Source organism: Mesoplodon bidens (assembly GCF_964165515.1).
Source record: "Mesoplodon bidens genome assembly, chromosome: 18".
NCBI classification, from domain to species: Eukaryota; Metazoa; Chordata; class Mammalia; order Artiodactyla; family Ziphiidae; genus Mesoplodon; species Mesoplodon bidens.
The window spans coordinates 38,556,820-38,628,908 of NC_138175.1; positions in this window are offsets into that span (position 1 = coordinate 38,556,820).

Below are 72,089 nucleotides of genomic sequence, written 5' to 3' on the forward strand. Positions count from 1 at the left end.
ACTGTACTACCCAAAGCAATCTACAGATTCAATGCAACCCATACCTACTTACCAATGGCATTTTTCACAGAATTAGAACAAAAATGTTGTTATTTGTACAGAAACACAAAAACCCCAAATGGCCTAAGCAATCTTGAAAAAGAAAAAGGAGCTGGAGGAGTTATACTCCCTGATTTCAGACTATACTACAAAGCTACAATCATCAAAACAGTATGGTACTGGCACAAAAACAGAAATATAGATCAATGGAACAGGATAGAAAGTCCAGAGATAAGCCCATGCATCTATGGTCACATTATCTGTGACAAAGGAGCCAAGAATATGCAATGGAGAAGACAATATCTTCAATAAGTGGTGCTGGGAAAACTGGACAGCTACATGTAAAAGAATGAAATTAGAACATTCTCTAACACCATACAGAAAAATAAACTCAAAATGGATTAAAGACCTAAGTGTAAGGCTGGATACTATAAAGCCTCACAGGAAAACATAGGCAGAACACCCTTTGACATAAATTGCAGCAAGATCTTTTTGGATCCACCTCCTAGAGTAATGAAAATAAAAACAAAAACAAACAAATGGGACCTAATGAAACTTAAAAGCTTTTGCACAGCAAAGAAAACCATAAACAAAATGAAAAGACAACCCTCAGAATGGAAGAAAATATTTGGAAATGAAGCAACTGACAAGGGATTAATCTCCAAAATATACAAACAACTCATGCAGCTCAATATTAAAACAACAACAACAACAACAACCCAATCAAAAAAATGGGCCGAAGTTCTAAACAGACATTTCTCCAAGGAAGACAGGCAGATGGACAAAAAACACATGAAAACATGCTCAACATCACTAATTATTAGAGAAAAACAAATCAAAACTACAATGAGGTATCATGTCACACTGGGGTCAGAATGGCCATCATCAAAAAGTCTACAAACAATAAATGCTGGATAGGGTGTGGCAAAAAGGAAACCCTCCTACACTGCTGGTGGGTATGTAAATGGGTACGGCCGCTATGGAGAACAGTATGGAGATTCCTTTAAAAACTAAAGATAGAACTACCATATGATCCAGCAATTCCACTCCTGGGAATATCCACAGAGAATACTATAATTCAAAAAGACGCATGCACCCGGTTGTTCATTGCAGCACTATTTACAGTTGCCAGGACATGGAAGCAACCTAAATGCCCATCTACAGAGGAATGGATAAAGAAGTGGTACATGTATACCATTGAATATTACTCAGACATAAAAAGGAATGAAACTGGGTCATTTGTAGAGATGTGGATGGACCTAGAATCTGACATATATACATATATATAAGTCAGAAGGAGAAAGACAAATATTGTATTATATCACTTATATGTGGAATCTAGAAAAATGGTACAGATGAACTTATTTGCAAAGCAGAAATAGGATCACAGATGTAGAAAACAAACGTATGATTACCAAGGGGGGAGTGGGGGTGGGATGTAATGGGAGATTAGGATTAATATATATACACTACCTTATATGAAATGGAAAACTAATGAGAACCTACTGTATACCACAGGGAACTCTACTCAATTCTCTGTGGTGACCTAAATGGGAAGGGAATCTAAAAAAGAGTATATATGTATATGTATAACTGATTCACTTTGCTGTGCAGCAGAAACTAACACAACATTGTAAAGCAACTCTACTCCAATAAAAATTAATTTAAAAAAGAAATAAAAGGCATCCAAATTGGAAAGAAGTAAAACACTATTTTCAGATTAAATGGTATTATATATAGAAGACCCTAAAAACTCCACCAAAAAACTGTTAGACCTAATACATGAATTCAGTAAAGTTGCAGGATACAAAATCAATACACAGAAATCTGTTACATTTCTATATACTATTAACAAGCTATCAGAAAGAGCAATTAAGAAAACAATCTCATTTACAATTGCACCAAAAAGAATAAAATACCTAGAAATAAATTTAACCAAGGAGATGAAAAACCTGTACACTGAAAACTATAAGACACTGATGAAAGAAACTGAAGAAGATACAAATAAATGGGAAGATATTTTGTGCTAATAGATTTGAAGACTTAGTATTGTTAAAATGTCCACACTACCCAAAGTGATCTAAAGATTCAATGCAATCTCTATCAAAATTCAAATGGCATTTTTCACAGAAATAGTACAAACAATCCTAAAATTTGTACAGAACCACAAAAGACCCCAAATAGCCAAAGCAACCTTGAGAAACAAGAACAAAGTTGGAGATATCATGCTACCTGTTTCCACACTATATTACAAAGCTCTAGTAATCAAAATAGTGTGATACTGGCATAAAAACAGACACATAGATCAATGGAACAGAATAGAAAACCCAGAAATAAACTAATACATTAATTAATTAATTTTTGACAAAGGAGCCAAGAATATACAGCTGGGAAAGAACAGTCTCTTTAATAAATGGTGTTGGAAAAACTGGACAGCCACATGCAAAAGAATGAAATTGGACTACTATTTTACACCATACATAAAAATGAACTGAAAATCGATTAAAGACTTGGACGTAAGACCTGAAACCATAAAACTCCTAGAAGAAAACATAGACAGTAAGCTTCTTGACATTGGTCCTGGTGATGATTTTTTTTATATGACACCAAAAGCATAGGAAACAAAAGCAAAAATAAACAAACAAATGGGACTTCATCAAACTAAAAAACTTCTGCACAGCAAAGGAAACCATCAACAAAATGCAAAGGCAACCTACCAAATGGGAGAAGATATTTGCAAATCATGTATCTGTTAAGGAGTTAATATCCAAAAAATATAAAACACTCATACAACTCAATAGCAAAAAAATAAGCAATGGGCAGAGATGTGAATAGACATTTTTCCAAAGACCTACAGATGGCCAACAGATACATGAAAAGGTGCTCAACATCACTAATTATCAGGAAAATGCAAATCAAAACCACAATGAGATATCACTTCACACCTGCCAGAATGGCTATTATCAAAAAGACAATAAATTACAAGTATTGGTGAGGATGTGGAGAAAAGAAAACCTTGTCTATTGTGTGTGGGAATATAAATCTGTGCAACCACTATGGAAAACAGTATGGAGGCTTCTCAAAATATTAAAAATAGGGCTTCCCTGGTGGCGCAGTGGTTGAGAGTCCGCCTGCCGATGCAGGGGACGCAGGTTTGTGCCCCGGTCCGGGAGGATCCCACATGCCGCAGAGCGGCTGGGCCCATGAGCCATGGTCACTGGGCCTGCGCGTCTGGAGCCTGTGCTCTGCAATGGGAGAGGCCACAACAGTGAGAGGCCCGCATACTGCAAAAAAAAAAAAAATTAAAAATAGAATTACCATATGATCTAACAATTCAACTTTGGGGTATTTATCCTCCTCCAAAATTAAAACATTAATTTGAAAAGATATATACAGCTCATGTTCATTGCAACACTATTCACAATAGTCAAGACAGAAGAAACCTAAGTGTCTATTGAGGGATGAAGAATTAAAGAATGATTAAAGAATAATAGAATATTATTCACCCATAAAAAGAAGGAAATCTTGTCATTTGTGACAAGATGGATGAACCTGAAAGGCATTATGTTAAATGAAGTAAGTCAGACAGAGAAAGACAAATACTATATAATCTCACTTACATGTGGAATCTAAAAAAACAAACAAACCAAGTCATAGATACAGAGAACAGATTGGTGGTTGCCAGAGGCGGGGATGGGGGTGGGTGAGTGAAACAGATGAAGGGGGTCCAAAGGTACAAACTTCCAGGTATAAAATAAAAAAGTCCTGGGGATGTAATGTACAGCATGGTGATCATAGTTAACAATACTGTATTGTATACTTGAAGATTGCCAAGAGGGTAGATCTTAAAAATTCTCATCACAAGAAAAAAATTCTGTATGGTGACGGTTGTTAACTAGACTTACTGTGGTGATCATTTCGCAATATATACAAATATCGAATTATTATGTTGTACACCTGAAACAAACATTATGTTGTATGTCAATTATGCCTCAATTAAAAAAAAAGACTAAGGGTGGAGAGATGGAATTGGAGGGGTCTAAGCAATGAGCACTGAAGTAGGAGTCCAGAGGCTGGCTGTGGAGCTGCCCAGCACTGTCCTGGATAAAAGACGTGTGTCTGTGACATTAGGATGTTAATACATGATTCACTCCATCATGGCTCCATTTAAATCAGGAGCTACAAACTCAGAGCCTGCAGTGGCCAGATAAGAAGCATAAATACTCATAGAGGGACATGAGTAAGATGGAAGGTGCTGAACTGCTTGTTTTGTGAGCCACACAATCTCCACCTGGTAATTGTCTTGTAAGAACTGCAGAAGCCAAACAATGTGACCAAAGAAACATTCTCTTGGGCTGAATGAAGCCAGGGATCATAAGACTGTGACCCCTAGAAATAACCCTTTACTCCTATTTGGAATTGCTTTGTGTCCTCAGGGGGAACTGTCACAGCTGGAAGTAACTGACAGATAGTAAGAGGAGGACACCTTGGCTGGGAGAATAGAAAAAGTTACGAGCTGTGTGGGTGATCCTAGCACCCAACCTGGAGCACATTATTGAGGATGGAGATTGTCTAGGCAGACACATCTAACTGATGTTGATGGACAACAGGATCTCACCAGAAAGGCATCTGAGCCTCTAGTGAGGCTTCAGCCTGTGGCAGCTCTGCCTTGAGGGTAGCTTTCACTGATGAAGCTATTCATTAATATGGGTTCACTAGCCCCCAGCACACATTTGTTTGCTTGTCAAGCTGGGTGTTGTCTCTGCCAGGCAGCAGGGAGCTGACATTAATATTTTTACCAGCCTGACATTGGGAGGTCAGCTGGGATTACTACAGATGACATCTCCTTGATTTTAGCAAATAAAATTGATTAAAATGTGCTGAATCAGAAACTCTGGCTGAATAGTTAAAAGCTACAATGCATTACAGGCTGGGATCACACCTGATCGCCTCACTGAGGAGGACTGTTTCAGGTCAGAAGACTAGAGGACTGTGTGATTCTAGAGAATAGAGGCAAGGTCTCCAAAGAGTGATAGAAAGGCTGTAACAGCGCCTTTTCATGTTAAGGATTATCCTCTTGTCAAGTGCAGGCTCCATGGGTGTGACTAAGGGCATTTTCCTATTTTTTAATCTTCAGAAAGTTGTGCTTCTTATGAATCCATATGTACACAAAGTATGTGTGGTGGTTAATTTTATGTGTCACCTTGACTGGGCCATGGAGAGCCCAGACATTTGGTTAAACATTATTCTGGATGTGTCTGTGAGGGTGTTTCTGGATAAGATTAACATCTGAATAGGTAAACTGAGTAAAGCAGATTGCCCTCCCCAGTGTGGGTGGGACTCATCCAATCCACTGACAGCCTGAATAGAACAAAGGGCTGAGTAAGAAAGAATTCTTGCCCTCTGCCTGACTGTCTTCAAGCTGGAACATTGGTCTTGACTGTCTCCAAGCTGGAACATTGGTCTTGACTGTCTTCAAGATGGAACATTGTTCTTCTGTCTTCAGACTTGGGCAGGAACTAAATCACTGACTCTTCTGGGTCTGGACTTTTCAGTCTCTATAATTGTGAGCCAATTCCTTATTCTCTCTGTCTCTCTGTCTCTCTCTATATATATATACATGTTTAATATACACATCCTATTGGTTCAGTTACTCTGGAGAACCCTGACTAATACAGTATATATGTACAAAGTATGTGAACAAATGATCAAATCCAACAAGAGTCAAAGTTCTGGAAGCTCTCTACATGGGATGGGTAGCTTTAGAAATGCATCTGCTTTTAGAAACAATCTACATTTCACAGATGGAGGAACTGAGATCCAGAGAGTGGAAGGGCCTTGAACTTGCCAAGTACCCAGGTGCAAAGTACCCAGGTGTGTGTGTGTGAGTGTGTGTGTGTGTTTGTGTGTGTGTGTTGGGAGCACTTAAGATCTGCTGTGTTAGCAAATTTCAAGTATATAATACAGTATTGTTAACTATAGTCACATTGCTATACATTAGATCTCCGGTGCTTATTTTCTTGCATAACTGAAATTATGTACCCTTTGACCAATATCTCCCTGATTCCCCTTTTGGCAAATACTGCATGATCCCACTAATATGTGGGCTAAAATAGTCAAACTTACTGCAGCAGACAGTAGAATGGTGGTTGCCACATACCGAATGGGAGAAAAAATTTACCAGGCACTTTCTTGTTGAATGACCTGAGTCTGGGAACAAGCCTCCTTAGTCTGAGCCTTGTGTTCTTCCATCTACATGCACGCAAGCACACACACACACACACACACAAATTCTCTAGAAACTTGATGGATAACACCACCACATCACATGTATCAGTGGCTTGCTGTGTGTCAGGCATTGTACTAAGTGTTTGGAATGGATTAGCACAGCCAATCTTCAAAATGATTCTATGAAGTAAGGCCAATCTTGTCCCTATTTTATAATAAAAAAAACTTGGGCTCAGATAAACTAACAGTGTACCCAAGACTGCACAGCTGGTGGGTGCCCCAGCTGACTTTGGAACCTGTACTCTTACCCCAATGATGAAAAGGGCTCAGGGGCTCAGTGATCCTCATTGGGAGAACTTAGGTTTTCAGTTTCTTGAAGAAACGCCAGTTAATTCTACGGAAAATACTTTTTCTCCTGATTTCTGTCACTGCTGAGATGACCAGAGGAAAATTCTTCTAGCCCTGTGTCTCTGGGATCCTGTCAATGGCCGCCTTGCTGGTTTGAGGGTGCCAAGGAGCCTGATATATATCTTGTGACTGTGATCCTGAAGGCGGGGCTTGTGGTAGCAGAATTCCAGGATAGCCCCCAATATTTTTACCCCCGGTATACATGCCTTTTCTCCCCTTGAGTATGGCAGACCCTATGATATGGTGGGGTATCATTCCTGTGATTGTTATGTTGCATGACTAAAGGGGTTTTGCAGATGTGATTAAGGTTACTAATCAGTGCCTTGATTAACAAAAGGGAGATTATTCAAGTGGGCTTGACCTAATTACACGAATCTGGGTCCAGAGGTCAGAGACAGGGAATTCAGAGAGATCTGACGGATGAGACACATTCCTGCTGGGCTGGAAGAAGACAGACATCAAAACTGGGAACTATGGGGGTCCTGCAGCCAGGAATTGAGGGTGATCCTAGGAGCTAAGAGTGGTCCTGACTGACAACACGCAAGAAAATGGGGACCTCAGTCCTACAGAGATCACAACCTGACCAGAGCCTTGATTTTAGCCTGTGAGACCCTGAGCAGAGGACCGAGCCAAGCTGTGCCCTGATTCCTGACCCATCCTGTGAGATGATAAGTAGGTGTTGTTTTGAGCTGCTAAGTTCTTGATGATTTGTTGAAAAGCAATGGAAAACTAATAAAACATCCTTGAATAACACCCTTGGGATCTGGGGAAATTGTGTTTCCATTACCATCTTTTTGGCTCAGCAGCTGAGGTGTAGTCCTGGTTTGGTTTAATGCCTAGTATCTGCCCTGATCCTCAGTCAGGAGGAAAGCCCCTGTGGGTGAGTATAGGCCAGTGTCACAATCTGTCCATATGTAGATGTTGATGGGTCACCAGAGCCAGTGGATTCCTGACCAGGGTCCTGATGATGCACATGTGGCCAAGAAATTCTAATGCCTCTCATTCCTGGAGAGAGAGCTGCTGGTGCCTAGTGAGAGCAAGAGATTTCTGTTGACTCAAACCCAACCTATGTTTTAACATAGGGCATGGCCTGTGGCCTCCATTCCTGGGCACACTCATCACAAACATGATCTTGTAGGGAACGATTTGACTCCTGTCATTCCAAACATTTTCCATGTCAGCTGCTGATCTAACAGTTTTCCTCCTGACAAAATTGTTAAACTCCATCCATTCTCTGTCATTTTAGGGTATGTAAAAAGATTCTGCTTTGTGATAGTTGTTTGGGGCACTTTCTGCCAGTGTGCTTGCATGCAGGGTCTTCATGAAATACTGGAACAGTTTTTAGTCTTTCAACCTGAAAACTCTTCTCACATTACAAGTGTGAGGGAAACACAGTGGGGTCCCTATAGCAGGGGTGCTGAGGCTTCAGTGCCTTTGGGGAGGGCTCACCTTTTCTCTTTGGTGTCTATATTGAGAATTGTCACAGTATCTAAAATAAGAATCCAGCATAAGGGCAGTGTGAGAACTGGCAGTGACAGCAGAGAGGAGGTGAGGGACAAAGCCACCCTCCCATCAGGCAGACATGGAGATGCTGGGGCTACTGACTCACTGACAATGTAAGGCACCCCTGCATGCTCTGCTGGCCTCTTGGCTGTCAGCTGCTACAGCTTCACTCCCACACTCCCCACCCTCATGGACCTGACTGAGATCCCACCTGGAGAGGTTCCTTCCAGGCCACGGGCCCCCAGATGAGACCACAACTCCTCCTTTGGATTTAGAGAGGAAGGAGCTCACCCTCTCCCACAGGACAAGATGATGGGGTTAGACTTTCCTTGGCCTCCACAAGCATGGTCAGGACATTGCCCCAGCCACACTCCAGCTCTGGGAAATGAGCTCAGGAAGAGCTGACCAGCCCCTTCGCCCCAAACCCAACCTGCTGCTCCTGCTGCCCAGACGTCATCTCAGCATCATGTCCTCATTGACCGTGGGACTTTGGAAATCATGGCCAAATGTGCCATCTCAGGCCTTTACGGCAGCTGCTTTCACCAGGAGTGCGTTTGCTCCAGGCCTTCCCAGGGCTGCTCCTCTCCACCAGGGGGCCTCAGCTCCCGGCTATGGAATGCCCACGCCTCGCCCCACAGCCTTTCTCACAACACCCTCTATTGGTTCTTCAGGACACTTACCTTGTTGATTTAAATTTTTCTTGTTTGTGACCGCCTGGAGGGGTGGGATGGGGAGGGTGGGAGGGAGGGAGATGCATGAGGGAAGGGATGTGGGAACAGATGTATATGTATGACTGATTTACTTTGTTATAAAGCAGAAACTAATAAAAAAAAAGAAAAAAAATTTTCTTGTTTATTTTCTCTCTCTCCCATGATTGAGGGCAGAGACTCTTGTTACCCTGCATCCCCAGTTCTTAGCCCAGGCTGGCACAAGGGGATGCCTAATGAGTAGCTGTCCAAGGAAGGCAGCAACTCCAAGTGCACTGCATAAGCATCCCTGGAGCATCCAGCTTCCAGCGCAAGCAGCTCTTTCCTAATTCTCACATATGTTGAGTCCAGAGAGGCTGTGAATCTGCTCCCAGGATGGCTCAACTGCTCCCCAGAAGGTCAGGTTCTGGGGCTCCCTGGGGCCTTCAGTTTCCTCTCTCATGGTTTAGGAAAATGTCTTTGCAGTATCAGCATGGCACTGGAATGTCTTTCCTCCCCATTTCCCACAGAACACAAAATCCAACAGGCTCTTTGTACTGTGAGTCCTGCCCCAGCAGGCCCGGGGAGTATGGGCAGGGCCCGGCAGAGGGAGAGCTGTCTCCACCAGTCTCCAGGCCCTCGCATGTCCCACAGCTTGCTCAGAGCTGTCATGTCACCACTTGCTTTTTCCCCTAGAATGTAACAGTATATTCTGTAAATATTGTCGCTGCTGACAAGACCATCAATTCTGTTCATAAAAACTATTCAGCATTCCAGCAACGCATTGAGAGCTGGAGCACCTCATAACCCCATGCATTTGGGCCCGCACAAGGGTGCTTCCCTTCAGGCAAAAAAGGAAAGGAGAGAAGGCAATTCTATTTTCTAAAAGCAGAGAAAAGCTGGCTGCCGGAGACGTGGAGTGAGCACCATTTCTCCTCGCTGCTCGTCCCACCTGGGATGATCCACACTGGGGAGGCCTTTCCTCTAGGCTGCATCCAGAGGGGACTGGATGGCGTGACAGTGTGTGAGAGGAGCGGCCCTGCAGGTCGATCCCAGGTGAGAAAGGCTCCCTTGCTTGCCTATTCACTCACTCTGGACACCTCCAGGTCCCCTCGATTCCTCCTTGCCTCCCTCTCTCTGTCCCCCATCCCCCTCTCCCATAAGCCACGCTCTCTGGAGCGGTCCACCTCTCTCCACAGTCACCGCCTGCAATCCAAGCCTCCACTACTTTCTTGCAACCATTTCTTGAATGATCTCTCTGCTTCCACACCTGCCACCCTCAAGACCATCAATTATAATGGAGAGATCTTTGTACAAACTTCATCAGGTCCTATCTCTCACTTCTCACTGGATAGCTGAGAGATCTTTTACATCCTATATCAGACTGTATCCCTTTGCTATGTACACTCAGCCTAAAGCTGAAATTCCTTCCATGGTTTATAGGCCCTATATGTTCTGGCTTCTTCCACCCTCTTCCCCATTGTCCATGGGGCTTTGGCCCTCAGCTCTGTCTCCAGACTGTGCTGAGCTCATTCCTGCCTCAGGGCCTTTGCACTTGCTGTTCCTTCTGCTTGGAAAACAATAGTTCAAACTTTCCCTTGGCTGACTTGTTCTCATTGTTTTGGTGAAGCTTGGATGCATGCTTCCTCTTCAGGATGGCTACCCTGAGCACCCCTGCCACTCTAGATGTCCTTCATAGCCCTTATCACCATCCAAATGTTCTGGTTTATTATTTGGCTGCCAGTGTTTTGGTGCCTTAGTGTCTGTCTGCTGGCTCCTGCATGCCCTAACAAAGAAAAGTGTTTGACATGAACCCACAGCCCATGTGACCTCCCAATAACTCTGAGGAATGAAACACAGCTCCAAGGATCAGAGAGGGAAAAGGTTTTGCCCAGGGTCACGCAGAACACAGATAAGAGCCAGCCCTGGATTCCAGAACTGCCAGTGCTTCTCTGTGGACCTTCCATCCCCAGGTGAGATACCACAGGTATAAACAGGATGCTGCCCTAAACACAGGGCTGGGAGCATTTTCACACTAAAACACGAGCCAGAGTTGTTCCCTGGGAATTCACTCAGTGTAGGCAGGCTTTCCAAAAGCAGATCTGGGAGGAGCTCGGGTCCTGAGGGACGACGATGGCAGTGGAGGAGGAAGTTCCGCTGACTGCTGCAGGCCTTGCTGAACAGGGGTACAGGGCGGGAGGATGAGTGGCCAGAATGACAGTGACAAATTCTCCACTAGGGGTTGTTTCCAGGGCTCTGCGTGCTCCCAGCCTGGAACTGCACAGCCAGTGGGGTGTTCATTAATCACCACTGCGCTAGCGAGCAGGGCAGTGGAACTGGACCCGGTGGAGACGGAGTGTTTGACTTTGGGGAGCCTCTTTTTAAAGAGGATGGGTGATTTCTGACATTGGAGGTAGGTCTTTGGGAACTTTATGTGAAGAGTCTCAGACTCTTTATGTGTCTGTTGATTTAATACTTGCTTTCAGCACCGACTGTGGGCTTACCGTGAACTAGACCTGTTAGGGGCATGGAGGGCCTTGCCCCAAGGAGTGCACAATTGGGAAGGGGGTGCTAAGTCAGGCCCCTAGCTGACAAGTTACCCTGCAGTATAAGCCACCAGGGACAGAGCCATATAAGAATTCAGAGAGCCCAAAGCACATCAAGGAGGTAGAACATCAAGACGAGAGGGACGCTGTCCTTTGCACATAGGCCACAAAAATGTGGGAGCTAAAATGTAGAACTTGCTCAAAAGTGGGAGCAACCCCTGCCCAGCCTGTCCTTCCAGGATCCAGGAAGAAGGAAGCCCCTTAGGAGATGTGGACTCCAGGAGAGAGGAAGACCATATTCTCACCAACATGAAGAGAGAGATGAAAAGGGAGGAGGGGCAGACAGAGCTGGGATCTTCCATCCTCCAGAGGCCCCCATGACACGTATCTTTTAAAAGTGTGGGCACATTCAGAGCACAGCCTGCAAGATGTGCTGGGTCCCCCAGAGGCCTGAGACCTTTTCCCTCCCATGGGGTTCTGTGCCTCTTCCAGCAGAATCCAGAAGGTAGCAGAATCACTGCACTTGACTGCCACACAGCAAATCACATCCATCCCAGGCCTGTGTGATTGATTTTTGAATAATGGTGACGGTAGCATTTACTAAGATCTTACCATGGCATCACATGCTTGAGCTTACTCTTAGAAGATGGTATCTAGCCCCATTTTAAAGAAGAGAACACTGAGGCTGGGGATGTTAGGAAACATGACCATAAATGCACAGCCTGTGAGGAGAAGAGCCTAGGTATGAGCACTGGTGGTCTGGCTGCCAGGTCTGTGCACAGGGCCACTCAGCAGCCTGCAGATGGATGGGGCTCGGCCTCCCACAAGACATCCGGGGGCTGCTTTAATGGCAGCTGAGAGTGACTCGTAACATCAATAGCTTCATCATTTAATTAGTCCTTGTAAACAATCCATTTTCTTAACTAGTTTTATCTATCACATGCTTTAGACAGGAGAGAACTATTTTAAAAGTCCTTTCTTTATAGATAGTGAAAATCCAAATACTGGTCTGCATTGTCCATATTATCACACACTCTGGATTTAGGAGGATTACAGTTAAAAACTGCTCACTCACTGCAAGAAAGAAACCCACCATTTCATGTCCCTGGTGTTGACTGTGGGCCTCTCTCCACTCCCTAGAGCGCTCCCTGTTGTTTTAATAATCTCAGCACCTGATGGTAAACTCAAGGCTGAGTTCTGTCTCTCCTGTCAAGGTTCTCTAGGTTTGCCAATTGAACAGGCCTCTCCTTTATGCCCTGTAGAATGGGTGCGTGTTTGTTTTTACCACTGTCTGGGATTAAGGTGGGAACGAGGAGCAGGTATCCTTTCGCCTGTGTGGTGTGCTCCTCGGTGCTGTTCTGTGGTGGGTTTGTTTTTGCCTCCTTCCCCGCATTAGACTCAGGGGCCTTTGCTGTCCGTTATCCATGTTCCACTCCCCAGAGTACCAGCTCAGCCCCTCTCACATCTGTTAAAAGGATCAATGAATGAATGATATTTTGTTTTCAAGAATTTGGCCTCATTGCGGGTTTGACCAGAGCTCTGTTATTCAGACTGATTCTTTTATAAAACAAAGACTGAGCTAATTTAGTTTTAAAAATCCATCATATCCTTGGTTTAAATTAGCTTACTTTTCAGAATGAAATTGACTGTTACAGTAATGTGTGTAGACACAGCTGGCATTAAAGGAATGATTAATTAATACACCCATAGACACAAAGGCAGAAATCTCCCTGCTCAGAAGTCTAGGAGTGCAGCCACCATAGCCTACAGGGAATTCCTTCGTGGAAGGCTAGTAGGGGCTGACCTGCCATGCATCAGTGAGATAACGCCCGAGCGCATCGCCAGCTGGAAGAAAGAAAGTGGTGTCTTGGGTAGGCAGAATTCCTCCACCAAAAGATTCTCCCTCCCAAGTGCAATTTCCAGGGGAATACAAATATTGTATTTACTGAAATAAAAGGCATGGAAGGGGAGAGTTGGGAAGTTGTGTTGTGGAACATCTAGATAGCTTGGCGGTTCTGCAGAAAGAATGGGCCACCTGGAGCCGGGCAGCCTGGGCTTAGTCACTGACTAGTGGTCGGCTTTGGGTAAATTCGTAACCTCTGTTGCCTCATCGGGAAAATGGAGATAGTGAGGACTGCTCAGTCCTCACACAAGGTGCGGCGGGACAAGGGACTGGAGTTCCACTTTCAGCTGGCAGGACTTTCCTAACCAAGGGTCCTTAAAGGGCATTTTCTCAAACCTGCTTCTCTAGCTCACAAGGAACTGGGGTTGACATTAAAGGTGAGAGCTGCCCCTTCCTTCATCCTGGGGGCTTGGGACGATGCTGTGGTTTCTAGTGTGGTCACTGGCAGCAGGAGTGAGCAGCAAAGTATAGAGGGGCTGGGCCTCAGTCATTGTCAGAAGGAAGGGAGAGGTATGGTTTGTCTGCTGACAGCTGCAACCTTGACCATAGAAGCAGAAGAGGTCCCAGGGGCCAATCATCCCTACCTGGCTGGACTATATCCCAGTTGGCATGAGAATATCAGCTGCCAGGGAGGTACCTGGAGACAGAGTTACACATGGTATGCAGGATGAGTGTCTAGAGCAGAAAATCAACCTCCAACCTTCCTCACTTTTACTTAGGAAGCCTCCCGTTTCTCTCTGGTTCTGGAATGAAAGCCATTTTCCTGGGTGACTTTGCGACCTAGACATCTTCCAAGGCACAGGGCAGTGGACTGGAACCTTGTGACTGTCCAGATGTCAGACTCAGCCTTTCCCAGGCAGGACCTCTGACAGCTGCAAGGCACTCTGTTCCTGCCAAAGCACTTCCACATGCATAGCTTCTTCGGGCTTCTTGATGGCTCTGAACCACGCTGTTACCACTCTACAAGTCCAGGGAATGAACTCTCTGAAGGAGGAGGGCTTTGGAATCATGCCCACTGGTCAGCTGAAGGATTCACCTCTGCACCTTCCTTGCTGTGTGACCCTGGGAAAGCTGTTTTAGGCCTCCATGTGCCTGTGACCTGATCTGTAAGCTAAGAGAAAGAAACAGGATTTAGTGAGTGAACACGACAGTGCCCACTACAGTATATGGCACTGGGGGTGGGGGGCATTGGAAAAACTGACATTTTCCATTGTTTTTATTTTTAGATTGGAAAACACACACACACACACACACACACACACATCATGTTTGAGACCCGGTTTTGCAATTAAAAAGCAAGGGCGGGTCATTTGACATCTCTCAATTCCCTCATCTGGAAACAGGGGACCGTGTTAGAAACAACAACAGCAGAATAATAGAGGCGGGGTCTCCTGTGGAGCCCCTTCCAGGTACTGGGCATAGTTAAATGCATTGTCATGTTGCGGTAATTAAATGAAATGACATTCATGGAAGTACTTAGTACAGTGTCTGACACACAATCGACAGTCCATAAATGTGAGCTAACGTGATTAGTAGTTATGTATTCAGTGTGGGGCCCAGCATTGGCTCTTGTCTCATTCTCTATCCTTGTCTGTTTAGCGCATGCGTACACGTGCACACACACACACACACACACACAGAGAGTTAAATATTTTTTTGTATTTTTCTCAAATAATTTAATTCTTTGATCACTTAGATGAGAGTCCCTTGAGGGTAAGGATCCTCGCAAGTTGTTTTTTCTCAGTTTTTCTCCTTTTAGGATTCATTGCAATGAATCATATCCTCTAAACATTCTTTGCTCCTCTAAGCTTCTGTTGAGCTGACATAACTCGATGTATTCTAGAGCCTTGCCACCGGAAGGTGTTTCTGAAAGCACAATTGAGAGTGACATTGCTTGTCAGCAGCAAGTGCTGTTATTGCCTGGTGCTCATTGATTGGCTACCTCTTCTGCTCTGTGCTAAGCAGTAAGAAGACACATCTCTCCCCAGGTGTCCGAAAAACTGTGCTTACACTGGCTGCCTCCCAATCTGCTCATAAAATGGAAAAATGCAGCCTGAGAGTCAAGCTTCTGCCACACAGATGGCGCTGGGCTGCTGCATTTGTGAGGCTCTGAATGACCCAGGAGCCCCAACTCCTGGAGTCCAGGGGAAATCACACACAAATAGGAATAATCCTTATTAGTGTGAGCTGTTGTATCAAAATCACTGATTATTAGGGCAACTAAAATGGATGGTGTAGGATATCACACCATTTGATCAGATTTTTTTAAATGGCCAGAGAAATGCATCTGAATAAAGATTTCCTGGACACAGTAAAAACAGTAACAGTCAAAAAAAAATAAAAATTAAGTAAATAAAAGAACAGTGACATTAACATCAGTGAGCATTTACTACTCACAGGCACCTTGAAGACATTTCAGTCACCACTGTTCTATGAGTAGTATTATTATCCCAAATTTACAGATGAGAAGATGGAGCCTTGGAGAGGGAAGGTGCTCATGTAAGGGCACACACTGGTGAGCTCACACTACACACCTAGTAAGTGACAGAGCTGGATCTGACCCCAGATTCTGGAGATCAAGAGCTTCCCATTTTGCAAGGGGAAGTAAGCTTGCCCAGTGCTCATGTTTAGTAGGCATCAAAAAATAGGTGATTTTTAAATGAATGAATGAGCGTCCTTGGCGGGGGCAGGGGGTGGTAGGTATTTGGTTTGTTTCAGTCTGTTTTCCAGTGCCCAGGACATAGTAAGCTCTCAAAAAGTTCTCTGTGTTCAGTCCCAACTCCCTCTGTGATCAGCCTGAAGGAATCCCCATTGGCTTTCTGACTGCCTTCTGCAGGCCTCAGAGGAGGCCTGTCTGGACTGGACACGATGGCTGGTTCTGCTGCTGTGGCCACTTGGATTATGTGACAGCTGGCTTGATGCTGAGCAGGGTAAAGGGCACACAGCTGCAAAAGCCAGATGGTTGTTTCTGAATCTAATTCCTTCCTGCTGCCAACCTGGTCTGAAATACCATCCATCACTCACCATGATAGATGTCTTTGAACTTGGGAGCTTGGCTCTTGAGAAGTGCAGGAGGGAAATTGAATACCAACCATCCCTCTTCCCCCAGAGAGGTTCCCTTTTGACTTGAGATGGCAACATCTTGGAAAATGGTGTCACAGCTCAAATTAGTGCTGAGCAGGCATGAGGCACTGGTGTCCCAGATGCATGGCTGAGATGACCCAGGACACAGTCACCATCAGTATCCCCAATCTTAATTCTGGCTTGGTTAGGAAATCAGAAATTCCTGAGGCCTTTTGGATAAGGAAGCCCAGTGAAGAAGTAGAGGTGGGATGGGCATGGATGTGCAATGGGGAGAGAACAAGGGAGAGATCTTGAAAGTCCAGAATGGCTGAATAGAAACTACAAGTGGACCTCTCTTTATATTCTGGTTGTAAATATGTACTCATTTTGAAAATGTTTGTATGTAAATTAAATTGTTATAACACTGTTTTTCTTATCATTACAGTAATACATGCTTGATTAGTTATGTTCCTTCTTGCACCAGATAATAGAAACATTCAAACTTGCCCGAGCAAAAAAGAAAACAAACAAAGCTAAACAGAATGGATGGTTTCTAAGAACAGGTCCAGAGGGTCTCCTGGAATTCTAGGGTGAGAATATGGTTGACCCTAAGATGCTGGAACAGGAACGTCCTGTGGACCAGCTCTGCTTGTCCCACTAGCATATAACACCCAGCTTTCTCAACCCCCCCTTCCTCCACTAGTGGTCTAGCCACCTGCAGAGAATCTGATTGGTCCAATTAGGGCCACATGTCCATCACTGTTCCAATCAGCTGTGCCCAGGAAGGCAGGGCTGTGAGAGTATAGAAGGGTTACTTAGGGCTCATCCCTATGGATCTGTATGACAGTTCCTGGAGAACGGGGGTGGAAGGTCATTGGCTGGACAGATACACCCAAAGGAGAGCATGACAAGTTTCGCTCTTTGCAAAGACTTATGAAAATACCAGAAAACAAGGAAGAAAACGAAGCATTTGTTTTCTTCCACTGCCTGTAGTATCATTTTAGAACTTACTGGACCTTTTCTGCAATTTTTCTTCAGTGGTTGATGGTGAATCTGAAGCTCAATCCCTTTAGTTTCACTAGCTCATAGCAATTCTGTCAAGCTGTTTATTCAGCCCAATTCTATTGAACACTTCCTATGTACTAGGTGCCATTCTGAGTGACAGCAGACTACAGTGAACAAGATAGACAAAGGTCCTGCTCTCAGGGAGCTTAGACACCAAGGAGTGGAGTAATCAACACATAATGAAGCTGCTGAGATCATTCACAAAGTGTACATACTGTGAAGAAGAGGAACAGGGAAAGGAGCCTGGCGGTGGAGGGGGACTTCGAAGGGATGGTCAGAGGAGGACTTGCTGAGGAGGTACATGTGCCCTGTGCCCTGACAGAAATCAGCTGGCCCTGCAGAGTGGAGGGAAGAGCATCGCAGGCAGGAAGCAGCGTGAGCCTGAGCCAGGAGGGCTGCTGAGGGTATGAGGGGACAGGCACGATGCTGTGTGGCCACAGAACAGGGAGAGGCACAGATTTTGAGATGAAGCCGGGAAGGTGGAAATGACCTTGGACAGAGAGAAGTGAATGGTGGCTTGAAGTGAGATCTTAGTTCTCTGCCCAAGAATAGGACCTGGGCGGCCTGGGTGAAAACTAGGAATCCTAGCCACTAGTCCACCAGGGACTAGAGGCTAGAAGCAGAGTTCCCCTGGCTCTTGCCCCCACTGAAAAATGCATTTCTCAAGGAGGCAAAGACTGTAAAAACAGGTACAAAGTTTATTATTAGAGACATAGCACAACAAGTGGGAGAGCACACAGAGAAACAGCTTGTCTGTTTAAGACAGAAGCAAGGCAGAGATAACGCACCTAGAGAGAAAGGGTGTGGGCGTCCCCCCTAATGAGGAAGAGTGCAGTAAAGAGGCAGTTAAATCACTTATAGGGCAGTTCTTCTGGGTCTTTGTTTACCTTTGGCCAATTATCTGTTTCCTTTTTCCACACCTGCCCTGCGCTAGGACCCTCCCCAGCATGCGTGCACAACTTTTTTCTGAGATGGATTCTAGGCCAGAAGCCTATAGGGGGGCTTGGCTTCACCTATTCTGGGGTGGTGCCCCTGCTTTTTGCACCCCAAGGAGCCTTTCTGTGCTTGTGCAGTGTCTCCCTTGCTCCAAGGATGGGAAATATGTGACTTCCTGATCTTTTACTCAAGCAGGGTTTAGCCCCTGCCATGACTGTTATCTTAAAGTGTCCACAGAAGGCAAAGTCCAGCTATTTACCCTGTTCCTGTTGTTATTTCCATCTCGAAGTGCAAACAGGAGGCTGTTGTAAATATCTAGCCTAGAGCCCACCTGCCTCCTGCCTCAGGAAATGCAAACAGGAGGCTAGTTGTAAAGGCCTAGCCTGGAGCCCATCTACCTCCTGCCTCAGAAAAGGATGGGTTCACACAGGATTTGAGGGCGCAGTGATGGGACCTGATTAACCTTTTCAGAAGTTAAGTCCATCCCTTTCCCAAGTCTTACCTGGGAAGTAAGTAAGGGAGTGTTAGAAAAAATACCAACGCCTGGGCCCCACCCAAGCATTAAATATTAAAGTATTTGGAAGAAGAGTCTAAAATTCAGTAATTTTATGTATTTTTTTCTAATTTAAAATAAACCTTATTATACATTTTGATAAGTTTTGACAAATACGTGCAAATACAAATACAAATGCATACATCCCCCCAAATCAAGATATACTATATTTTCATAACCCCAAAAGTTTCCCTCCTGTCTCTTTGTTGATCCACCATCTACTCGTGGCCCCAAGCAACCACTGATATCCTTTGTGTCACTATAGATTAGTTTTGCCCAAGCTAGAATTTCAAGTGAATGAAATCAAGTAGTCCATACTCTCTGTGTCTGGCTTTTGTCACTCAACACAATGGTTTTGAAATTCTTCTATACTGTTGCCAGAATTTACCTTTATATTGTTGAATAGCATTCCGTTGTTTGGATATGCCACAATTTATCCATTCACCTGTTGATGGATGCTTGTATTATTTCTAGTTTGGGGCTCCTAGGGATAAAGCTGCTACAAGCATTCGTATGCAAGTATTGTGTGCATATATAGTTTTTATTTCTATTGGATTAATATTCAAGAAGGAAATATTGGGTTACATGGTAAGTGTATTTTTAACCTTTTTAGAAACCATCAAACTGTTTTCTAAAGTGATTGTACCATTTTCACTCCCACCAGAAGTGTTTAAGCGTGCCAGTTGCTCCACACTCTTGCCAACAGTTGCTATTTTTAATTTTAGCCATTCTGGTATGTATACATCAATTATTTCATGAGTAATCTTGGTTTTTCCCTGAAATATCTTTGCATGGCTTTGGTGTCAGATATTGCTGGTTTCATAAAACCTAGCTGGGATGTTCCCTTATCTTCTGTTTTCTAGAAGAGTGAGTGTAGAGGTGGAACATGGCATTATATCTTCCTTAAGTGTCTGATAGATGCACAGGCAGAGCCATGTGGTTGGCAGCTGGTTTTCGTTGATTTGTCACCTTCATTCTTCACACAGGTGGCTGAGCATTGTGGGTCTTCTCCAAAGAGGTGAATTGTTTGGGAAGCCCATGAAAATGTAGGCCCCTCATCTGCTGGGAGTGTCTGGGGCTTGAGGAGTGCTCTGGGTGGGGAGGGACCGGGGTGCTATCAGAAAATGTGTCTATGTTAGCAAATCGCCTAAAGAAATCTGAAAAGGTACTTGAATTTCTAAGCACCTAGTATTTGCCTTGATTCATTTTTTCGGTCTGATTAGATATTCATTTTCACACAAAATTTTGTATTTGTAATTTTATAGTCTTTTTCTTAAAGTGGACCCCCAAATTGTCTTAAGTTCATGCCTCACAAAGCTGGATTCCTCTTCCCTGACTCTACATGTTTACTCTCAGTAAATGGAGAGTGAGCACTCACTGGGAGGCACATTCCCTTCTCCCTGCCTGCCTGACGGGCCCCACTCCCCGCTCTAGCTCCTGGCTACACACTGAGCTCAGTCTGTTTGATTCTGTGGGTGGCAGGTGTCCAGTGTGGCTTATTACAGACACTTCTCCTTAACGTCCAGCCTCTGCTGCCCACTGCACTGAAGGGGGAGGAAAGGCGTGTGGAACTGGCCTGCACTCAGGAGCTGACCTGAAGGTGGATGCCAGCAAGGCTCTAGGTCTGGGCTATGGAAGGGAAGTTCTCTTTGTTCGAAACCTTCACAGAGGGCTTGGAGTGGTCAGGGGAGGCTGCCTGAAGGAGGCAAAGTTGAAGGTGAGTCTGAAGGGGAGCAGGACTTGCACTGGAAGAGAGAGAGGAAGAGGGGAACAGGCATTGAGGGGACAGGGAAAGAGCCCTGAGGAGGTCCTGGCTCAGGAATGAGGCAGCGGACCCAGAGGATACCAGCCAGCCGGATGGAAGGAAGGTGTGTGTGCACGCCAGGGAGTGGTCTGTGTGAGGTGGTGACACTAGGGAGCCTCCAGAATGCATACAACTTGCTTTTTGTCCTTCTGGCTAAGGACATTTTTCACATCTAAGCTACTTTTCACATGGTTTATATATATATATATTTTATCCTCACACGATGATAAATTCAAATAGCACAAAAAGGTCAGTGAAATATAGGCCTCCTTCCCCTCCCTGTCTCCAGTCCCAGCTCCCACCCCAGAAGCAACCACTGTCACCACCTATGCAGCTGTCTGGAGTGCTGTATGCAAACGAGTTCCCTTACACACCTGGAACCACTGCTTTGCACGCTGCTTGTCCCCTTGATGTTTGTCTTGAAGAGAGTTCCATCCAGTGTGTCCACATCGACTCTGTCGTTCTTAGCCCTGGAGCTGCCTGCACAGGGCATGGAAGAGGAATGCTTTGCTCTGGAGTCGGGCAGAGCTGTGCTCCAGCCCTGGTACCATCATGAGCCACCCGCAGGACTGGGGCGAGCTGCTTGGTCTCTGATTCTCAGTGTCCTCATCTGTAAAACTAAGAGGACAATAGCCCCCTCCTCACGGCTTCTGTGAGGATTAATTGAATGTGTCTAAAACTCAGGTACAGAGCCAGGCACAGAGAACTCCTCATAGCAGGTAGTTGTAGCACACACCCAGGGAGAAAGCAGATCAAGAGGGGCCCTACTGCCCTCCTCCCCCACCTCCCCAAGGCAGAAGCAGCCTCGCCCTTGAGTAAATCCTGCAGCTGGCCCCGCCTCCTGGCCCCTTCTCTCTGGGGAGTGTCCTACCACCACCACCCACCAGCCCCCTCAGGATCTTTGTGGCACCTGAGGATAAAATGCCAGCTAAATGTCATCCAGGCAGATGGGGCACATTTTTCTGTTTATTTAGACTCTGAAATTGTACACTTTGCAAGCAAGAGGCCAGCCAGGGAGCTGGGAAGGCATTTTGGGCTCTGCGCAAGTGGGTTTCCCTCCCACCATTTAGCTGGCTGCGTGGTCAACGTCTTTGTGCAGAAGCAGCACCATGCTGGGGTCTCATGTGGAGGTGAAAAATAAGGGATAAATATACAAGTTTAATAATATTCTCTCATTTGACAATCTCTGCTGCTTGCCTGTGATATTTTAAATCCACTTTGCGTGCTTTCGACATTAAGAACTTCTGACGAAGTTTCAGCAGGAAGATAATATCTTTATATAATGGCCTTGTATTATGTCTGTGATTCTAAACACAAACTTATTTGCTTTTATCACTTGACTAAAGAGAAAGAAAATGAACCATTAGAAAAGGGCTTCTATTACCCGCCCCCCCACCCCCCGCTCGCACACACACCTTTTAATTTTCCCCTGGAAGCAGAAGTTCCTTTCTCTTTTATCTTTCCATTCTGTGCTTTTGGGCAGAGCTCCATTATCTGTTCCAGTGCTGCCTTTGAGGTTAATATTTCAGCTCAGTCTTTCCTTTAGTTGTGGAGATGAATTAAATTAGTGTCAGCAGGAGTGAATTAAATAAACTAAAATAATGCCCACTTTCCCTGTGTTCCTTTTGCTATTCTTGTACCCCAGTTAAATTTTAAAAGAATTCTATTGGGCTTTGCAAATAGCTGTCTTTATCTACTGATAAACAGAAGTTCAGACTGCTCAGATTGTTGTTCAAACTGTGTTCATTCATTCATTCAGTAACCATCTTGGAACCCCTAGAGGGTATCTTATCTGAGAATTGAGGCTGCATGAGAGAGGAGTCCAGAAGAAAAAGCCAAGTTCTGACGACATTGGTCCAGCCCCCGGATCCAGCTATGCCTGAAGTCCTAACCCTGGACATTTCGGTGATAAAAATCCCTTTCTTGTTTAATCTAGTTTGTTTTTATACTGTCTGTATCTTGGAATCAAAAGTTATCTAGTGGATATAGAAGAACATATATCTATTCAAGAATAGGATGGAGCTGGGTCCAAGGGGGACCAAAGGCTCTTGTCCAGCCATAGGTGATAAGCACAGCAGTCCAGGCAGTGAGGGCCATTCTACCAGTGGTAGAGGACATGGCCAGCACTGGAGACCAATGCATGGAGGCAAGTCAGAATACCAGGAGGAAAATGAGAAGGGCAGAGCCAGGGTGTGAATGTCCTTCACACCCTGGCTCTGCTATCAACTTGTTATGTGACTTCTGAAAAAGCACGTTCCCCAAACATTGGACCTTGGTCTCCCAGTCTGTTGTAGTAACAAGGCTATTCAGTCACATTTGCTAAGTGCTTACTCTGTGCCAAGCACTCAGGCAAGTGTTCATTTACGTCATCTCTTTGGATCCCCCTACTACTAGCAGGTATCGCTCTGTGTTTGGCTCACAACAAAGGGACAGAATTGGACTGACCACAGGAAGATGCAGCTCTGGGGCCTGAAATGTTTGAGGCATGAGGCTGGGGCATCCTTTGGAGGCAGGTAAAAGCAGGAGGACATACTGATTTAAGGAAGGAGGTCTGGCGGCCACTCTGAAGCTCCCACAGCCTGCTGCCAGAGCTGTTTATTAAAACTGTGCTCTGAAGCATCAAGAGCATGGGAATTTGTTTGTTCTTTTTGGGGGAATTTTTGGAGCTGTCACTGGGTTAAGCTAAGAGGTAAAAAGGATGTGAGGAAAATCACCCCATTAAAAATTAATACTTTATTTTAATTAGACGCTTTCCCCTATCGGCAAGTATAAGGACAGAGCCTTCAGAGGCCTGTTTGTTGTTTAAAAAAAAACCCAAAAAACCCTCTCATGCAATCAGTACAATAATTAAGGAGCACTATTTTTTCCTAGCAAAGGGAACTAATTATTTCAGCCTTGTGCTGATTGATCCATTTTTATGAGCAGTTTTAACATGTTAGCTGCATTTCGTGAACCATTTGTGAACAGTCCCAGCAATGATGGGGTTGGAGGGGGGTGTCACTGTGTGGGGATGCTTTCCAAATGCAGACTGACAAAGGTCAGAGCCAACTTCTCCCATGGTCCTTTTGTCGTCAGCCAAAAGGAGTTCCTGGTGAATATAGGGAAGAGGTTACAGAGCACTTAAAATGCTTCAGACTCAAGCCCAGCCCTCTTTCCCTGGACGATGTCTTCAAAATGTCCTCACCGGGGAAGGGCAGACTTTCCCAATTCCAACCTGTATGGTCAGGCCACCCAAGATGGCTGTTCTCTTGCTCTCTGTACATCGCCTGCTCAACCAGTGCCTGCTTTACCTACACCCTACTCACATGACTGACCTTCCTACACACTTGCCCCAGGCCCCAGCTAATGATTGTTCTAGTTTTATTTTATTTTATTTTTTGGCCGTGCCACACAACATGCATGACCTTAGTTCCCTGACCAGGGATCGAACCTGTGCCCTGTGCAGTGGAAGAGCAGATTCTTAATCACTGGACCACCAGGGAAGTCCCTGTTCTAGCTTTAGAACAAAACTCTCTATGCTTGTGAAAGGGGTGGTGAGGGGCGTGCCCCTCTGCTGGTTTCCCTGGTAACTGATGAGCCAACCTGATGTCAATTCCCCCTATAACTTGTAACCTCCCCCTGCCCCCGGGAGCGAAGACTGACGCCATGTCCTGCCCGCTGTCTGCCATGTATGGTGGGGTGTTGATCCAGGACCTCTATTCAGACATGTATCCCCCTATTCATTAAACCACTGATGTCTCTGTCGCTGACTCTGGGCTCTTTCTTGAAGCTGGGCAAGTATAGGCCTTGCAGGCCTGTGGGGTGCAGCCTGACACACCCCATCTCCACGTGGGCAAAGTCCACCAGTCCTTCAATGTCAGACTAAGTGGCACCTCAGCCATGAAGCCTTCCCAGGATACCCAGGGGGAGTGCTGTTCCTCCTCTGGACCCTCACAGCCCTAAGACAAAGAATTCCTTGTATTCAGCAGACAGATTGACCAAGGGTCCACTCCTACCCTTTGTTTGGTAAGTGTCACATTGGGAGAGGAAGGAAGGAAGGGAGAGGGAGAGAGCATGGGAGAGAGGGAAGAAAGAAGGAATAAAACCCCCTACTGTTTGATATTTTAAAATTAGAGATATTTAGACAGGGAAATATTTATTAAGTATAACCTCTCCTTTCCAGGGAGGGTGGACTTGGTGGGGGAGGAGTGCTGTTTGCCTATGGAGTGATGGGTATAAGAGTCAAATAAAGATGATGAAGGCCTCCAAATTTTCTCCACATGAGAGGGGAATGAGGCATGGTGTGGTGCAGGGGTGTTGGGGAGAAGGAGGTCCAAAGTGGAAAGAGAATGGGGCCAGAGCATGAAGAGATTGTTAAAGGGAAGGAGGCCCAGGCTAGCCGCTAGAGACGGACTTGAGACAGAATCAACTAATTTCAAAATTAATTTTATGAAATTGTTCCTATTACGTGTAATGTAAACTCTCTCCCTTGTCTTCCTGCAAAAAGTCCTGGTGATGTGCGGTGAAGATTTGGGGTCTGTAGAGGTGGGGAAGTCTGTTCAGGTGGTTGAGTTTGACTTTGACGTGGACTCAGGCAGGACGCCACACTGAAGCCTACCCTTCTCAGGAGGCACAGCCTGAAAATCCCTTCAGCCCCTGGGGCCATGTAGCACTCGGCTGCCTGGGCTAAATTCCAGTTCCCCACGTTCTAACTGAGCAGTCTTGGACATTTTACTTAACCTTACCTACCCCAGCATTCTTATCTAAAACGTATTCCTTAACTTCGAGGTCAGCATGAAGCTTAAATGTGTAAAGTGTGTAAACAGCACATGGCTCAAAATAAAATTGTTGTCAAATCCAAGTTTGTGTGCTGGATGCACAGTGAGGCCAAACAAGCCAAAACATCGGAGTTTGGAGCAGAGGAAAGTTTATTGCAGGGCCGAACGAGGAGAAGGAGGCAGCTCAGGCTCTAAAGACCTGAGCTCCCGTACGGGTCTCAGGGAAGCATTTTTAAAGGCCAGCTGAGGGAGGGGAGTCGCAGCGTATGTGATCAGCTCATGCACAACTGGTTGATTGGTTGATGGTGAGGTAACAGGGAGGTGTCACAGGGGTTAACATTACCAATCCTCAGCCTCCAGCTGGTTTGAGGGCTATGCACTCTTGGTCAACAAGTAGTTAACTTCTTCCATTTGGTGGGGGTTTTAGTGTCTGTAAAACAACTCAGGAATGTGCATCAGACACCTATCTATGTATTTCAGGGAAGATCTAAAGATTCTGTGACTGCCATCTGGCTGATTTACTGTTTGAATTGTTACAGTTCTCCTGGCCCAACTGAAATAGGTGATCTTATTTGACCAAGTGTTTTAAAACCTTTTGACAAACTTCCCAAATAACACATTTTAATTAAAGTTCTTTTGACTTCCAGCTAACTTTGGGATACTTTAGAGGGCCCCTGAGGCATCTCAAAGAGAAATATTTAACTAGGATTATTTTGTATGTTAAGTTAAATGTAATCAGATGTTTAACCATGTCTTTTAAGGCTTTTGTCATTTATAGAAATTTTTGTACTCTGATGCTGTTACAAAAAGTGATGATCAAGGAGATTCATAGAAAGGCTATGGAATCTGTTACAACAATTCCAGATCAAGATGATGGTTATGCGAGGACTCCAGCCCATATCAACTTAAAACAAGTAGCTGTCCTGCCCCTGGGGTCCCTAGTACAGGCATCCAGAGATTTTTACTCCCTGACAGGCAGTGTTGATGCCCTACTCAGCCTTGAAGCAGTTACAGAAGACAGACCATCACCCCTCTGCTTCCCATAAGAATATGGGAGTTGGGCTTCCCTGGTGGCGCAGTGGTTGAGAGTCCACCTGCCGATGCAGGGGACACGGGTTCGTGCCCCGGTCCGGGAAGATCCCACATGCCACGGAGCGGCTGGGCCCGTGAACCATGGCTGCTGAGCCTGCGCGTCCGGAGCCTGTGCTCCACAACGGGAGAGGCCACAACAGTGAGAGACCCGCGTACGGCAAAAAAAAAAAGAATATGGGAGTAAAATCTCTGAAGGGGGAATGAAACAGGAGGGAAGGGGGCAGGGCACAAGATTTAAAAGAAAGACATAGCCATAGGACATGACAAAAACTGGTTAGAACCAACTAGGTCCAAGATGGTGGAAGATTTTGACTTCCAGTTGACCTTGAGCCTCATTATATGCTCATTGTAATATATTACCATGCTAACTGACACACCCACCAGCACTATGACAATTCTAAGGCTAACCATAAAAGGCCAAAAGTTGGCAGTGGCCCAATTCCTGGAAATCCCTGCCCCTTCCCCCCTGAAATAGTTGGAATAATCTTCCCATTCATTAGCCTATGAAACTACCCAGTCCATAAAAACTAACCACCCCATATTTTGGGGCCTCTCACCTTCTGAGATGGCATACACTCTATCTGTGGAGTGTGCTTCTCTCTAAATAAATCCACTTCTTACCTATCACTTTTTCTCTCACTGAATTCTTTCAGCGATGAGACATCAAGAATCTGAGCTTCAGTGCTTTGTGACCACCTAGAGGGGTGGGATAGGAAGGGTGGGGGGAGGCACAAGAGGGAGGGGATATGGGGATATATGTATACATGTAACTGATTCACTTTGTTATACAGCAGAAACTAACACAACATTGTAAAGCAATTATACTCCAATAAAGATGTTTAAAAAAAAAAAAAAGAATCTGAGCTTCATTAAGTCCTGAGACCAGGTGTGTGATCACAATTAAAAGACTGTGGGTTCAAGTCCCAGTCTGAGTTGCACGGTTTCATAGCTGCTATTTTTGTCTCACAGTGAGGCCAAACAAACTGAAATGTTGGAGTTTATTGCAGGGCTGAGCAAGGAGAACAGGGGCAGGGGGGATGACTCATCCTCCAAAAACCCCCGAACTACCTAAAGGGTTTCACAAAGCATTTTTAGAGGCCAGGTGAGGAGGCGTGTCCCAGGGTAAGTGATCAGCTCATGCACAATTCTCTGACTGGTTGATGGTGATGAATCCTTAGGGGCTAGTAGTTAATTTCTTCCATTTGGTGGTTGGTTTTTAGCATCTGAAAAATTCAGGAAATAAGCATCAGATACTATTATCTAGGTACTTACTTAAGAGAGGGGATAAAGCAGGGGATATGGGGGAGGCGTCTGTCCCAAGAAGGCCCCATAGGATCCTGCTCAGTTATAGCTACATGTTCACATTCTTTCAATCATTAATTCTTGAGCCAGGCTTTTGTGACTCAGGGGAAGCCTGGGAGACTACAGCTGTTCTACAAACTAGAGGTAGACAGATGATGTGGGGGGAGGGGTCTGTCCTATGAAGGGCCCCATAGTGTCCTGCTGGGTTACAAAATGTTAGATATTATTCTCTCATTCCTCTTCTTTTCCAACCTGAGGAAACATGTTAGAGAAGAAAGGGCTTTGGAAATATATATGGAAACCTTTAAAATATTCCTACAAGGGTTGCCAGATAAAATATAGGACTCTCAGATAAATCTGAATTTCAGATAATGACAAATAATTTGAAATTAAGATTTAAATGAACATCCTACATTTTTAGCTGCTAAATTTGGCAACTCTATTTCCTACACTTTGACCCTAAAATTTCACTTCTGGGACTATATTCTAAGTAAACAATTTTAAATAAGATAAGTATTATGCAAGGAAGGTTTCCTTGGAGTTTTTTGAAAATAAATGTTGAAAAATTAGGAACAAACAATACACCCAATAGTAGGAAAATGATTAAGTAAATTAGGATATATCTACTTGATTAAACATGGTATCATAAAAATGTTTCTGAAGAATATACAGATAGAGGAATGCTTATGAAATAATGTTAAGAGAAAAAAATTGGGGAATAAAATTACATAAAAAAGTGTTTATAACTAAAAATTATCCTTAAATATAGAAAAACTGGACAGGAAAATTGGTAAAATGTTAATAGTGGTTGTACTGGATGGTAAAATTATGGCTTTTTTTTTCTTTCTACTTATATACATACCCCCAAATTTTCTGTAATGAGCAAGAAATACTTTAGTTCCAAAAGCTGCTTTTCTATATTTGTGACTTGGCAGAGGAAGACAGTGGCTCAGTGCCAGGACCCTTGGGTTCTCATGCTGGTGTACACTGGTGGTGTTGCCCAGAGAGAGTGACTTCGAGTTTTGGGGCCTCAGTTTTCTCATCTGTTAAATGAGAGAAATGGGCACATCAGCCCATATAGCCCCAAATTGCTCTATGATTCTCTTATTCTTCTGTCTCTTTTTTTTTGTTCTTTTCTCTTTGCTCCTTTCTTCTTTCTCTTAACTTCCCCCTCCCTTCCTTTTTCCTCTGTCTTTTCTCTTTCCCGTTCTCTGACCTGCCTCAGTGTCAAAACTCTTAACACGAAAACATCAAAAAACAGCAAAATTCCAACCAGCCTATAAAACAAACAGGATTTTTTTTCCTCCTGGAATAACTTTCTGGAATTCAAGGAAAGCATGGCTTCAGGAATGGCATGATCAGGACACGCTATTTCCCTACAGTTCTCTCTGGGCCCTTCTCTGTTGGCTTTGTCCCTGAGCTAGTGCCACCTCAGTGGTTCCCATGATTCTGGGTTTCTTGCCTGTACACCACCCAGTCCTGATGGTGAGAATGTTTCTGTCTTTACATTCCAGAAGAGCCCTGAGATTTGTTTTGATTAATAGGCCTAGTTCACATGCTACCTCTAAACTAACGACCAGGACTGGGGAGTGAAATGCCTGTATTTCTTTAAGCCACTCAAGGTTCAATCTGGAATTGTGGGTGGGGTCACTAGCTGCAGTGTTAGCAAGTGGACAGAAAAAGAATTCTGGGATGACACCTGTCAGATGCTCACTGCATCAACTGGCAGGTGTCTTGAAGGATCAGCCAATCTCCCAACACAGTGCTAGGCTCCGGGATCACTTGGGGAGAGACCAGAAAACCACCCTCTTCAGTGGCACTTCTGCTCAGTGGCCCAGAGCAAATGTTGAAGCACAGGGTGGGAGAAGGCAGAGTTTAGGCCATTACTGGGCTCTTGAATCACATTTGGGTCTATGTGTCTGGACTCTCCGGGCAGACAGAGACTGGCATTGTCTGGCTGGTTTTGTGTGGTCCTAGCATGATGGACTGGGCTATAAATGAATAGGGGTAAGTGTGGATGCAAAGAACACTTCCTTCCTCTCCTCACACTTGAGCTGCACTGCCCTGTTCTTAAGCCTGCACACTCAGAAAAAGGCCATGTTCTTTCCCCCTCCCCTTCTTTTTTTCCTTTCGTCTCTCTAATTTACAAAGTTCTTCTTAAAAAACAGTCCACGTTGCCCCACTGAGACTTTGCCTAATGAAGTATTTTATAGAATTCTCTATTTTAAAAAGAATGAGTTTGAATGTTTATTAAATTAATTTTTGCTTTAATGTATTTCCTCAATACTTCAAGCTCTGGATTCAACTGTTTCTGCAAATGACTTTTTCCAAGACGCCTGATTTATTTTAATTGCCTCTGTCCCTCAGTTTAGTTCCAAGCTACACTTGTTATTTCTATTTGTTTAGTAGTTAAAGCCTAGAGATATCACAGGTAAAATTTTCCCCCTTTGGTGAGGTGAGGCTGTGACTCAGAAGGGTGAGGACACACCCATCTTGAGTAGGAGGGACAAAGCACAAGTTACGTTCCTGTGGCTTCCAGAATTGAAATACAAATAACATTTTTTCCCATTTGTAAAACATTCTTCAATATAGAAAACCTGTCTAAGTGTACTATCTCCAGTGCTCCACATTATGGTAAGGTTTCCCACCACAATTTATAAGTTCATTAAATCAGGTATTATTCCCATTTTTAAGGCTAAAAGACTTGCTAAATGGAAGGCCTAAATAGACCTTCTTTCTCCAAAGAAGACATACAGATGGCCAACAAGCACATGAAAAGATGCTCAACATAACTAATCATTAGAGAAATGCAAATCAAAACTACAATGAGGTATCACCTTACACTGGTCGGAATAGTCATCATTAAAAAATCCACAAATAAGTGCTGGAGACCGTGTGGAGAAAAGGGAACCCTCCTACACTGTTGGTGGGAATGTAAATTGGTACAGCCACTATGGAAAACAGTATGGAGGTTCCTCAAAAAACTAAAATAGAGTTGCCATATGATCCAGCAATCCCACTCCTGGTTATATATCCAGACAAAAATATCAATATAATTCAAAAAGATACATGCACCCCTATGTTCATAGCAGCACTATTCACAATAGCGAAGACATGGAAACAACCTAAATATCCATCAACAGATGAATGGATAAAAATGATGTGGTACATATATACAATGGAATACTACTCAGCCATAAAAAAGAATGAAATAATGTCATTTGCAGCAACATGGATGGACCTAGAGGTTCTCATACTAAGTGAAGTAAGTCAGAAAGAGAAAGACCAATACCATATGTATGACACAAATGAACTTATCTACAAAACAGAAACAAACAGACATAGAGAACAGAGTTGTGGTTGCCAAGGAGGAGGAGGATTAGGGGAGGGAAGGATTGGGATTTGGGGATGAGCAGATGCAAACTATTATATACAGAATGGATAAACAACAAGGTCCTAAGTGTATACAATAAGGTGTATAGTACAGGGAACTATATTCCATATCCTGTGATAAACTATAATGGAAAAAAATATGATAAAGAATGTATGAGTGAGTGGTGGGGATGTGCCAGTGTCAAGGCCCCGCTGCTGTGGCTGTGGCTCCTTGGCTGCAATGTGACAGGTACATCCTCAAAGCTCGCAAGCTCTCCCTCCCTGCCGCAAGGTAGCAACGGAATAGGCCATCTCAGCCATTAGACACACGTAAAAGTGGCTGCTACAGAGCCCATTAGTTAATTACAAAGTAATTGCCAGCACACTGAAAGGAACATCTGTTTTGATTTATTCTAACTGCTAAGACATTCTTCAGTCCTCCCGACTGGAGTAAGGGCCTTAGGAGACTGGCAGCTTCCAAGTTCAGGGCTGCCCATGCACTGGGCTGGGATGGGTGTGGGTCCCAGGGTTCATGGAGCAACATAGTTAGGGGGGCAAGGATCTGGCCTCTAGTGCAGCTCTCAGAGCACTCTGAGGCTCAGGGCTGGAACTATCTTTGGAGTCGGCCAGTGCCTCTGTTTGGGCTGCTGAGCAGGGGCCCAGAGTTGCATGTGGGGCATATGGAGAAGGAGGTCCTGGGCTCACAGCCATCCCCCAGTTCTGCGAACACAACCCTGCACCTGTCCCCACCTGTTCCATCCACACCCTCAAGCACAGTTCCTCAGACATGAGTTTGTTCAGGCTGACATAACAAAGTGCCACAAACTGAGTGGGTTTACAGAAACTTACTCTCAGAGTTCTGGAGGCCAGAAGGCTGAAATCAAGGTGTCAGTTGGGCCATGTTCCCTCTGAAGCCTCCAGGGGAGGATCCTTCCTTGTCTCTTCTAGTTCTTGGTCACCCCAGACATTCCTTGGCTTGTGGCTGAATCACTCCAATCTCTGCTTCCAACTTCACGTGGCTTTCTCCCTGCCTCTCTGTGTCTTTACATTGCCATCTTCTCAAAAGGACACCAGTCGTACTGAATTGGGGTCCATCCTAACTCTAGTGTAACCTCATTTGAACTAACTACATCAGGAATGACCCTTCCACATCACCCCAGAAGGAATCTGAGAGGAACCCTGTGGAACCCTGTGGAACCCTAAGGAACACTGTGGTCCATAATAGACTGAATGTCCTGCCTCTGTCCTGATCAGCTAATACTGCCAGGCTGGGCTCAAAGAGGAGGTCCCTCCCCAGTGATGGTCTAATTAGAGGGACAATGCCAGGACAAGCTGGCCAAGTGTGTGCTTCCTTAGAACCCAGATATCAGAGATTATTTTCCAGAACAGGTGACTCTTCCAGTAAAATAACCACCTACTTTTTTTTCTTTCCTTACACATGACCTGTCTTTGGAATGATATTGCAGAACAGAATAAGGGGCTTTCCACTCCTGAGAAATTAGCTGCAAATTGACTTGTGTTTTCTCATTGACTTTCATTATCAAATCAGAGGTGTGTTCTCTGATCACTATCAGGCCTGAACGTTTCTCATTTCTGCTTCTTTCTCAATCTCTTCCCTTCCATGACCTTCATTTAAAGCTCATATGGAGTCTGATAAACAGGACTCAATAGGTCCTCCCCTTTGCCAATTCTTCCCTCTGCTCCACCCCCACAGCAGCCTTCTCATATGTCTTTGTTAATGCCACACCATTCACCTGAATTCCACAATTTTCCACCAGGGAAAAGGAGAGACACCCAGACTAGTATCTCCATGACCTCGTTATTTTGTGCATCAACCAGTGGTGCTGTCTTCTTTCCAATAGAGCTTCAAGGCACCAGCATGAACCCTTCTTCACCAAACCATGGGTGTGTCTTGGGAACCATACAGTTTTTTGTGTGTGTGTGTGGATTACCTCACTACTTTTCTTCCAAGAAGCTGAATTCCCTTTGGACCCTGTATCCCTCACAAGGCCCCAGTAAGAAAGGAATGTCTGCCCTTGGTGAACTCCCCCACCAAGTGCAGCCCCCAGTAAGAAGCAGGACAGAGCATGGGAGGAAACAGGTGACAAGAACAAGATAGACTTGAGCATTGGTCTCCTCCACCTTTGAGTGAGCTTGGTGTCTCTTCCCATTCCTTCCTCCTAAATAGCAGCATCTGCAAAGGGAGTGGTATGCTACATGGGTGAGATGAAGGACCAGGTCTGGCCAGTAGGTCCCCAAGGCAAACAGCTATACCCTTGGGCCCTCACCCCAAAATGTGGGTTTCCATCCCAGAAAGGAAGCAGCCCAAGTTTAGGGGTGAGAGTCAAACATTGCTTTTGCCAAAATTATTCTTTGAGTAGTGTGGTCTCTGGGCTGGCAATACCACCATCACCTGAGAGCTAGTTAAAAAAGCAAATTCTCAGCCCCCACCCCGACCCCAAATCTCTGGGAGTGAGATCCAGTGGAAGACAACCAGCTTTTCAGGTGATTCTCACTGCCTGGTAAAGTATGAGATACACCCATCTTGGAAATGATACAAAGATTAAACACTGCCTCAAGGTAGCAAGCATCCAATCAGACCACAGTTGTTGGGTCCTGTTTCTCTCCCCCTCCTTAACCTGGCCCCTCACCTCTCGTTGATGCTCAACCTATCTACCCCACCACTTCCCCCCTCCCTACGAAAGTTTGTGTCTTCTCACTGCTGGTCTAAGAATGCCTTTCCTAGGGCCTGGGAGCCTTTCTCCTCTATGGAGGAGAAAGGTTAGTGATTACAGAAAGAATCTGTTGGATTGCAGCACTATGGGCAAGTATGGGTCCCAGGGAGGCCCCTCAGGAAGCCTCCTGTGTCAGCAGGGTCTGGCCACTGTGTAGTCGTGAGAACATAGCTGGTGATGTCCAACACCAGGGAGGTAGACCAAGCTGCTCTGTTCCAAGCAGCTGGAACAATTACACCAAAACTCGCGGAAGCTACTCCCATTCAGTGCTGGAGCTAGGCAGGGATCCCAAGGCAGGCCTGAAAAATGGAAAAACTGGGAGCTGGGCCTTCTGTGGATGATTTTGGCCAATGGATTCCCTGGCAGCCCTTCTGGACGTTCCCTAGATTGCACTGTGATCTAGGATGCTCCCACCAAAACTTCCTTCTGCTTCCCTACTCTTGAGGCCAGATTTGCATCATTGATGATTTTCCCAGCCTTTCCCACTCCTTCCCTATTTTCTCTCTAATAAAATCCTTGCAGGCCTAATCCCATTTTGGGATCTACTTCTCCAAGGACATGAACTATCACAATCTCAGACTAGAGAATGTCAGAAGAAAATTTTTGATATGTGTGTGTGTGTGTGTGTTTGAGAGAGGGGTGGGGGTGGGGGTGGGGGAGAAGAGAGAATACAATGGCATAGGAGATGTACAAGCTGAGTTTAGGATGATGAAAATTCAGCCTACAGATATACACCAGGGCATCATCAGCACAACCAAAACCTTGGGGAAGGATTAGATTACCCACAAAGAATGCCATAAAGAAGATGCTAAGAGGAAGAGGTTGGGGATGGGACACTAATGGTCACCAAGTTTTGCAGAATAGTCATGGGAAAGTGAACCACAGAGGCCTAGGAGAAAGTGGCAGAGAAAGGAAAGAGGCAAAGCAGGAGCCAGTGGAGTCAGAATATCCTGGAAGAGAGTGAATTCCAACTTCTGGTACAGATGCTGACCCAGTTCTGTGTGTGCTGGAGTGTCTTGACTGAAAGACCAAGGAGGGCTTGAGTGACATGTTACAAGAGCTGGGGTCAGCAGCCAAGATGCAAGGAGGTAGAACGTAAGTATGGAGGGAGTGCTTCTGCAAGTTTAACTGGGAGAAAATACGAAGTTGAGGGAAGGGCTTTCAAGGTGGGGGATCCTGAAGTCATTTGAGGAGCTGGTTGAAGGGAGCCAAGGTGGGTGAGGATTGGAGGAGCATGCCGGGAGGAACTTGCCTTAATCAGGAGGAGAGGAAGTGCTGGTTTGAGACAAAACCCAAGGAGAAGAGCTTTACATGTTTATGTGTTTTCAGGCAACTTCTGAAATGGGAGGCAGAGAGTTGAAAGGGTTCCCATCTGGAGCCTTTATTTCATTTCATTTTTCCTGTAGATTGGAAATAGATTATCTACTGAGTATTGTGGGAAAGTGAATGTGGGAGATGGGGTCATTTGTTAGAGAGGTAAAAGAATGATGACCTGAACTAGTGGCCAAGGAGAACAAGAGAGAGCAGACAGAAGGACTGCAGTGGTTACTTTTATGTGTCAGCCTGACTGGGCCACGGGGTGCCTGCATGTCTGGTTAAACATTTCTGGGTATATCTGTGAACATGTTTCTGGGGAGATTACCCTTAGATCTGTAGACTGAATAAAACAGATGGTCCTCCCCAATGTAGGTGAGCATCATCCAATCCACTGAGTGCATGAAGAGAACAAAAAACAGAGAGAAGTGGAATTTTCTCTCTCCCTGACTGCTTGAGGAACACTGATCTCCTCCTGCCTTTGGTGCTCCAGTTCTTAGGACTCCAGATTGAGCCACCCGCTTTCCTGCAACTCCATCTTGCACAAGGCAGATCGTGGGTCTGCGTAACCTCCATAATCATGCAAGTCAATACCTTATAATAAATCATGTGTATATATATCCTATTGGTTCTCTTTCTCTGGAGAAACCTAACTGATATGGGGATGTAGCAAGACTCCTGGGCAGCTAGGGGGCCTAGGTGTGAGGTTTCCCTGATATCACTCAGTGGGCTTGACTGAGGCAGGGTTACAGTCTGGCTGGGGTGGGGGGCAAGGGGTGGGACAGAGAGGCAGGGGTCCTCACAAGAGAGGGTTGACGTGGTGGACCATGGGCTCTGGACTGTACAGGAGGCTGTCAGTCCAGGAGGGACAAAGAGCGAGAAAGCAGAGACCTGGACAAGGGTGTGTGTGGGGTGGCCATAGGGGTAAGCAGGGAGAATGGGAGATTGTGGTCTAAGAATGGAAGACGTGAGTAAGCCTTCTGGAAGCAGAAGACTCTGCTGGGTTATGTTCACTCTAGGCATGTGAGGGGTGTCAGTTGGGGAGAGGGGATGGCATGCTGAAAAGAACATCTTGACAGGGCCGCTCAGTGAATGCTTAGCTTCTTAGGGAAACTTCTTTTCAGTATTGGTGTCTGCAGTATTGGTTTGATGGAGGAAGAGCCATGCTCTTCATGGAGAACATTATCAGGGCTTTTATGGACTATTGCTTCAGGTGGAGTGTGGAGTAATTCTTTTCTTATGACTGTTTGTAGATATAATTGTATCGTTGTGACTCAGGATATGTTCAGAAAATAATTATTGTTTAATTAATTGCATTGACAATCTTTCAATACTACTATCAACACTGTTTGCATTTAAGCTGAGTTTCCTCCTTGCCAATCTGATGTGTCTGTTACAATAAGCATTTCAACTCAATTAGCATCTCAGTACCAATCAAATTATCTTTAATATGATGTAATTACTTTTTTTTATTAGGCTAAACTGGGGATCCTGAGCTGTGAATGTCTAGCATACTTTGAGAAGTGATTAAAACAAACCCAGAGGCCTTTCTAAGATAGGAGTATATTTTCCAAAATCCTATTAAAAGACCTGAAAACAGAGGTCTAAATCCACTTCTTGATGGAAGCTTTCCTGACGCAGTCACGCCTCCCGGGTCCTCACATAGGGAGTTTATGTGCATCTGTACCTTCTGCCGCTGCCTTTGCAGCTTCCTCATGCAAGGACCTCACTGCTAGGCTGAACCTTGAGCCTTGTCACCATAAAAGGAGTGAATGTTTGTTGAGTTCCCTCTGTGCAAAGCATTATTATGTGTTGAATTGCCACCCCCCATTCATATGTTGAAATCTTAAGCCCTGGTACCTCAGAATGTGACTATTTGGAGATAGAGTCTTTAAAGAGGTAATTAAGTTAAAGTGAGGTCACTAGGTGGGCCCCTAATCCAAAGTGACTGGCACCCTTATAAGAAAGAGAAACCTCTACACAGACATGTACAGAGGGAAACCATGTGAAGACACGGGGAGAAGGCCGTCTATATACAAGCCAAGGAGATAGGCCTGGAACAGATGCTTCTCTCACAGACCTCAGAAGAAACCAACCTTGCTGACAACTTGATCTCAGACTTCTAGCCTCCAGAACTGTGAGGAAATGAATTTCTGTTGTTTAAGCCATGTAACTTTCAGTATGTTTGTACAGAAGCCCTAGGAAACTAACATAGATATTAACCATAGTGGTTAAGAGCAGGGCACAGGAGCTACTCACCTACTTTAGAGTGAGGGATGCAGTCAATACATAAAGATATTGGGCCCTGAACAAAGATGGCGGAGTAGAAGGACGACATGCTCTCACTCCCTCTTGTGAGAACACCAGAATCACAACTAGCTGCTGGACAATCATCGACAGGAAGACACTGAAACTCACCAAAAAAATACCCCACATCTAAAGAAAAAGGAGAAGCCACAGTGAAACGGTAGGAGGGGCACAATCACAGTAAAATCAAATTCCATAACTGCTGGGTGGGTGACTCACAGACTGCAGAACACATACCACAGAAGTCCATCCACTGGAGTGAAGGTTCTGAGCCCCATGTCAGGATTCCCAACCTGGGAGTCCAGCAACAGAAGGAGGAATTCCCAGAGAATTAGACTTTGAAGGCTAGTGGGATTTGATTGTAGGATTTTGACAGGACTGGGGGAAACAGAGACTCCACTCTTGGAGGGCACAGACAAAGTAGTGTGCATATCGGCACCCAGGGGAAGGAGCAGTGAGCCAAGGGGAGACTGAACCGAACCTAGCTGCTAGTGTTGGAGGGTCTCCTGCAGAGGTGGGGGTGGCTGTGGCTCACCATGGAGACAAGGACACTGGCAGCAGAAGTTCTGGGAAGTACTCCTTGGCATGAGCCCTCCCAGAGTCTGACATTATCCCCACCAAAGAGCCCAGGTAAGCTCCAGTGTTGGGTTGCCTCAGGAACCCAGCCCCACTCATCAGCAGTCAAGTGGATTAAAGTTTTACTGAGCTCTGCCCACCAGAGCAACAGTCAGCTCTACCCACCACCAGTCCCTTCCATCAGGAAACTTGCACAAGCCTCTTGGATAGGCTCATCCACCAGAAAGCGGACAGCAGAAGCAAGAAGAACTACAATCCTGCAGAACAAAAACCACATTCACAGAAAGATAGACAGGATGAAAAGGCAGCAGGCTATGTACCAGGTGAAGGAACAAGATAAAACCCCAGAAAAACAACAAAATGCAGTGGAGATAGGCAACCTTCCAGAAAAAGAATTCAGAATAATGATAGTGAAGATGATCCAAGACCTCAGAAAAAGAATGGAGGCACAGATCAAGAAGATGCAAGAAATGTTTAACAAAGACCTAGAAGAATTAAAGAACAAACAAACAGAGATGAACAATACAATAACTGAAATGAAAACTACACTAGAAGGAATCAATAGCAGAATAACTGAGGCAGAAGAACGGATAAGTGACCTGGAAGACAGAATGGTGGAATTCACTGCTGCGGAACAGAATAAAGAAGAAAGAATGAAAAAAAAATGAAGACAGCCTAAGAGACCTCTGGGACAACATTAAACACAACAACATTCGCATTATAGGGGTCCCAGAAGGAGAAGAGAGAGAGAAAGGAGCTGAGAAAATATTTGAAGAGATTATAGTCGAAAACTTCCTTAACATGAAAAAGGAAATAGCCACCCAAGTCTAGGAAGCACAGCAAGTCCCATATAGGTTAAACTCAAGGAGAAACATGCCAAGACACATAGTAATCAAATTGGTGAAAATTAAAGACAAAGAAAAATTATTGAAAGCAGCAAGGGAAAAATGAAAAATAACATAAAAGGGAACTTCCATAAAGTTAACAGCTGATTTCTCAGCAGAAACTCTACAAGCCAGAAGGGAGTGGCATGATATACTTAAAGTGATGAAAGGGAAGAGCCTACAAACAAGATTACTCTACCGTATAAGGATTTCATTCAGATTCAATGGAGAAATCAAAAGCTTTACAGACAAGCAAAAGCTAAGAGAATTCAGCACCACCAAACCAGCTGTACAACAAATGCTAAAGGAACTTCTCTAAGTGAGAAACACAAGAGAAGAAAAGGACCTACAAAAATAAACCCAAAACAACTAAGAAAATGGTCAGAGGAACAAACATTGATAATTACCTTAACCGTGAATGGATTAACTGCTCCACCGAAAAGATCCAGGCTTGCTGAATGGAGACCAAAACAAGACCCATACACACACACACACACACACACACACACACACACACACACACACACATATATATATATCCAGTCTACAGGAGATCCACTTCAGACCTAGGGACTTATACAGACTGAAAGTTCGGGGATGGAAAAAGATATTCCATGAAAATGGAAATCAAAAGAAAGCTGGAGTACCAATACTCATATCAGATAAAATAGATGTTAAAATAAAGAATGTTACAAGAGACAAGGAAGGACACTACATAATGATCAAGGGATCAATCCAAGAAGAAGATATAACAATTATAAATATATATGCACCCAACATAGGAGCACCTCAATACATAAGGCAACTGCTAATAGCTATAAAAGAGGAAATAGACAGTGACACAATAATAGTGGGGGACTTTAACACCTCACTTACACCAATAGACAGATCATCCAAAGTGAAAATAAATAAGGAAACAGAAGCTTTAAATAACACAATACACCAGATAGATTTAATTGATATTTATAGGACATTCCATCCAAAAACAGCAGATTAAACTTTCTTCTCAAGTGCGCATAGAACATTCTCCAGAATAGATCACATCTTGGGTCACAAATCAAGCCTCAGTAAATTTTAAAAAATTGAAATCATATCAAGCATCTTTTCTGACCACAACGCTATGAGATTAGAAATGAATTACAGGGGAAAAAACGTAAAAAACACAAACACATGGAGGTTAAACAATATGTTACTAAATAACTAAGAGATCACTGAAGAAATCAAAGAGGAAATCAAAAAATACCTAGAGACAAATGACAATGAAAACACGATGATCCAAAACCTATGGGATGCAGCAAAAGCAGTTCTAACACGGAAGTTTATAGCTATACAGGCCTACCTCAAGAAACAAGAAAAATCTCAAATAAACAATCTAAACTTACACCTAAAGGAACTAGAGAAAGAAGAACAAACAAAACGCGAAGTTAGCAGAAGGAAAGAAAGCATAAATATCAGAGCAGAAATAATTGAAATAGAAACAAAGAAAACAATAGCAAAGATCAATAAAACTAAAAGCTGGTTCTTTGAGAAGATAAACAAAATTGATAAACCATTAGCCAGACTCATCAAGAAAAAGAGGGAGAGGACTAAAATCAATAAAATTAGAAATGAAAAAGGAGAAGTTACAACAGACACCACAGAAATACAAAGCATCCTAAGAGACTACTACAAGCAACTCTATGCCAATAAAATGGACAACCTGGAAGGAATGGACAAATTCTTACAAAGGTATAAGCTTCAAAGACTGAACCAGGAAGAAATAGAAAATATGAACACACCAATCACAAGCACTGAAATTGAAAATGTGATTAAAAATCTTCCAACAAACAAAAGTCCAGGACCAGATGGCTTCACAGGTGAATTCTATCAAACATTTAGAGAAGAGCTAACACCCATCCTTCTCAAACTCTTCCAAAAAATTGGGGAGGAAGGAATAGTCCCAAACTCATTCTATGAGGCCACCATCACCCTGATACCAAAACCAGACAAAGATACTACAAAAAAAGAAAATTACAGACCAATATCACTCATGAATATAGATGCAAAAATCCTCAACAAAATACTAGCAAACGGAATCCAACAAAACCTTAAAGGGATGGTACACCATGATTAAGTGGGATTTATCCCAGGGATGCAAGGGTTCTTCAATATACACAAATCAATCAATGTGATACACCATATTAACAAATTGAAGAAGAAAAACCATATGATCATGTCAATAGATGCAGAAAAAGCTTTTGACAAAATTCAACACCAATTTATGACAAAAACTCTCCAGAAAGTGGGCATACCTCAACATAATAAAGGCCTATACGAGAAACACACAGCAAACATCATTCTCAGTGGTGAAAAACTGAAAGCATTTCCTCTAAGATCAGGAACAAGAAAAGGATGTCGTCCACTCTCACCATTATTATTCAACATAGTTTTGGAAGTCCTAGCCACGACAATCAGAGAAGAAAAAGAAATAAAAAGAATAAAAATTGGCAAAGAAGAAGTAAAACTGTCAGTGTTTGCAGATGACATGATACTATACATAGAGAATCCTAAAAATGCCACCAGAAAACTACTAGAGCTAATCAATGAATCTGGTAAAGTTGTAGGATATAAAACTGATGCGCAGAAATTTCTTGCATTCCTATACACTAATGATGAAAAATCTGAAAGAGAAATTAAGGAAACACTCCCATTTACCATTGCAATAAAAGATAATAAAATACCTAGGAATAAACCTATCTAGGGAGACAAAAGACCTGTATGCAGAAAACTATAAGACAGTGTTGAAAGAAATTAAAGATGATACCAACAGATGGAGAGATATACCATGTTCTTGGATTGGAAGAATCAATATTGTGAAAATGACTCTACTACCCAAAGAAATCTACAGATTCAATGCAATCTCTATCAAACTACCAATGGCAGTTTTTACAGAAATAGAACAAAAAATCTTAAAATTTGTATGGAGACACAAAATACCCCGAATAGCCAAAACATTCTTGAGAGAAAAACACAGAGCTGGAGGAATCAGGCTCCCTGACTTCAGACTATACTACAAAGCTACAGTAATCAAGACAGTATGGTACTGGCATAAAAACAGAAACATAGATGAATGGAAAAAGATAGAAAGCCCAGAGATAAACCCATGCACCTATGGTCGACTAATCTATGACAAATGAGGCAAGGATATACAATGGAGAAAAGATAGTCTCTTCAATAAGTGGTGCTGGGAAAACTGGACAGTTACATGTAAAACAATGAAATTAGAACACTCCCTAACACCATACACAAAAATAAACTCAAAATGGATTAGATACCTAAATGTATGACTGGACACTCTAAAACTCTTAGAGGAAAACATAGGAAGAACACTCTTTGACATAAATCACAGCAAGATCTTTTTTGATCCACCTCCTAAAGTAACAGAAATAAAAACAAAAATAAACAAATTGGACCTAATGAAACTTAAAAGCTTTTGCAGAGCAAAGGAAACCATAAACAAGATGAAAAGACAACCCTCAGAATGGGAGAAAATATTTGCAAACAAATCAACAGACAAAGCATTAATCTCCAAAATATATAAACAGCTCATGCAGCTCAATTTAAAAAAAAACAAACAACACAATCAAAAAATGGGCAGAAGACCTAAACAGACATTTCTCCAAAGAAGACATAGAGATGGGCAAGAAGCACATGAAAAGCTGCTCAACATTACTAATTATTAGAGGAATGCAAATCAAAACTACAATGAGGTATCACCTCACACCAGTTAGAATGGGCATGATCAGAAAATCTACAAACAACAAATGCTAGAGAGGGTGTGGAGAAAAGGGAACCGTCTTGCACTGTTGGTGGAATGTAAATTGATACAGCCACTATGGAGAACAGTATGGAAGTTCCTTAAAAAACTAAAAATAGAATTACCATATGATCCAGCAATCCTACTACTGGGCATATACCCAAAGAAAACCATAATTCAAAAAGACACATGCCCCCCAATGTTCATTGCAGCACTATTTACAATAGCCAGGTCATGGAAGCAACCTAAATGCCCATCGACAGATGAATGGATAAAAAGATCTGGTGCATATATACAATGGAATATTATTCAACCATAAAAAGGAACGAAATTGGCTCATTTGTTGAGACGTGGATGGGTCTAGAGACTGTCATACAGAGTGAAGTAAGTCAGAAAGAGAAAAACAAATATCGTATATTAACACATATATGTGGAACCTAGAAAAATGGTACAGTTGAACCGATTTTCAGGGCAGAATTTGAGACACAGATGTAGAGAACAAACGTATGAACACCAAGGGGGAAAAGCCACGTGGGGGTGGGGATGGTGGTGTGATGAATTGGGTGATTCGGATTGATATGTATACACTGATGTGCATAAAATTGATGACTAATAAGAACCTGCTGTAGAAAAAAATAAATAAAGTTAAAAATTAATAAGAAAAAGAACACAGCATTGGAATCAGGGTGCCAGAGTCTGAATCGCAACACAACACTTTATCAGCAGTGGGCTATTTAATTATGTGCCTCAGTTTTCTCATCCTTAAAATGGGGATAGTAATAACATCTGCCTCATAGGGTGGTTCTGATTCATATAAAGAGCTTAATATAGTATGGCAAATGTCCCAGCAAATGTTTGGTGCGTGTTAATTTTGCTCTGCCCCAGTCACAGTACTAAGTGCTTTATATACACTCACTCCCTTAATCCTAGCCACAGACCTATGAGTAGCAGCTTTTATTTTTCTGTGAAGAAAATGAGTCAGAGAAGTCAAATACCATATGAGAGGTGGAGATAGGACTGGACCTGATGTCTTGATCACCAAGTAGATTGCCTCAGGCTGGCCTAAGGGATGCAGGCTGTGATTATGGGGTGTCTGTTGTGATTTTTTAAGTTATCCATTTATTTAGTTTGACTTTTAAATCTACTTTTAGTTCAAGTAACATATGAACTCTGTCATAAAAGATTCACACACAGATAAGGAATTCAAACACAGATAAAGAGAAAAACTCCCTTCAGCAGGAAGTTATTGTTTTGATGCTGCTTGGCCTTAAATTTTTATTTTTTATTCATTCATTTATCATTCAACACATTTATTGACTACGTACTATATGCCAATCACTGTAGTAGATGCTAGGAACACAGTGAAGAACAAGACAAACATGGTTCCTCCCTCCTCATGGGGCTTAAATGCTAGTTGTAAGTTACAGAAAATTAACAATAGTGATGTGTTTTGAAAATTTCAACAACCACAACCATAATTTTCAAGAAACAAATAACCAGGATGAAGTGATAGTATTTCAAAGATCTATTTTATAGAGGAAGGTTAGGAAAGGCTTCTGAGAATTTGACATTAGATTTGAAAATAGAAGGGTGAGAATGACCCAGCCATGTGAATTCTTTCAACTAGGCAGAGGTGAAGCTCAGGTAGCAGCCCTGAGGCAGAACATCATTAATGTGAGTATAGGAGACATGATTTTTCTGCTTAGGAGCCTTCGTAGTCTTTAACCTTGTTCCTCAAGAGGGCAGATAATTATTATTTTTTACCATGTTCACGGTGTTTTCAAATCAGAAGTCTAACTTCAGGATAACATATTTGAAAAAAAAGTTCTGTTCCTTTCTTCAGACACACTAATTAGCTCTATATTGGATCTCTGTTTCTTTTACTGTTCATATCCATCATTTACTCTTTACTTTTTCTTTTTCATTGACCCTTTCTTCTTTATTTCTGTACATTTTTTAAAGCCTGTCCTGTATATTATGGATTTTGTTTTTTCTAATTTTCCCCTTTTTCTCACTGCTTCAAATGCTGTTTAAGTTTTCCAATGATGTTTGCTTTCCCTTAATTTCTTGCCTTTCCTTTGTCATTTCTCTTTTTCATATTATATTTTTGTCATATCTTCTCATCTTTCATATCTTGTATTAGAGTCCTTGATTGCTCTCATTTCCTTTAGGGGTCCAAGTAATTATTTTCCTTGTTGTTTTTTTAAATTACTCCAGCTTTATTGAAGTATAATTGACAAATAAAAATTGTGCATATTAATTAAGGTGTACAGCTTGATGTTTTGATGTGCGTATACATTGTGAAGTAATCATCACAATCAAACTAATTAATATGTCCATCACCTCACATAGTTCTGTCTTCTTTGTGTGTGTGTGTGTGTGTGGTGAGAACCCTTAAAACCTACCCTTTTAACAATTTTCAAGTACATAACATTGTTAACTGTAGTCACATTGCTGTACATTAGATCTCCAGAACTTAGCTTGTATAACTGAAACATTGTACTCTTTGACCAATATCTCCTCATTTCCCTTTCCCCTAGGCCCTGGAAAGCACCATTCTACTCTCTGCTTGTATAAATTTGATTATTTTAGATTACACATATAAGTGAGATAATGTTGTATTTGTCTTTCTGTGTCTTGTTAATTTCACTTAGCATAATGCCCTCTATGTTCATTTCTGTTGTCATAAATGGCATGATTTATTTCTTCTTAAAGACTACAAAGAACATGGGAGTGCAGATACCTCTCTGACATACTGATTTCATTTCCTTTGGATATATACCCTGAAATGAAACCACTGGATCAAATGGTGATTCTATTTTTAATTTTTTTAAGGAAACTTCATAATGTTTTCCATAGTGGCTGCACCAATTTACATTTCCAGCAGCACTGTACAAGGGTTCCTTTTCTTCCATACCCTTACCCAGACTTGTTAGCATTTGTCTTTTTTTTTTTCTACACTGTGTGACTTGAGGGATCTTAGTTCCCCCACCAGGGATTGAACCTGGGCCACTGACAGTGGAAACATGGAGTCCTAACAACTGGACCACCAGGGAATTCCCAGCATTTGCCTTTTTGATAATGGCCATCCTAACAGGTGTGAGGTGATACCTCATTGTGGTTTTGATTTTCATTTCCTGATGATTAGTGATACTGAGCCCATTTCGTATACCTGTTGGCCATTTTTATGTCTTATTTGAGAAATGTCTATTCAGGTCCGTTGCCCATTTCTTAATCAGGTGGGGTTTTTGGCTATTGAGTCGTATGGATTTCTTATATATTTTTGATAATAACCCCTTATCAGATATATGGTTTCCAAATATTTTCTCCCATTCTCTGTTGATTTTTACCTTTGCTGTGCAGAGTTTTTTGTTTGAGGCACGATCTCACTTGTCTATTTTTACTTTTGTTGTTTGGGCTTTTGGTGTCAAATCCCAAAATCATTGCCAAGACCAATAACAAGGAGGTTACTCCATATGTTTTCTTCTAGTAGCTTCACAGTTTCAAGTCTTACATTTAAGTCTTCAACCCATTTTGAGTTTATTTTTGTATAAGGTTCAATTTGTAAAATTTTGAATAAGGGTTCAATTTTACTCTTCATGTGGATATACAGTTTTCTAACACTGTTTGTTGAAGAGACTTTCCTTTCCCCATTGTGTGTTCTTGGCACCCAGGTTGAAGATCAGTTGACCATATGGGCATGATTTTATTTTTGGCCTCTCTATTCTGTTGCACTGGTCTATGCATAATTTTTTTAATGCCTGTATCATACTTTGTTACATACCATGTTTTGATTACTGTCTCTCTGTAATACAATTTGTAGTATAATTTGAATATATGATGCCTTCAGTTTTGTTCTTCTTTCTTTTTTTAATTTATTTATTTTTATTAGTTTCTGCTTTATAACAAAGTGAATCAGTCATACATATACATCTGTTCCCACATCCCTTCCCTCCTGCGTCTCCCTCCCTCCCACTCTCCCCATCCCACCCCTCCAGGCGGTCACAAAGCATCGAGCTGCTCTCCCTGTGCTCTGCGGCTGCTTCCCACTAGCTAGCTATTTTACGTTTGGTAGTGTATATATGTCCATGCTTCGCTTTCGCTTTGTCACAGCTTACCCTTCCCCCTCCCCATATCCTCAAGTCCATTCTCAAGTAGGTCTGTGTCTTTATTCCTGTTTTACCCCTAGGTTCTTCATGATATTTTTTTAAAATTCCATATATATGTGTTAGCATACGGTATTTGTCTTTCTCTTTCTGACTTACTTCACTCTGTATGACAGACTCTAGGTCTATCCACCTCATTACAAATAGCTCAGTTTCGTTTCTTTTTATGGCTGAGTAATATTCCATTGTATATATGTGCCACATCTTCTTTATCCATTCATCCAATGATGGACACTTAGGTTGTTTCCATCTCCGGGCTATTGTGAATAGAGCTGTAATGAACATTTTGGTACATGTCTCTTTTTGAATTATGGTTTTCTCAGGGTATATGCCCAGTAGTGGGATTGCTGGGTCATATGGTAGTTCTATTTGTAGTTTTTTAAGGAACCTCCATACTGTTCTCCATAGTGGCTGTACCAATTCACATTCCCACCAGCAGTGCAAGAGGGTTTCCTTTTCTCCACACCCTCTCCAGCATTTATTGTTTCTAGATTTCTTGATGATGGCCATTCTGACGGGTGTGAGATGATATCTCATTGTAGTTTTTTTTTTTTTTTTATTTTGCGGTACGCGGGCCTCTCACTGTTGTGGCCTCTCCCCTTGCGGAGCACAGGCTCCGGATGCGCAGGCTCAGCGGCCATGGCTCACGGGCCCAGCCGCTCCGCGGCATATGGGATCCTCCCGGACCGGGGCACGAACCCGTATCCCCTGCATCGGCAGGCGGACTCTCAACCACTGCGCCACCAGGGAGGCCCTCATTGTAGTTTTGATTTGCATTTCTCTAATGATTAATGATGTTGAGCATTCTTTCATGTGTTTGTTGGCAGTCTGTATATCTTCTTTGGAGAAATGCCTATTTAAGTCTTCTGCCCATTTTTGGATTGGGTTCTTTGTTTTTTTGCTACTGAGCTGCATGTGCTGTTTATAAATTTTGGAGATTAATTCTTTGTCAGTTGCTTCATTTGCAAAGATGTTCTCCCATTCTGAGGGTTGTCTTTTGGTCTTGTTTATGGTTTCCTTTGCTGTGCAAAAGCTTTGAAGTTTCATTAGGTCCCATGTGTTTATTTTTGTCTTTATTTCCATTTCTCTAGGAGGTGGGTCAAAAAGGATCTTGCTGTGATTTATGTCATAGAGTGTTCTGCCTATGTTTTCCTCTAAGAGTTTGATAGTTTCTGGCCTTACATTTAGGTCTTTAATCCATTTTGAGCTTATTTTTGTGTATGGTGTTAGGGAATGGTCATGAAGAACCTAGGGGTAAAACAGGAATAAAGACACAGACCTACTTGAGAATGGACTTGAGGATATGGGGAGGGGGAAGGGTAAACTGTGACAAAGCGAAAGAGAGGCATGGACATATATACAGTACCAAACGTAAGGTAGATAGATAGTGGGAAGCAGCCACATAGCACAGGGAGATCAGCTCGGTGCTTTGTGACCGCCTGGAGGGGTGGGATAGGGAGGGTGGGAGGGAGGGAGACGCAAGAGGGAAGGGATGTGGGAACAGATGTATATGTATGAGTGATTCACTTTGTTATAAAGCAGAAACTAATTTAAAAAATGGTGCTGAGAAAACTGGACAGCTACTTGTAAAAGAATAAAATTAGAACACTCCCTAACACCATACACAAAAATAAACGCAAAATGGATTAAAGACCTAAATGTAAGACCAGACACTACAAAACTCTTAAAGGAAAACATAGGCAGAACATTCTGTGACATAAATCACAGCAAGATTCATTTTGACCCACCTCCTAAAGAAATGGAAATAAAAACAAAAATAAACAAATATGACCTAATGAAACTTAAAAGCTGTTGCACAGCAAAGGATACCATAAACAAGACAAAAAGACAACCCTCAGAATGGGAAAAAATATTTGCAAATGAAGCAACTGACAAAGGATTAAACAAAATATACAAGCAGCTTATGCAGCGCAGTATAAAAACAACAACAACCCAATCCAAAAGTGGACAGAAGACCTAAATAAACATGTCTCCAGAGAAGATATACAGATTGCCAACAAACACATGAAAGGATGCTCAACATCACTAATCATTAGAGAAATGCAAATCAAAACTACAGTGAGGTATCACCTCACATCAGTCAGAATGGTCATCATCAAAAAGTCTACAAACAATAAATGCTGGAGAGAGTGTGGAGAAAAAGGAACCCTCTTGCACTGTTGGTGGGAATGTAAATTGATACAGCCACTATGGCGAACAGTATGGAAGTTTCTTAAAAACCTAAATATAGAACTACCATATGACACAGCAACCCCACTACTAGGCATATACCCTGAGAAAACCATAATTCAAAAACATCCATTTACCATAATGTTCATTGCAGCACTATTTACAATAGCCAGGACATGGAAGCAACCTAGGTGTCCATTGAACAATGAATGGATAAAGAAGATGAGGTACATATATACAATGGAATATTACTCAGCCATAAAAATAAACGAAATTGAGTTATTTGTAGGTAGGTGGATGGACCTAGAGTCTGTCATACAGAGTGAAGTAAGTCAGAAAGAGAAAAACAAATACTGTATGCTGACACATATATATGGAATCTAAAAAAAAAAAAAAAGGTTTTGAAGAACCTAGGGGCAGGACAGGAGTAAAGGCGCAGGCATAGAGGATGGACTTGAGGACATGTGGAGTGGGAATTGTAAGCTGGGATGAAGTGAGAGAGTGGCATGGACATATATACACTACCAAATGTAAAATAGATAGCTAGTCAGAGGCAGCTGCATAGCACAGGGTGATCAGCTCGGTGCTTGTGACCACTTAGAGGGGTGGGATAGGGAGGGTGGAAGGGAGATGCAGAAGGTAGGGGATATGGGGATATATGTATACGTATAGCTGATTCACATTTTTATACAACCAAAACTAACACTATACTGTGAAGCTATTATACTCCAATAAAGATGTTAAAAAAAACCAAACAGTGTGGCAGTAAAGAATTTTGGAAAGAACCCACTGTCCCCTTATTTCTCTATGTCTCCCCTTTGTTCTTCTAACTTCTGTTATTCTTAAAGGGAAGACTCAGTAGTTATATATGCAAATAGAGGGTCCCACGTGGGCAGCTGCAGCATCTCTGACACTTACCGTGCTCACTTCCCTCTCCAGACCGTGAGAACACCAAACACCCCACAAGGTCAAGTGTCATGCCTGTTCTGTCTCTGTTAGCTCAGGTCAGGTGAGCCATAGTGTACAGAACCCTGGCAAGGGAACCATGCAAAAGTGCCGACAAGATGTCTGGAAGTGAGCTGGCTCAGCCTGCTCCCACCTAGCAGGATGGCTGAAATGCTTACCTACGGGAAGAACAAATGCCCAGCTTCGTCACTGACTACAGGTCAGAGACTCTGCCAGGCAATGGTGATACACACAGTGGAGAGCAAAACAGGCAAGGCTCTGCCCACAGGGACCAAACTACTTAGCAGAGAGACACACTTGAATTAGTAATCGCAGTGAGGCTTATAAAATTACAAACCATGATCAGCATTGTGAAGTAAAAGGAATGGGGTCTATGGGAGGTTGCAATAGGGGCCCTGGTCCAGTGGAGGGGAAGGGCATGAAAGTTTGTGAAGGTTGTCAAAGAAAGCAGAAATGAAGAAAGCAGGAGGGGCAGCATAGCAAAGTGACTACCTGAGCTCAGCTTGGCCACTTATCCTCTGCATGACCCTGGGTGGTTTCCCCATCCATAAAACCGGGGCTGTGATAACAATAGTTCCTACTTCCCAGCTTGTTAAGAGCATTAATGACTTAAGAGTGGTAAAGTGATTAGAGGCCTGACATGAGGAATGCTACAGTGTTTGCTGACTACAGGACTCCTGTGAGCAGAGCCCTGAAGAGTGAACTGAAACCAGCAAGCCAAGGGTGAGAAAGCAGGTTCCAGGATGAAAGAATGACACAGTGGGAACCTCTGAGGCAGGGAAGCGTGAGGCATGTTGAGGCACTGAGGCATCCTAAGGAGACCATGCTACAGGGGAGTAGGCACAAGAGAGGACAAGTGGAGGCTGGGTCTTAGAGAGCAGGACTCTCCAGCTCACTGCAGGTGAAGTAGAGCCTCTAAAGGGTCTGGAACAGAGGAGGAGCATCACCAGAATAATGGCTTAGGGAGATGTAGCTGACTGGGATGTGGGGACAAAAAGGGAGAGAAGGTTAAAAAGGAGGCCACTATCTGGCTTCAGGCTCTAGCTTCTGGTCTACTATTGCACCCTACTGTTAACTGGGAATGGGAGAGGTTATTCTCTAGCTCCTGGATCGACATTTATCTAATGGTAGGCAACTTCGTGGTCAGACCTGGCTCTGTAGATGTCTCTCAGCTGGGAGGCATTTACTAGTCCCATCCACGGTGGGTAGAAGGTGGGGCAACATATCCCAGGTGCAGCATACATGTCATATGGCCCCTTGGGTGACTCTCTTTGAAATTTGCAGAGCCTCAAGGGAAATATTCTCCTCTGCTATATGTCCTTGGGCCCTTGAGTCTAGCACAGACCTTCCTGGTGTACTGTTTTCTGCAGAACTGAGATCTGATGGAAAGTGACATCACCATCTTATGTGGGATTGGGAACCTAGTTGAGAAGAACAGTGTCCTCCACATACAGTATTAATTCCATTTTGATGGAGGTAGGATCTTTTAAAAAAAAACTTAACAATAAAAGCATTGAAATTCTGTGAAGGCAAAGGAGCACTTTGACTCATTTAAATTAACTTATTTAATAAGAGTATAGCAGGACAGCCAGTTGCAGAGATGTCATGAACAGGGAATACAGATGTTTCAAATTAAATGTATAACTCCAGAACATATGTGATTTTTAATATATCCAAGGTATAATTGTTCCCTGTAATTCTGGTGTTTTAACCTTCCCTTTATATTTGTCTTTACAATGTCAAGTGGAGAATGCCAAACACAAAGACATTTAAATTAGATCAGCCTGACCAGAGATACACATTTTATATAAAACTGTCATGAATGTCTTGATCCTATTTCTAAGACTTAACATGTTTGATGATTATAAGGAGGGGAGGGGACCCTTGAGAGTCCCCACCCCTGCTACATTACTGTCATCTCCAAAATGCATTTATTTCATTCGAGTACCTGTCTTGGCCAGGTCATGACCTTTTCTGGAAACTGATTTAAATGAACTCACAAGCATAAAAGTTAAAGTTCAAATTGTGTTTGAATGTTCATTGCTTTTCACCTCACCAGTTAATGCTTCCTCTGGATCCCACCAAACTCCTTGAAGAAGGAGTTCTGGGAACCTAATACAACTGAAGTCAAATGCCCCCTGAATACCACAGTACAGGGTCAGCATGGGGAGGCACTGCTCAGGGTTGAGGCTTCTGAAGCCAGTTAAAGGAAAGCCCTCTCTTCTCCTGCCCTCTAACATGAGGAGGTGGACACATTTAAAGGTTTGCACATTTATTACCTCATTTGCCATTCAGTTCAAATAGCAGCCAGCACTAAGATAAATGGAAAGATATTTATATGAAATACTTCATTAAGAAAAGCACATCATCTTGTCCCATGACCACTGAGAGGGTGATCATAATAAATAATTTATAATGGAAGGATCTGAAATATTTATCCAAAACATTGCATTTGGTGATGTTACTACATTGGGTCATTTTAATAACTAATCAGGCTTGAAATACCCTTAACCTCAAGGTGAAATAATTGGAGACCAAAATCCTTCCTGCTAACAAAGCTGGGAGCAGCACCTCTTCATTAATCTCAAGTCCCACCTAAGTCCATTCTATTGTGCCAATAACTCATCTGGGATGAGAATGAATGGGGGAGGGAGAAAGGAGCGTATCTGTCTACAAGGCTTTGGGCATCTCCTTCATTCACTTTGCTAAACAGTAGGCAAATTTCCACTCAGTATAATAAAGAGCTTTTAAATATGCAGGGCTGTCCATCAGCAGAATTAATTGTATCAGCATATAGTGAGCTCTCTCACATGATGAGTCTGCAAACAGAAGCCAGTTAAGCACAATTTGGAAGACTTGCAATAGCTACCATCTGAGGTCACTACCTATTCAGAAATTCTGTAGTTATTTATTTTTTTCTAAGCAGCACTGAATGCAACACTGTGATCTGTCTTGGAGAGAGATAAAGATGAATGTTAATTGAAGACCTGTTGTGTGATAAGCACTGTGGTAGGCACAGGCAGGGGATGACAACCACAGAGCCTCAGGCTTCAAGAGTATGGCAAATAGCAGGGAAATTTTCTTTTCCTCTTTTTTTTTAACATCTTTATTGGAGTGTAATTGCTTTACAATGGTGTGTTAGTTTCTGCTTTATAACAAAGTGAATCAGCTATACATATACATATATCCCCATATCTCCTCTCACTTGCCTCTCCCTCCCACCCTCTCTATTTCACCCCTCTATGCGGTCAGAAGACACTAAGCTGATCTCCCTGTGCTATGCGGCTGCTTCGCACTCTCTATCTATTTTACAGTTGGTAGTGTATATACGTCCATGCCACTCCCTCACTTGGCCCCAGCTTACACTTCCCAGTCCCCGTGTCCTCAAGTCCATTCACTATATCTGCATCTTTATTTCTATCCTGCCCCCAGGTTCTTCAGAACCATTTATTTTCTTTCTTTGTTTTTAGAGTCCATATATATGTGTTAGGAAACAATATTTGCTATTCTCTTTCTGACTTAGTTCACTCTGTATGACAGACTCTAGGTCTATCCACCTCACTACAAATAACTCAATTTCGTTTCATTTTATGGCTGAGTAATATTCCACTGTATATATGTGCCACATCTTTTTTATCCATTCATCTGTCGATGGACACTTAGGTTTCTTCCATGTCCTAGCTATTGGAGAGCTGCAGTGAACATTGTGGTATGTGACTCTTTTTTTTTTTTTTTTTTTTTTTTCTTTTTGTGGTATGCGGGCCTCTCACTGTTGTGGCCTCTCCCGTTGCGGAGCACAGGCTCCGGATGCGCAGGCCCAGCGGCCATGGCTCACGGGCCCAGCCGCTCCGCGGCATATGGGATCCTCCCAGACCGGGGCACGAACCCGTATCCCCTGCATCGGCAGGCGGACTCTCAACCACTGCGCCACCAGGGAGGCCCATGTGACTCTTTTTGAATTATGGTTTTCTCTGGGTATATGCCCAGTAGTGGGATTGCTGGGTCGTATGGTAGTTCTATTTTTAGTTCTTTAAGTAACCTCCATATTGTTCGCCATAGTGGCTGTATCAATTTACATTCCCACCAACAGTGAAAGAGTGTTCCCTTTTCTCCACACCCTCTCCAGCATTGATTTGTAGACTTTTTGATGATGGCCATTCTGACTGGTGTGAGTTGATACCCCATTGTAGTTTCAATTTGCATTTCTCTAATGATTAGTGATGTTGAGCATCCTTTCATGTGTTTGTTGGCAATCTGTATATCTTCTTTGGAGAAATGTCTATTTCAGTCTTCTACCCATTTTTGGATTGGATTGTTTGTTTTTTGACTTTGAGCTGCATGAGCTGCTTGTAAAGTTTGAGATTAATCCTTTGTCAGTTGCTTCATTTGCAAATATTTTCTCCCATTCTGAGGGTTGTCTTTTCATCTTGTTTATGGTTTCCTTTGCTGTGCAAAAACTTTTAAGTTCCATTAGGTTCCATTTGTTTATTTTTTTTTTATTTCCATTTCTCTAGGAGGTGGGTCAAAAAGGATCTTGCTGTGATTTATGTCATAGAGTGTTCTGCCTATGTTTTCCTCTAAGAGTTTGATTGTGTCTGGCCTTACATTTAGGTCTTTAATCCATTTTGCATTTATTTTTCTGTATGGTGTTAGGGAATGTTCTAATTTCATTCTTTTACATGTAGCTGTCCAGTTTTCTCAGCACCACTTATTGAAGAGGCTGTCTTTTCTTCATTGTATATTCTTCCATCCCATATCAAAAATAAGGTGACCATATGTGTGTGAGTTTATCTCTGGGCTTTCTATCCTGTTCCATTGATCTATATTTTTGTTTTTGTGCCAGTACCATACTGTCTTGATTACTATAGTTTTGTATAGTCTGAAATCTGGGAGACTGATTCCTCCAGCTCTGTTTTTCGTTCTCAAGATTGCTTTGGCATCTTTTGTGTTCCCATACAAATTGTGAAATTTTTTGTTCTAGTTCTGTGAAAAATGCCATTGGTGGTTTGATAGGGATTACATTGAATCTGCAGATTGCTTTGGGTAGTAGAGTCATTTTCACAATGTTGATTCTTCCAATCCAAGAACATGGTATATCTCTCCATCTGTTTGTATCATTTTTAATTTCTTTCATCAGTGTCTTATAGTTATCTGCCTACAGGTCTTTTGTCTTCTTAGGTAGGTTTATTCCTAGATATTTTATTCTTTATGTTTCAATGGTAATTGCACATGATTCCTTAATTTCTCTTTCAGATTTTTCATCATTAGTGTATAGGAATGCAAGAGATTCCTGTGCATTAATTTTGTATCCTGCTACTTTACCAAATTCATTAATTAGCTTTAGTACTTTTCTGGTAGCATCTTTAGGATTCTCTATGTATAGTATCATGTCATCTACAAACAGTGGCAACTTTACTTCTCCTTAGCTGATTTTGATTCCTTTTATTTCTTTCTCTTCTCTGATTGCTGTGGCTAAAACTTCCAAAACTATGTTGAATTAGAGTGGTGAAAATGGACAACCTTGTCTTGTTCCTGATCCTAGAGACAATGGTTTCAGTTTTTCATCATTGAGAACGATGTTGGCTGCGGGTTTGTCATATATGGCCTTTATTATGTTGCAGTAAGTTCTCTCTATGCCTACTTTCTGGATGGTTTGTATCATAAATGATGTTGAATTTTGTCAAAAGCTTTTTCTGCATCTATTGAGATGGTCATATGGTCTTTCTCCTTCAGTTTGTTAATATGCTTTATCACATTGATTGATTTGAGTATTTTGAAGAATCCTTGCATTCCTGGAATAAATCCTATGTGATCATGTTGTATGATCCTTTTAATGTGCTATTGTATTGTGTTTGCCAGTATTTTGTTGAGGATTTTTGCATCTAAGTTCATCAGTGATATTGGCCTGTATTTTTCTTTCTTTGTAACATCTTTGTCTGGTTTTGGTATCAGGGTGATGGTGGCCTCATAGAATGAGTTTGGGAGTGTTCTTCCCTCTGCTATATTTTGGAAGAGTTTGAGAAGGATAGGTGTTAGCTCTTCTCTAAATGTTTGATAGAGTTCGCCTTTGAAGCCATCTGGTCCTGAGCTTTTATTTGTTGGAAGATTTTTAATAACAGTCTCAATTCTGTGCTTGTGATTGGTCCGTTTATATTTTTTATTTCTTCCTGGTTCTGTCTCAGAAGATTGTGCTTTCCTAAGAATTTATCCATTTCTTCCAGGTTGTCCATCTTATTGGCATATAGTTGCTTGTAGCATTCTCTCATGATCCTTTGTATTTCTGCAGTGTTACTTGTTACTTCTCTTTTTTCAGTTCTAATTCTACTGAGTTGAGTCTTCCCCCCTTTTTTTCTTCATGAGTCTGGCTAATGTTTTTTATCTTCTCAAGGCACCAGCTTTTAGTTTTATTGATCTTTGCAACTGTTTCCTTCATATATTTTTCATTTATTTCTGTTCTGACCTGTATGATTTCTTTCTTTCTGCTAACTTTGGGGGATTTTTGTTATTCTTTCTCTAATTGCTTTAGTTGTAAGGTTAGGTTGTTTATTTGAGATGTTTCTTGCTTCTTGAGGTAGGAGTGTATTGCTATATATTTCCCTCTTAGAACTGCTTTTGCTGCATCCCATAGGTTTTGTGTCAACGTGTTTTCATTGTCATTTGTTTCTAAGTATTTTTTGATTTCCTCTTTTATTTCTTCAGTGTTCTCTTGGTTATAAAGTAGTGTATTGTTTAGCCTCCATGTGTTTGTATTTTTTACAGATTTTTTCCTGTAATTGATATCTAGTCTCATAGCCTTCTGGTCAGAAAAGATACTTGATACGATTTCAATTTTCTTAAATTTGCCAAGGCTTGATTTGTGACCCAAGATATGATCTATCCTGGAGAATGTTCCATGAGCACTTGAGAAGAAAGTGTATTCTGTTGTTTTTGGATGGAATGTCCTATAAATATCAATTAAGTCCATCTTGTTTAATGTATCATTTAAAGCTTGTGTTTCCTTATTTATTTTCATTTTGAATTATCTCTCCATTGGCGAAAGTGGGGTGTTAAAGTTCCCTACTATGTTGGTGTTACTGTCAATTTCTCCTTTTATGGTTGTTAGCCTTTGCCTTATGTATTGAGGTGCTCATATGTTGGGTGCATAAATATTTACAATTGTTATATCTTCTTCTTGGATTGATCCCTTCATCTTTATGTAGTGTCTTTCTTTGTCTCTTAATTATTATTTTAAAATCTATTTTGTCTAGTATGAGAATTGCTCCTCCAGCTTTCTTTGATTTTCATTTGCATGGAATATCTTTTTCAGTCTGTATGTGTCCTTAGGCCTGAAGTGGGTCTCTTGTAGATAGCATATATATGGGTCCTGTTTTTGTATCCATTCAGCCAGTCTATGTCTTTTGGTTCGAGCATTTAATCCATTTTCATTTAAAGTAGTTATTCATATGTATGTTCCTATTACCATTTTCTTAATTATCCTGGGTTGGTTATTTTAGGTCTTTTCCTTCTCTTGTGTTTCCTGCCTAGAGAAGTTCCTTAGCATTTGTTGTAAAGCTGGTATGGTGGTGCTGAATTCTCTTATTTTTTGCTTGCCTGTAAAGGTTTTAATTTCTCTGTCAAATCTGAATGAGATCCTTGCTGGGTAGAGTAATCTTTGTTGTAGGTTTTTCCCTTTCATCACTTTAAATATGCCCTGCCACTCCCTTTTGGCTTGCAGAGTTTCTGCTGAAAGATCAGCTGTCAAACTTATAGGGATTCCCTTGTATGTTATTTGTTGTTTTTCCCTTGCTGCTTTTAATATTTATTCTTTGTATTTAATTTTTGATAGTTTGATTAATATGTGTCTTGGCATGTTTCTCCTTGGATTTATCCTGTATGGGACTCCCTATGCTTCCTGGACTTGATTAACTATTTCCTTTCCCATATTAGGGAAGTTTTCAACTATAATCTCTTCAAATATTTTCTCAGTCCCTTTTTTTTCTCTTCTTCTTCTGGGACCCCTATAATTCGAATGTTGGTGTATTTAATGTTGTCCCAGAGGTCTCTGAGACTGTCCTCAATTCTTTTCATTCTGTTTTTCTTTATTCTGTTCTTTGATAGTTATTTGCACTATTTTCTCTTGCAGGTCACTTATCCGTTCTTCTGCCTCAGTTATTCTGCTATTAATTCCTTCTAGAGAATTTTTATTTTCATTTATTGTGTTGTTTTCATTGTTTGTTTGCTCTTTAGTTCTTCTAGGTCCTTGTTAAATGTTTCTTCTATTTTCTCCATTCTATTTCCAAGATTTTGGATCATCTTTACTATCATTACACTGAATTAGTTTTTAGGTAGATTGCCTATTCCCTCTTCATTTGTTTGGTCTGACGGGTTTTTACCTTGCTCCTTCATCTGCTGCGTGTTTCTCTCTCTTCTCATTTTGCTTTACTTACTGTGTTTGGGGTCTCCTTTTCACAGGCTGCATGTTCATAATTCCCGTTGTTTTCAGTGTCTGCTCCCAGTGGCTAAGGTTGTTTCTGTGGATTGTGTTAGCTTCCTGGTGGAGGGAACTGGTGTCTGTGTTCTACTGGATGAGGCTGGATCTTGTCTTTCTGATGGGCAGGACCACATCTGGTGGTGTGTTTTGGAGTGCCTGTGACCTTATTATGATTTGGGGGAGCCTCTCTGCTAATTGGTGGGGTTGTGCTCCTGTCTTGCTAGTTATTTGGCATAGGGTGTCCAGCACTGTATCTTGCTGGTCGTTGAGTGGAGCTGGGTCTTAACTTTGAAATGGAGATCTTGGGAAAACGTTCACCATTTGACAGTATGTGGATTCAGGAGGTCTCTGGTGAACCAGTGTCCTGAGCTCGACTCTCCCACCTCAGAGGCATGGGCCTGACCCCCCACTGGAACACAAGACCCTGTCAGTCACACAGCTCAGAAGAAAGGGGAGAAAGAAAGAAAGAACAGAAAAGAAAGAATATAAAATAGTTACTAAAATAAAAAATAGAAAACAAAAGAAAGAAAGAAAAAAAAAACAGGCAGACATAACCCTAGGACAAATGATAAAAGCAAAGGTATACCGACAAAATCATGCAAAAAAGCATACACATACACACTCACAAAAAGAGAAATAGGAAAAATATATCTATATCTATATATAAAAGGAAGAGAGCAACCAAACAAATAAACAAATCTACCAATGATAACAAACTCTAAATACTAAACTGAGATAAACATAAAACCAGAAACAAATTAGACGCAGAAAGCAAAGCCCCGTCTACATTTGCTCCCAAAGTCCACCACCTCAATTTTGGGATGATTCGTTGTCTATTCAGGTATTCCACAGATGCAGGGTACATCAAGGTGATTGTGGAGACTTAATCCACTGCTCCTGAGGCTGCTGGAAGAGATTTCTCTTTTTATTCTTTGTTCCCACAGCTCCTGGGGTTCAGCTTTGGATTTGGCTCCCCCTCTGCATGTACGTCACCTGAGGGTATCTGTTCTTTGCTCAGACAGGACAGGGTTAAAGTAGCAGCTGATTAGAGGGCTCTGGCTCACTCAGGCCAGGGGAAAGGAGGGGTATGGAATGCGGGGTGGGTCTGTGGCAGCAGAGACCAGCATGACGTTGCAACAGTGTGAGGTGCCCCATGTGTTTCCCGGGGAAGTTTTCTCTGGATCACGGGACCCTGGCAGTGGTGGGCTGCACAGGCTTCCGAGAGGGGACGTGTGGATAGTGACCTGTGCTTCTATACAGGCTTCTTGGTGGCTGCAGCAGCAGCCTTAGCATTTCATGCCCATCTCTGGTGTCCACGCTGATAGCCGTGGCTCGCGCCCATCTCTGGAGCTCTTTTAGGCACTGCTTTGTATCCCCTCTCCTTGTGCACCCCAAAACAATGATCTTTTGCCTCTTAGGCAGGTACAGATTTTTTCCCAGACTCCCACCCGGCTAGCTGTGGCACACTAGCTCCCTTCAGGCTGTATTCACACAGCCTACCCCAGTTCTCTCCCTGGGATCTGACCTCCGAAGCCCGAGCCTCAGCTCCCAGCCCCCACCCATCCCAGCTGGTGCGTGAGCAGACAAGCCTCTTGGGCTGGGGAGTGCTGGTTGGCACCAATCCTCTGTGTGTGAATCTCTCCGCTTTTCCCTCTGCACCCCTATTGCTGCACTGTCCTCCATGGCTCTGAAGCTTCCCCCCACCACCCCATCTCCACCAGTGAAGGGGCTACCTAGTATGTGGAAACTTTTCTTCCTTCACAGCGCCCTCCCGGAGTTGCAGATCCCATCCCTATTCTTTTGTCTCTCATTTTTCTTTTGTCTTTTGCCCTACCCAAGTACATGGGGAGTTTCTTGCCTTTTGAGAAGTCTTAGGTCTTCTGCCAGCATTCAGTAGTTGTTCTGTAGGAGTGGTTCTGCATGTAAATATATTTCTGATGAATTTATGGGAAGGAAGGTGATCTCCATGTCTTACTCTTCCACCATCTTGAAGGTCTCACTCTTTTCCTCTTGATAAGCAGGTAGTGAGTGGACACCAACGCTTCTTGACTTCTAAGACCCTTCTGCAACTCCCCTCCACTGCTCTTATTTCATGTGTCACCAGGATTATTCCCAGGTTTGGTTCATGGAGGGCCCCATGCCTGAATCTGAGCACCCAGCTGTTGCAACGTGTCAAACGGCACCAGGCAAGCTCATGTCAGCAGGAAGTGGCATCATCCTTTCAGAGTAACTCAAAAACTAACTCACAGTAGGGCTGACCAGCTGACCCAGTCAGCAAAGCTGGCCAATTTCCATCATCTCTTTTCCCCAATAGAGCATTCTAGCCTTTGACTTTTATCTAGTGTTTGGGAAAAGACTGTCTGTGAGCTAACCTTCTCCTGACAAATGTGCTAACTCCTAGATGCCTCTGACAATCTGGTCACAGCCATAAATCCATACTATTTAACATCTCCAGGTCCAAATGCATTTCTTTCTTTCTTGTTCATTCCCTTGTATATTAATTTTTAAGGCCCTGGCACTTTTAATATAAAAACTTTTCAAGATAGGCAAATGGGATGTTTTCATGGGCAGAATCCAAGAAGAAGGGGACAGATTGGAAATTCTAATGTGTGTCAATATTATACTCTGTGTAATTGGATCATAACCAGAGATTTTTGAGAAAGATGAAGTGAAGATGGGATTGAAATATGATTTTAAACATTTGCTTATTGACAAAGTCCCCAATTATACCAGTTACTAATATATATGTCCAACCTTACTAATGACCAAAGGAATGCAACTTTAAAGAAATGTAGCTTACGTTTCATGAGAAAACCTCATGCCTTAACCACAAAACCATTAATTTTTTCAATTAGCAGGAAAAAATAAGCCAAACACTGTCAGTGCTTTACATTAGGTCCCCTAGGCTACAAAGGGTGGTTAATAAAATTAGTAAATAGTTAATATTTATTGAGTGCTTACTGTATGCCAGCTACTCTTCAATGTATTTATGAACATCATTTCATTTAATCTTCACATTATGTGTATGAGAAAGGTATTCTTCTTATCTCCTTTTACAAATGAAAGAATTGAGACAAAGAGATGTTCCATAAATTGCCTAAAGTCAAAAAGCTAGTGACGGAGCTGAAATTCAAAACCAAGCAGTGTAGTTCCCCAGTTCACATTTATAAATATAAATTTTTGTGCATGAAACATCAAACTTTGGTGTTAATTTTCACAAATTCTAAGTTAATTAGTCATTGTAAAAAATGATTTAAATGGGACAGTCATTTTTATCATGCTGCTTTGGTATAGCTTAGCCAAGACTCTGCTCTGACCCTATCACCTTGCCTATAACAGCAGATATTTATCTACAGTGAAGCAGGATCTTGGGTCCACAGTTGCCTTAGGCACTTATGGAAACCCCTAGAACTTCAGCCAACATACATAAGTTATAATACCATGCTTATGTGCACTAACCACATGTGTGCACTGACCACTTTGAATACTGCCTCCAAAACTAAGGTTGACTTGAGTTTGAATCAGGGCTCCAACATTTATCTTGTGTGACTTTAACCAAGTTACTTCATCTTACTGAGTTTCGTTTTCCTTACTCACAGACAAAGCTGCTCTAATCAAGTTTTGTTGTAACAAACATCCTCCCAAACCCTAGTGGCTTACAATGACAATATTTGTCTCACTCATGGGTGTGTAAGTCATCTATGGCTTGGCTGGCTTTGGCTGGCTTAGTTCCAGAAAGAGATTTGGGCTTAGGTAGGCCACATATATCTCCTTATTCTGGGACTAATGGCTAGCTGGGGCATATTCTTTTCATAGCTGAGTGCAAGAGTGGAAGACAATGGACAGAAACTCCACAAAGCAAAACAAAATGTATTTAAAGCCTCTGGCATGTATCTGTTCATATCACATTATCTAAGCAATCATAATGCCAAGTCAAAATCAGTGGAGTGGGAATGTATGCTTTGCACTCAATAAACTAAGACAGGGAAAGGGTAGGGGGAGGAAGAATTGTGAATAAATATTACCAACTAATCCAGAGAAAATAGTGCTTTCCTCACAAGTCTGTGAAAGTCACATAAGAAAAAGTGCTCAGTTCAGTGCCCGGCACAGAGTAAGTACTCAATAAAAGTGAACTAATAATATTATTTTGTTATTTTCAGCTCCACAACAGAAAGGAAAAAAGAGGCACTGACTTGTTAACCTATGCAAGAACTTCATCTCTGCTTGACAATCTCACTTTTTGCAGGAAGGAACAGAAATATTTTATGCTATATATGGTGGCCCATGCCTTACTTTGCATAAAAGCAATTTGATGATTTGTGATAGGTTCATCCTTTGACACAGTTATTTTTAGAATATTCCAGGAGCCTACTTTAAGGATATATACAGAAATAAAGGAAAATATTTATGTATGAAGATGTTCATCAATGCATTTTTAATAAGAACAAAAAAATAAGAAAAAAAATATGTCCAGAAATAGAATATTTACATCCATTCAAGGGAGAATTGCAGAGTTAATTTTTAAAGGGTCTAAGGATTTTTCATGAGATAGGAAAGTGCACCTATTGATAAAATAATGCTAAATAAATCAAGCAAAATATAGAAATATACAATATAATCCAGTTTTGTAAAACATTTGGATCTGTATCATCGAGAAATAACTGGATGGAAGTTCGAAAAATGTTAACACTGGCTAGATATAGACGATGGACAGATGATGTTGTCTGAGTACTTTTTATTTTCTTATCTTTCCCTTCTGTATTTTCCAGATTTTGTACAGGAAAAAATTAGACAAAATGTTTTTAAGCTGCTGAACTGATCCCTGGGGTGCTTTGATCATGGAGGTTCCCAATGAAACCCCACTAAGAGTTTGGCCTATGTCTCTTGGAGCTGAGATTCCCTGAAAGCATTAGCCCTGTCTCAGCTCATTGCCATTTATCTCATCACCCTCTGATTATAAACAACTGATGCAAATGGCATCCACATCCACAGTTGAATCAATAGTTCTATCAGAAAGACACACCTATTAGCGATACTGATGGTCTTATTAAAGACGATGAGATTTCATTTCATTTGATTATTTTCTAGACCTTGAAAATTACATTTGGGAAGGAATCTAGCTAACCTTGTTATCAAGGTCTTTGGGAAATAGAGTGAAGACATCTAATGATGGAAAACTAGGGTCCCCCATTTGGGTGCCCATTTATTATGCATGGGGCCTGCATGACTTAGAAGGCTTGCGTGACTTGGAAGAATGAATTTGGCTCATGACACTGGAAGGACAGTCAGCACTGGACAGCCTTTAGAAACCAGACTCGATGAATTCCTTCCAGTCAGGAAGCTAGCCACAGACCCTAGGCTCAGATCACTTTTGAGCTCCTTTTAGTGGGGAAGGCACCCAGTTCCTTACTCTCCAATAGCCATTGGGACTATCTGCCCTCAGGATTCAACTCACCTATCGACACTGCCAGGTAAACAGCATCAGGCAGGTTCTTTCTGGACAAAGTTTCCCCTAACATTTACCCCAGTGCTAACTTTCTTGCAGTCAAAATTGGGCAGTTTATCCCAGCACTGGATTCTTCTGCACACACAGTGAAGTTTCCCTTTACAGCTCCCAAACTGATCTGAGCAAATCTGCTCAAGTGTCCCTTTCTGGACTGAGACCTCATAGGCCAGGTTTCTGCCTGGAACACATTCTTATTCCCAAGTTACAAATCCTGAAAAATTGGTTTCATAATAGAAAGGCTGACATAGTTTCAGCCATCGAGACTCAAGCAGTCACCAACCCGCCTTATGCTGCCAAAGATATTTATTATCATTTCCTCAAATAGCTACTATTTAATACCAGTCATATATATATAGATATATAAGGCTGTGTGGGCTTCGTTGTACACCCTCTAGATTTGCCCTGATGGTTTCTTCGAGGGAAGTAGGTGCTTAGACACAGCGCCACACAGCAGGGAGATCTGTACTGACCTCCCTTCATGGAGGCCAACAGCCCCAGCCACTGCCACTGAACTGAAGTCCAAGTTGTGAAGCAGAATGTAGAACCTTGTACTCTGCTCTGAGGCAATGCTTACAAAAGCTCAGCAGAGCACAGCAGAAATTTTCAGCACGGTCATCTCCTAGAGGGCAAGTCTGAAGGATTGAATCCCCAAGGCATCTCCACAGACTTCTTTGCACTTTTACTGCCTGGGTTATTTCAGCTGTTAATGTTAATAAAGTTGCAGCCTGGCTCCTGATATGTGGCTGGAGATTTCTTCCATAAAAAGCATCTACCAAGACTGCCTGGAACAATCTTTGAAAACTCATTGTTTAAAATGTATTAACTCAAATTGTTTCCAATTCTTCTCCACCAAAACTCAGCACAGATGGCCACTTTGTCTATTTGCTCATATGCTCTGACATAATTACCTCACTGCCTCTCCACCTTGCCCAGTTCCCAGTGTCCCCCAAAAGGTGGGTCTCTTTGAAGCCCAAGCATTTGGACTCAAAGCCTGCAGGTCTTAAGTGCTGTTCCTTCTTTCTGTACAGCCTTGGACAGTCACCCTTCTGTGCTTCAGCCCCTGCTCACAGAGGACCTTCATTCCATTTCTTGACTCCTCCATCCTGTGAAGGGCTTGCCCTTGTATATTTTGTGGCTTCCTTTTCCTTTTTACTAGGAGAAAATTCCACCAAGAGCCAGGTTGGACCCTGCAAGCAGACACAGATAGTCTGGCCAGATGTCAGACACACAGGAGCCAACCAGCCTTCCCAGCCTGACTTTACCTTAGAAAACAGTAATAGAACCTATAATGTAAATTAAGCAGTTATTGAGGAATGGCCTCTGTATGCTTTGCTGGAAAAAATTAATTTGGAGCATACTTGATTTGTGAGCAGAGCTGCTTTCCATGTGGGTGGATGGGGTTGAGTCCTCTTAGATCTCAATAGTAGTGATCAAGGGTCCCAGAAGCATAAGTCACCTGCCCCTTGACTGACTCTGGCTCCTGTGGCCCCCAAGGTAGAAAAGACAGACTGGGAGGTACACACCCCACACACACTTCAGCGTCCCTGAGTCAGGACTAGGAAAGAGAAGCTTCAGTAAACACACCAATGCTTCTTGAAAGCCAGATAAGGCATCCATTAGTTTCTGTTAAAATTATGCTTTGGCTCTTGGCTTGTACCTGTCAGAGTCCGCTTGGACTGGAAGCATATCTTAGTAATGCCTCCAAGGGTACAGGGACACTCCAGAGCAGACTCCTTGGGTAGTAGCCTGGGCCTTCTGCAGCTCCCATGGGGCATTGATCCAGATACTCACCAGGTTGCTAACCTTAAGCCTGTAACTTCAATGTTGCTCATGTTGGAGTCCTCATGGTCAGGAGGGGGGCCTGGCCACTCTGATTATCTCCTTACATCCTCTCTTCAACCACATCTTCCCTGAAGATGTTCACAGCTGGCCACACCTCTGCCTTTTCTCAGCCCTTCTGCTCCCAGAGAAGACTCTCAATCAAATTATGCAGTTGGCCATATTTATCTCTGATCTCCCAGATCTCCCCTTCCCACCTAAGTCTCTAACTCCTGCTCTAAATCCCAGAAAGAATCTGATGCCAATTAGAGCTCAGTGTGGAGAAGTTCTGGTAGGTGATGATGGTGCATGCAAACCCAACAGCTTAGACAACACTGCTTTTCTGCACCCACCTCTTGAGCAAACCCACAATAGTGCATCCTCACTTTGCTTGAGCCTGAACTTCTCCCCCTTCTTCATGGCAGCTTTTACCTTTTTAAAGACTGCAGAGTTAAATACAAGAGTCCAAATTAGGGGGATTATTTGGCTGTCACACAGATGTCCCCTCCCTATGCCATGCCCTTGTGTCTGCCTACTTTGGGTTCTCCTAGCACTTTACTTCCCAACTCTCCACTTCCCAGACACCACAAGGTTCTCCTGTGAACTGCAGGGTCTGGAGCCTAGTGTTCTCTGTTGCTCCTCTTCCTCTCCATCCCAGAGCCTGGCACACACTTGGGGTTCCATGAAACCCAAACAAGGAATAAAGCAGGAAGTTAGGGGGCCATATGTCTAAAGGGGGAAGCAGCAGGGAGTGGTCTTTTCCTACCTGCCACTTGTGACTGGAAAAGAAAGAGCAGCAGACCCCAGCTACCCCTTCCCCAAAGCCCTGAACCCAGAGGCTGTCCCTTCAGGAAGACATCATTACCTTCTTTGGCCCCTTGTCTCTCCTGCAGGTGCCTCCAGACCCTGCTTTACACTGTTCTGGGCTTGTCTGTGCCTCCTTGAGGACAGGTGTGGGGAGCAGCAGACTCTCCATCCATACATGTAGAATCAAGCTGATTTGTCCCTTTGTCCAAAGCTCGTTGGACATAGATGGGATGAGGTGGGTGTCAGGCCCCAGATTTGATCTCAAACAGAAGAGTTGATTTTCACATTACAAATCATTTTGGGGGAAGTTGGGAGAGAATCAGGAAGTAGCTGAGGAAGTTTCTACTTTGAAGCAAAGCAACTGACATTTCAGAGCAATTGATAATTGTGTTTCCCCAGAGACAAGCTGTAGGGGAGGTGGGGGAGCTGAAATTATTTCTTTCATTGTTCTTCCTTTTCATGGACATCAGACTGGAACCCTCTGAGCAACTTCTCAACTCAGCATGTCCTGCTGATCTATTAAGTTAAGTTGGATATTAATCATTATCAGAGCTCATTTTTCTTCCCTGAATTTAATTTCATTTAGTTATACTTTCTTTCCCTGTTAGAATAGTCTCTGATACATTTTCTTGAAAGGTAAGTGGGCATCAGCCCTGCCCCCCACCTCTCCCCAGTTGAAACTTTCCTTGGGCAGAGATGATTGTCAAAATGTCTAGTTCAGCCTAGCTGGACCTTGATGCAACCAGAATCAAGTCATTTCTCATGGAATCTCAGGAACTTTCTCTAAGGCAATCAGGGACTCTGTGGTTTCATAACAATGAAGAGGACATCCAATCTCTGGGCTCCACTGCCTATGGAAACACACAGAAAGTGCCATTGAAAGTCCATAGGCAATAGGACCCCAGGCTTGCCTAACAGTCATATGGCTCAAATCTAGCCTCGACTGTTTACTTTTACCACACACTTGATCTCAAAAACTCACCATGCTACTGAAATCTCAGCTTCCGTACACTGGCACTGAATCAAAATCATGGAGACAGACTTTTGGATGAAGAAGAAGAGTAGCTTTATTTCTTTGCCAGGCAAAGGGGCCACAGCAGGCTAGTGCCCTCAAGATTGTGTCCTCCCCAAAAGTGTTCAGTGAGTAAAATTTGTAGGGTTAGTTCAAAATAGGATTCTTCATAAGAATTGTTGGGGCAGGTGTGGTGCCTGCATTTTCTCTTCTCATTGAACATCTCAAAGCTGTCAAGCCCAGCATCGGGAGGTCTGGAAATCAGCACTGGTGGTCTCTGGGATTACCGCACCATGACTTTCTCTTCTGGAATGAAGAATGATTACAAAGAAGAGAAGTGTTAGGGAGTGTTTCAAAGAGGAGAAACACCAGGTGCCTGATATAGCTTTAACTAACAGGTGAGTTACTTTCAGTGATTAGGGGCAAAGGACTCATTAGCAAAACAAAGAAAAATATGTATGGGAAAGAGGACATGCAAGTGAAGTGTAAAGTGTTGGAGACCTAGTTAGTCCAGTCAGTTTTAGATATAACAACCCTGATTCTCCTGGCCTGCAAGTGTTTACTAACTGGTTTCCCTGCTTCTAGTCTTGCTCCCTCTTCCCAGAGACTGCAGCTCCTTGAGTGCAGGGACTGTATTTTATTTATCTTGATAGCAACATTGCCTACCCAAAGGTATGATACCTAAAGTTGTTTGGTAAATGTTTGCTAAATTAGTGAATGAATTAACGAAGGAGAAAAACTGGTTGAATCAGAAAGCAATACCCAAAGGAGAGTAAGGAAGTGTAAACAAAACTTCTGGTGACCCCCTCACTGTAGACCAGACATCAGCTAGGACAGTACAGGGGACTAATGCTGCTGGAGCCCAGCAGGGACAGCCTGACAAAAGGAAGGTCTTGGAGAGAGGCATTCCTTCTTCCACCCACTGGTCTGTCTCTGATCAATGCTACTCTGCATGAGGCTCTATTTTGGGTGTGGCAGGCATTCAAAACTGTCTAAAGCAAGTGTCCTTGCCTCTCTCCTTACCTCCCTTTAAGAAACATTTGAGTGCCTAACATATACTAGGCTCTGTGCCAGGTGTATGTATCAAATAATAAGGTTACAACAACAAAGAGTGAAGTTCCTTCCCTCAGGAGGCATCCCATCTAGTGGGGAGACCACTGTAAACACACTATACCTACACCTACAGCTCTCTAGATCCACACTTGTAAGGGAGAAGGACCTTATGGGGTCTTCCGGGGGCAGACCTCTCCCCCATATCCTCTGCTGTAGCTCCTCTTGGAAGTACCTAGATATTAGTATCTGATGCATATTTCCTGAGTTTTTCAGACGCTAAAACCACCACCAAATGAAAGAAATTAACTACTTGATGTTCACGAGCACTAGCCCCCAGACCTTCTGGAGCCTAATGTTTGATAATGTTACCCACCCTGTTACCTCACCATCAACCAGTCAGAGAATTGTGCAGGAGCTGATCTTGTACCCTGTGACCCAACCACTGACCCCAGCCTTTATAAATGCTTTGTTGAGAAATATAGATCAATGGAACAGGATTGAAAGCCCACAGAGAAATCCCCACACATATATGTTCACCTTATCTTTGATAAAGGAGGCAAGAATATACAGTGGTGAAAAGACAGCCTCTTCAATAAATGGTGCTGGGAAAACTGGACAGCTACATGTAAAATAATGAAATTAGAACACTCCCTAACATCATACACAAAAATAAATGCAAAGTGGATTAAAGACCTAAATGTAAGGCCAGACACTATCAAACTCTTAGAGGAAAACATAGGCAGAACATTCTATGACATAAATCACAGCAAGATCCTTTTTGACCCACCTCTTAGAGAAATGGAAATAAAAACAAAAATAAACAAATAGGACCTAATGAAACTTCAAAGCTTTTGCACAGCAAAGGAAACCATAAACAAGATGAAAAGGCAACCCTCAGAATGGGAGCAAATATTCGCAAATGAAACAACTGACAAAGGATTAATCTCCAAAATATACAAGCAACTCATGCAGCTCAATATCAAAAAAACAAACGACCCAATCCAAAAATGGGCAGAAGATTGAAATAGACATTTCTCCAAAGAAGATATACAGATTGCCAATAAACACATGAAACTCACTAATCATTAGAGAAATGCAAATCAAAACTACAATGTGGTATCAACTCACACCAGTCAGAATGGACATCATCAAAAAGTCTACAAACAATAAATTGCTGGAGAGGGTGTGGAGAAAAGGGGACACTCCTGCACTGTTGGTGGGAATGTAAATTGATACAGCCACCATGGAGAACAGTATGGGGGTTCCTTAAAAAGCTAAAAACAGAACTACCATACCACCTAGCTATCCCACTACTGGGCATATACCTGAAGAAAACCATAATTCAAAAAGAGTCATGTACCACAATGTTCATTGCAGCACTATTTACAATAGCCAGGACATGGAAGCAACCTAAGTGTCAATCGACAGATGAATAGATAAAGAAGATGTGACACATATATACAATGGAATATTACTCAGCCTTAAAAAGAAATGAAATTGAGTTATTTGTAGTGAGGTGGATGGACCTAGAGTCTGTCTTACAGAGTGAACTAAGTCAGAAAGAGAAAGACAAATACCATATGCTAACACATATATATGCAATCTAAGAAAAAAAATGTCATGAAGAACATAGGGGTTAGACGGGAATAAAGACACAGACCTACTAGAGAATGGACTTGAGGATATGGGGAGGGGGAAGGGTAAACTGTGACAAAGTGAGAGAGTGGCATGGATATATATACACTACCAAATATAAAATAGATAGCTAGTGGGAAGCAGCTGCATAGCACAGGGAGAACAACTCGGGGCTTTGTGACCACCTAGAAGGGTGAGATAGGGAGGGTGGAAGGGAGATGCAAGAGGGAGGGGATATGGGGATATATGTATACATATAGCTGATTCACTTTGTTTTATAGCAGAAACCATTGTAAAGCAGTTATACTCCAATAAAGATGTTTTTAAAAATGCTTTGTTGAAACCTTTGGGGAGTTCAGGTTTTTTGCACATGAGTCACTCATATCTCCTTGCTCGGTCCTGCAATAAACCTTTCTCCGCTCCAGCTCTGACCGTTTTGGTTTGTTTGTCCTCACTGTTCTTCTGGCACACAAATGCGCTCGGTAACACACTCTGTTCAGTGCTTGAACAGAAAAGCACAGAGAGCTTGAGAAAAAAAATTGTGGTATAATCCAGTTTGAAGAAGAGGGGAAGGGATGGTCATCACAGTTGCTGGAGGCAACTACCTCACAGCCTTGGAGTAAATGGGGTTCTGTCACGATCCTGCCACTTTAGCCCTTCCTATAGCTTTTGAAAGAAGGTCATCCAAAGAGCCACCAGGTGGCGCTACAGGATAACGTATTGTTCAACACCAGTACACCTGCATCTAGGATTTGTGTAATTAATGAGCACCTTAGAATTCTGGGTTAGGTGAAAACTCCTTCAGACAGGAGGCCTAGGGCTAGAAGTCCAGAAGCAGATTCTAGTCCAGTTCAGCTCTTACATTTCTGTTTTCTTCAGCACATTTCTTTTTTTTTTTTTTTTTTTTGCGGTATGTGGGCCTCTCACTGTTGTGGCCTCTCCCGTTGCGGAGCACAGGCTCCGGACGCACAGGCCCAGCGGCCATGGCTCACGGGCCCTGCCGCTCCGCGGCATGTGGGATCTTCCCAGACCGGGGCACGAACCCGTGTCCCCTGCATCGGCAGGCGGACTCTCAACCACTGCGCCACCAGGGAAGCCCTCTTCAGCACATTTCTTAATCCCTGGGGCCTGGGGCTTCACATGTAAAAGGAGTAGTTGAACAAAATTTGTCTTTTTTTCTGATTCAAGATTCTGTCCTTGATACTGTGGGTGTAACCATGTCCATGGGGGAGTGAGATAGAAGAGAGAAACTCCTGTTCTGAATATCCAGGTACTATTTGCCCCAGTGTATTTGAGAGCTGTTTCTAAGGAGAGACTCATGGCACTGAGTCTCAACAATTTAACCTATGGTCTGCAGCATCACTGATACCATTTCCTCTTCCCCTCTTCCCCTTCTCTTAACCTCACCTTATCTTTTCTCTCATTCCATTCCTCCCCCACCGGATGGTGAGTGGGAGGGCACTGCTCAGGGGTCCAGGGCCTGGAATTCAGTTCTAAGTGTTGCCAGGGACTTACTGTGGGACCCTTTGGGCAAGTGACTCCCAAGAGGACTTCTAACTTCCCTGTGAAAGCATCAGGATAAAAAGCTCTGACCCAG